Here is a 62413-nt window from a genome sequence, read left to right as displayed (position 1 = left end):
AACAGAGAGAAATAATATCCATAAATACACACACACACACAAACTATGTAATACGTACGCACATATAATTCACACTGCAGTGCACAATAAGGCGCTACAGTTGACAGTGCATGGAACTACATGCATTGTGATCTGTTGACTATAAAAAGCCATTGAAATCAGTGGCGGTTTTAGGCACGGGCGAACCGGGCAGCCGCCCGGGGCGCCAAATTTTCACGACACGTGGGGGGCGGCACAAGCACTTGAAAAAGAAAAATAATCCGCGCCGCAAAGCAGGTTTCTATTATGTATAATATAACTGTCTGTGTGGGGAATTGGCAAATCGCCGCCCCTGCTTGCTGAGAAGCGCAGAAGCTGTGTGAAAACTGTAAAGGGGAGGGGCTGATCCCCTGATGGACAGTTCACCTCTCCCAAATGGAGCGGACAAGGAGGGGGGCCCATTTAGTGGGCTAAAATCAGTCACACCTTGACTTTCTTCTAAATAACGCACATTTCATTCATAATTTTAAAGCACAGGCCTATTTTTCCACGTTTTTTTTCTGCATTGTGTGTGAAATGGCTAATAAAAAAAGTTAATCCAAAACGATTATGTGGAGGTGAAGTGGTTTAGTCTTGATTGTCGAGTGCCAGATAAACATGAAAGCGATGGAGAGAAAAAGGTTTAAGCCGTCAGGTGCCCAATATAAGAAAAAATCAAAGTAGAAGCGGAGAAAGGAGCAAAAGATAAAGGTATGTAACTACGTTCTCTCTGTATGATTACGGTGACGTTATCCATCATCAATGAAGGGCTAATGTTAATGGGTGGTAACGTTAACTCTTACGTTTGTTAGCCTTCTTGCTATGATGCTTATACAACAATAATTCGGTCTTAACTCAACAAACACGAGATCTAATTTCACCATAAGATTGTGCTTTGCAACAAAACTGTTACAAGTAAAGTTATTATTTATTTCCATCATTGGGGTTAATGTTGGGCCCTGTAATTAGCCAACGAAATTAACATATGTCTGGATGTGTTCAAAGGCAAACATTTGCTATAACTCTGTTGCGTGACAAAGAATATAATTTGAGGCAGTAACCAAGGAGCATGGCCGCATTAACAATAGGGCTAGGCGGGGCTAAAGCCCCGGGGCCCGAGCAAGGAGGGGGCCCGTGATTGGCTGTGGAGCAGATTGATTACTACTAGCCATCTGATTGCCAAAGCCTTACCACGCCCCCCCACAAATTAGCCCTGTTATTTACTAGCACTTTGCCGTATATTCCATGCATTCGCGTTATGATTGGTCAGGTCGCATGTCAATCAAACCCCCGTGGGCAGCAGGGCACGGTGAATTGAAACATCACGTTTGAATTTGATATACCAAATCAAATGCATTTATTTTATATACAACAATTCAGCTTAGGCCTATCAGGCGATGGCTGCCTGCGCCTTATTAGAATATAGCCTACGCATCAACCAATCAATCGCCTCCACTCTTCACTTCATTCTTGACTATTCTTAAAATTGCCCCGCAAAAAACAGTCTTCGACAGCTAAAAATGTCATCTTAAAAAAAAAAATGTGCGAGTGGGGCTCAAAAAATGATTTTTTTAAAAGCTAAACAGCAGAGGAAACATGAGCTACTCAGTAAAATCCCAAAACTATCGGGTTATTTTACTAAAGCTGATGATCACGGAGTGGTGGATGTTGGAGCTGATGATAAAGACACAGCGTCATCATCGACCCCACATATTTCAGGTAACGTTAACTGTTAAGTTTGATTATTAACTTGATGGATGTATGATATTGCTTTTGTGTTTGATCAAACTATTCGCCTAAAGTACTGGCAGTGGCGATAGTGCTAATGTGTCCGGTAGAAATATGTCAATTGTGCTGCGCCATCATCATGATGTAAGTTTTTAATTTAAGCACGTATTTAAGCATTGTGGTATAGATACAAATTATTTTAAACTGCTCAGGCACAATAAGCAGCAGGAGAGGATTCATTTTGTAAATGCTCGTTTTGATACCATGGTGAACTTGAGACGGTTTGCACAGCGCACTTGGTCTTAAAGTGACAGAAGCTGCTAATAAAGCTGCTGTCGCCATTGTGTCAATAATGTTAATCAAACAACCGAACGTAATTTACTGTCCTTGACTGAATCACTTTAGTAAAATACATAAGAATGGATGTTGAATTTATATTGAAAGCTATGTATTGAATATTTGATTACTTTATACAATATTATTCAGTGCTTAAGGTTTTTCAAGTAGGTCGATTACTTATGTGCCTTTGTTCTATTATTATTTGTGATTCTTGTCATCAGTAAGCTTGATATCCATTTCTTAAGCTACTATTATTTTTTGTAATATTGAAAATTAACACAATAATTATGAAATTTTAGTGCCATTAACTTTTGATATGATAAAAATATTAAAATTAATATAACTTGACTGTGAAGTATATTGTTCGATAAAATGACTCCGTATGATGATATAGGCTAACATTTAGCTCATCGCTCACCCCTATATATTCTCTATTAGCAAGAAGACATGTTGACAGGTTAGTGTTAATCTAACAGCATGTGTAAAAATGTGTTTCATGATTATCCTAACCAGATCACCAGAAACATGAAACATCGACATCTGCTGCTGGAGATAATGAGACTGAGCTAGGAGATAACGTTTCGGTTGAAGTTGATGCAAATAATAATGAACTGAGATTATATTTATGTAAAACAACTTCAGCAGTGTTTTAGAAAAAAGCAGGGTTTTTTTTCTCTTTCTCTGTAGTTGGTGACCTAAAGTGGTGGGGGGGGGCCTGCAGTAACTCATAGCCCCGGGGCCCAGTGAGCTCTTAATGCGGCCCTGCCAAGGAGCTAATTGTTCCTCCCTTAGATTAGATTAATAAAGCGTCTAATGAGTCATGACAGACATTTGGCATGTAAGGGCATGTTTATTTAAATTTGCAATTCATAAGAGTTATACTGTAGCCTACTGTCTTTTGATGTCAATTTCAATTGCAAATTCATGGGCACTTCTAAAGTATTTTGGAGAATCCTCTGTCACTGGTCAGCCATCAAAAACCATCAGCCTCCTTGAATTTTATCACTTTTATGCATGATAAGGATCTATCAGAGATCTACCCCAACTTTTGGACTGCTCTCAGGATTACACTTACTCTGCCAGTCACTGTGGCTCAAGCAGAGAGGAGCTTTTCAAAAGTTGATCAAGTCATACCTGAGGTCAACCATGTCTCAAGAACAGCTCACTGGCCTTCCTATCATCAGTATCAATAACTCAATAGGGGGCAGATTTCGTATGATGACATTATTGATGATTTTGAATTAAGGAAGGCCAGAAAGGTCAGGTTTTAGTTTGTGTTTTCTGTTCTTAGTGCAATAGTGTAATAATTAGATTTGCTTTTGTGTGATGAAGGATTTGTGCTATTTAGAATATTTTTTCTATATTTTATTTGTATATTATTCTTAATATTTTAATGTTGTTGTTCTCTGGTCGTGTTACATCATGATACATATGTACATCATGTACATATGTTGCAACATTTATGTACATAGAGTATATTTAAGTTCTGATAACTTATACTGATTTGTGCAGAATTGTGTTTTTAAAATGTTCTGTTGAAGGATTTGTGCAATTGAGAAATATAAGGTTCGTCTTACACTTATATAGTTATGGTAAAACATGGCTTTTTTTCTCTCGGATGGGTGGGAGTAGATGGGGGGGCACCCAGAGCGGATCTCGCCCGGGCAGTGATTCAATGTAGAACCGCCACTGATTGAAATGAATGATATTTCACCTTTTTGACTGTTATAAAGGCATGCCTCTTCCAATGACCATCACATTTTGCATGCTTGTTTAGTGTCATAAGATGTATAATAGTACTATATGGCAAGTCAGTTGGATTATTTATTAAGGAGTAGCGAGTAGCGACTTTTCAGGATAATATGATAAATGACCCTGTTATGGTCACACAATTTAAAAAGTTCAACATGTCTTTGATAAGTATTCATCTAGAGAGTCCAAAGAATTGTATTGTGGTGGAATTTTTTTAATTCCTTGAAAGACCTAAAACTAGTATGCAAAACTAGTATGCTAAAACTTTTTAACATCATCACCGATAACTTGGGAACCATTTAATTGACATCAATGGATCAAGAGGCAAAGTTGTTCAGAATGAGGAGTCCAATCATATGATGTCAATAGTTTGTGTAAATGACAAATGTCACGTGATAAACAACTGCTTAAGCAATGAAATACGCATTAATTTTGCAATTCTTGCTGTTATAGCGCCACCTAGTGTTCAAACGCAATGTTCATTTGTAGGTGATCTCTGAGTGATGGTCTACACATATGTTCATAGGCCCATGATGATATGTTAAGCCGTTCTTGATTAATAGGCATGTTAATTTGAGTGGCTCCGCCCATTTTTTTTATTTTGGCAACCCTATGCAACCATGAAAGAAAATTTCAATTTTTTTTGGATAATTATTTACCTTCACACTCCACACAAGTCATCTGCATTGGTTTGGGTCTGATCGGTCAATAACTCAGGGACAGGTTCGTGAAGAAAGGTTTTTATCAATATCTGCGATAACTCACAAATCGTTTGATCGACAGAGGTGGTTCCAGAGGCAAAGTTGCTCAGAATAAGGAGAACTATCATATGATATCATTAGTTTGTGTAAATGACAAATGTCACGTGATACACAACTGCTTAAGCAATGAAATACGCATTAATTTTGCAATTCTTGTTGTTAGAGCGCCACCTAGTGTTCAAACGCCACTTTCTTTTGTAGGTGACCTCGGAGTGATGATCTACACATATGTTCCGAGGCCCATGATGATATGTTAATCCGTTCTTGATTAATAGGCATGTTAAATTGATAGGCTCCGCCCATTTTTAATTTTGGCGCCCCTATGCAACCATGAAAAAAAATTTCGCGAACCGTTTGATCGACAGAAGTGGTTCTAGAGGCAAAGTGGCTCAGAATAAGGAGAGCTATCATATGGTACCATTAGTTTGGGTATATGTCAAATGTCACGTGATACACAATAGTTTAAGCACTCCTAAAGCGCTATTTCGCCCCCCGGTGGCCGAATGAGTTCACATTTCCTACAGACCTTAAGGACCATGAGACAAATAAGCCCAGCGAGCGTCGTTTTGATCGGCCTCAGTTAACCCGGTGTAATTAGCGCTCAAATTTCAATAGCCAATGGCGGCCATGTTTTTTTAGATACGCCAATGTCCTTTCAGATATTCATGTAGAATGAGACAAAGACCCACCATACCAAATATCAAGTCAATCGGGCAAAGGGTTGCGTAGTTATAGCCATTTTCTAACTCATTCAAATTATAGCGCCACCTAGTTGCCAAACGCCAAACTTTTTTATTGTGACCCCGGACTGAGGGTCTACACATATGTTCCAAGCCCCGTGAAGATATCTCAAACAGTGCACGAGTTATGGCCAATTTAATTAAATATGTTACTTCCGGTTTGGACGTTTTAGCGCCACCTAGCGGCCGTGAATAAAAAAATCAACTTTTTTTTGATAACTATGTCTAGCGGTGCGGATGGAACGAAGCCAAGCTGGGCGAAAACCTGTGGTGACTGGACTGTTGCTGCTTGTCAGGGGCAAGGCGTGCGTCCTTTCTTTACTTAGCCATTTTCACCACCCTGGGAGCGTTTTAAAACGCAAATATTCTTATCTGCTTGCTTTTCCGATATGGTCGGAGTGTGCTTACCTGTGCGTGAGCGTAGCGCACGTGTCTGTGTGCGCACGCATCGGAGCGGAACTCGATACAGAGAGCAAATGAGAATTGTAAACGTAGAGACTGACATGCCTCCGTATAAATAAGATAAAGACCATAATGCTATTTAGTTTGTTTAGTAAAATAAAAAGGTATAGACATGTTCTGTAGGAAAGGTTACCTTAAACGCTCTTCTCTACTCCTGTGATCTGGCGCTATATATAAAATAAGATTAACTTGACCTTCAAGGGGGGCCGGGTGGTGCCGTTGGATTGGTGGAGCGCCCCCCTAAGGTAATGGTAGGGGAAACACTGCATTCATTTACACACTGTTCTCTTTATATAGACACAGAGAGAGATATTCCAATAAAAGCCCAGTCGCCAAAACCAACATCACAGTTTCAAACTAAACAACATGCCCCTAGAACACACCAAGAACTACACATATCTTGGTATAAACATTAGTAAAACCGGAAACTTAAACAAGGCTGTGAATGACCTGAGAGACAAGGCACGAAGAGCCTTTTACGCAATCAAAAAGAATATCAAATTTGACATCCCAACCGTAATCTGGCTGAAAATAATACAATCAATTATAGAACCAATCGCGCTGTATGGAAGTGAGGTTTGGGGTCCTCTCGCCAACCAAGAGTTCACCAGATGGGACAAACACCCAATAGAGATTCTGCAAACAGAAATGTGTAAAAACATTCTACGGGTACAGAGAAAAACTCCAAACAACGCCTGCAGAGCAGAATTAGGACTGTATCCTCTAATCATTAAAATACAAAAAAGAGCTTTAAAATTCTACACACACCTTAAGAACAGCGACACAGACACACTCCATCACAAAGCCTTAAGTCATCAAGAGCTGAGCCCAGAGAGAAACCCCTTCATCCAACTGATCTCACAACTAACTCTACAACCCCAAACATGCCCAAGTCAACCCCAAACCCCAGCCAGACTAAACCAAATGATGAAAAGACAAAAAGAGAAATATCTCCAACACTGGACAGAAGCAACAGCTCAGCAAAGTAAACTGGAATGCTATCTGTCACTAAAGAGAGAATATAAAGTGTCAGAATACCTCACAAGCGTATCAGACCCTAAACTAAGAAAAGTGTTGAGCATGTACAGACTCAGTGATCACCAGCTCACTGTAGAGACGGGCAGACACAGACACACATGGACACCGAGAGAAGAGCGACTGTGTCCACACTGCACACACAATCAAGTGGAAACAGAGCTGCACTTTCTCCTCTCCTGTCCCAACTACACACACATCAGAGAAACATTCTTCCCCCAGTTTACAAACTTACACAAAGACTTTGACCAGTTTCAACAAAAGGACAAGATCTCATACATACTGGGAGAAAAGTCAAGAAGCTCAAACCTGCTGCAAGATATGTGAAGTCCTGCCACGACCAAAGAACAACCAGCACTACACAACACAACACAACACAACACTGACAGGACAACACACACAAACTGACACTATCACCCTCATTGAGAACTTTAATTAAAACTCTTTTTCTGTTTATATTGAGATGTATATATATAGATTTTTACTTATAGACTTATAATTTTATTCTATTTTATTTTTATCTTAATCTGTTTTTCTGGATGTTTATATTTAATCTTGTGCTTTGGCAATGTAAATTCTTTTTCATGCCAATAAAGCTCCTTTGAATCTTTTGAAGAGAGAGAGAGAGAGATAGAGAGAGGCAGAGAGAGAGAGTCTCAACCACATCAGTAAAACAAATCTTTATTTCAAATTCATTCAACACAAAATCTCTTCACATATAGTAAACAGAAGGCCAAGAATGCCAAAAACACAATACACACTTACACAATTCTCTGTTTCTCTCTCTAAAACAAATAAATGAGACTCTATCACACAAACACGATATTATTATTACAGACATCAACACAGAATCTTTGTTCACTATTGTAAGACTTATCAGGTTGAGTTTAAACACATTTATATTCATCATCACAGATCAATCCACAATAAACAGACGTCTGACAAAAATAACATTAATAATAGTGATAAAACGAACAGATGAGAGGATAAGATGAAACAACACACACACACACACACACACACACACACACACACACACACACACACACGCACCCTAAACCTAACCTAACCCTTATAACCTAAACCCTAAAACCAGGTCTTGACCCTCAAACAGCCCTTTAAAGGGGTCTCAGAAAGTGAGGACCGGCCTAAATGTCCTCACTTTACTCTCTTAGTCCTCATGACATGCTGGTCTAAAACTCAAACTGGTCCTCGTAAAGATAGATGTACATGCACACACACACACACACACACACACACACAGGGTTAATGGTGCAGTTGTTGAGTTGTGAGTCTCCTCTTTCTCTTCCTCAGCACACAGATGATGATGATGATGATGAAGATGAAGGAGACACACACACTGAAGAACAGCAGAGGTTTGCTCTCTGTCATGTGTGAACAGAATCGACAGCTCGTGCTAATGTCTGCTCGCTGACACGGGGGTCTGGGGTCACTGGTGGATGGGAAACCCCGCCTACTGATGATGTCACGGTAAAGATTGACAGAAGCTTTGGGTCGTGAGTGATGAGCGGCAGAAGTAAAGAGACCGAACTGAAGACCATGACCGTCCTGAAGTTTCCAAATATAAAACCCTCTCAGATTCACACCATCCAGCTCACGAGCTGCTCAAACAGAGAGAGAGAGAGACAGAGAGACACAGAGAGAGAGACAGAGAGTGAGAGAGGGCGTGAGAGAGAGAGAGAGAGAGAGAGAGAGAGAGAGGGTGTAAGAGTGAGAGAGAGAGAGAGAGAGAGAGAGGGTGTAAGAGTGAGAGAGAGAAAGAGAGAGAGAGAGAGAGAGAGAGAGAGAGAGAGACAGAGAGAGAGAGAGAGAGAGAGAGAGAGGGTGTAAGTGTGAGAGTGGGTGAGTGAGAGAGAGAGAGAGACAGACAGAGAATGTTATTGAATATGAGCGGCTGTAAAAGATCAGTCTGTGTCCACATTATGAGAGTGTTACTCAGTGTGAGACCTTTGATCTGTCCCGCACATCAACAAAACGCTGCTTTTATAGAGACGTTTTGTTACATTCTGTTTCATGTTTAGCTGCAATAAAGCTGAAAAACTGCAACCGTTTATAAAACTCGTCCTGTGTCATCATCTATGAACTTCAGACCGCAGGGTGTGAGGAATAAAATATAACCCTTCACAAAACACTCTGATCTTTCATATTTCACTGAATCTTTCATGATTCATCACACACAGTAGAATGAATGCCACAGCACGTCACCCTACAGTAAATAGATTTATAAAGACTTCAGGTATCAGACGTACAGTAATGGCCAGAAGTGATGTACAGAGGATATTTTTACACAAGCTTTAAAATGTGACAGACACAGGTTTCATTCAGACACAGAAAATAATGAATTGATCAAAGAAATAAATCAAAGAGAAGATCAGTTGATCAGTTATTCATTTGTTGTTTTCGTTTTGTTTTAAAAACTATCTCTAATAGTGTATTAACATAAAAGGGAAAGAGGTGAACATCACTTTGGTCACTGCCGATTGTGAACTGGAGCTCTCGCCACAGATGAATTCAATCACATTGACGTTCATTCATCAGCTGACACCTGCTCATCCTACATCTGTGCAAGCATCTCCATGTCCTTCATACTGACACGCAGATCACTGATGGGAAACTTTATTCTCCGTACATTCGATTTTGAGACACTGTGTCACCCGTGAATATTTGCTGACATGACATCTTCGTAAACAACAGACTCACCTTTGAGCGCCTCCTGCAGGTAACTCCTGATATAACTCTGTCTCAGCTGATCATCACCAGCTGCTCGGTCATCGACCCCTGATGCTGTGATGATGACGGGGAGGCTGTTACCATAGCGACTCTTCATCCAGCTCAGCATCCTGCGGACACCCCAGGGTACGACGGCCTGTCCCATCGGTGAGGACGTCCAGGTGCTGTCAGTCATCAGAGAGGAGCCGCGTTCCAGCGATTTCTGCGGTGACACTAAATGTGTTGTGAAGTGATTCAGAGCGATGAAATCCAGAGACGCTCTAAGCTCCGCCTTCTGATCATCTGTAAAGCCAATCGGAGAAGATCCAGCATCGTGGCTGTCACACGCATCAGGGTCTCCTCCACCAATCAGAGGATCGAGAAAACGTCCCAGTTCAAAACGCAGAAAGCGACGTGCGGCCACTTTGTGAGATTCCAGGAACGGATTGGCCGGTTCCACCCAATCGGCGTGAAGCGCAAGGCTAACGTTGGCTCCGTGATGTTGGCGAAAGTGCTTGTGGTAAACGTGCCAGGCCTTGGCGTGAGCCAGTAACGTGTGTCGCACCACCGACCGTCTGTCTTCAACGCTTCCGCCGTACATCTCCGTCAGACGGTTGGGTTCGTTAATGGTGATCCAGACCGGCACCAGCGCTCCAAACTCATGGAAACAGAGAAAGGCGTACTTGACGAAGGCCTCGACGGTGCTGTGGTTTCTCCAGCCGCTGTTGGCGTGCAGAGGTGAGGGCAGACCCAGAGACGGTGACCTGTAACTGGGGTGATACAGCGTTACGACCGCTTGAATTCCTCTCCTCCTGACCTCGCTTAACACACACCTGTAGAACCTCAGCTTCTCAGCGTCCGCAGATGACACGTCACCGCTGGGCACCAGCTCAGACCAGTCCAGAGCGAACCGGTAGTGTGACGCCCCCACGGCCTCCAGGAGCAGCAGGTGGCGCTGAATGAACAGAAAGTCTGTACACTGAGATCCTCGAGTGTGAAGAACCATGCCTGCCACAGGTCTGAGAGATCCGTCACCTGAATAATTCCAGCGGTACACGTGAGGATCGGTGAACTGCGGTGAGAACGGACTCAAGTGAACCTGGAAGAAAACTTCATGTTTAAAAGTTCACTTTTATAAAAGAATGTGGAGCCGATTCATCTCTCGTCCTCACCTGCAGTGTGGAGTCAGACACACCGAACTGAAAGTTACAAGGAAAGTGTGCGTGGATGATGTGTTGCGTGTGGTTGTCGGGGAAAGCGTTGTCGTTGACGATCTGCCTGTAGAAGTGGGCGCTGGTCTTTGGGATTCGGTGTCGCTGCGGTTGCATGAAGTCGATATAGAACAAACCTCTGCGCATGCCGTAACCGTGATTCCACTCGAATCCATCCAACAGACTCCAGGCGGAGTATCCCAACACCTTCACACCATCTGTAGAAACGGCTACACAAACACACACAACCCTCAGACATCTCTGCAGAGGCCACAAACACACAATGTGTACAATCTACAGACCATGGAGGAGTTGTTTGATGAATCTCTTGAGCAGGTAAATGGCCACGGTGTCCTCCACTCCCACACTTTGATCAGAGAACCACCCACTGTCAGGAAGCAGAACGTCTGGATCTCTGTACTCCTGCTGAACCCACAGCAGAACTTTCCTCAGGTCCAGAGTCACCATCTGTCCGAAGCGAGCCAGACCTCGCACCACCCTCAGAGTCTCGGAATCAAAAGCCAAAGAGAAGAAATCCGCACTTCCTCTGATCCACATCTTCTCCTGCGGACTGAACTCTGGCAGAACACCGCGGTTGGAGGCTTTTAGGGATGCAGGATAATCTCCGCTTCCGTGGATGGGCTCTGCGAACCAGCCCATCACCGCCTCCATGGATTTCTGACAGAGCTCCAGATTGGCTGATGTGGTCTGACCGTGAAGAGGCTCCACCCAATGAGATCCCAGCGTGATGGAGACTCGACCGCGCTGATGGCATCTGAAGTGTCTGTCATAGATGTGCCAGGCATTAGCGTGTGCCTGTAGAAACATAACAACAACACAAATGTCAACAGAGGCGGTGATGACGGACTTTCATCTAATGACCTCACAGAAGTTTTCAATACTCATACGCTTACGTGAGGCCTGAGAACAAAACCACGATCAGAGAAATAGCAAAGAAGAATCAAATCATTCATTAAGAGGAAAGACTTAATTAAAATGTTTTTTTTTATGTGATAAATGTACATATTACTAATATACACACACTGTAAAATGGTGGGCTGTTCTATGTCATGAAACACGGGTGGTGAGGACATGGAGACAGAGGACCCAAGTGCAGATAGGGAGGTAAGGGTTTAACAAGACTTTAATAAATAATAAATACAAAACAAACACCCACGAGGGGGTAACAGAACAAAACATGGAAAGTATGTTGAGTTATGTCAGACAATAATTCATGAGCCTTGTGTATCTGTACTGTAAGAGAGTCATGAAAAAAACGTTATGATGTTATTATGCAATATAACACATCTAATGGTTAAAGGATAACAGAGAACAAAGACACGTCCAGGAGACTGAAAACACTCTGTTACAAACACATCTTCAGATATCATATTTCCAGAAAACAAATAACTTTTTGGGAGCAATGAGAATTTTTTTGCATTGTGACATCATCTTGTCTTTGTGCCGATGAAAAGTGAAAGAAACCTCGTGAACTCACCCTGATGATGTTGTGCGCAGCGATGAAGGGATGCTGTCTCTCTCCTCTCATCCCCGGTGCGTGAGCTCCTGTACCATAGCCCTGAACGGCCAGCAGAAACGGGTTGTGTATCGTGAGCCAGTACCGCACGTCTCCACCAAATGTCTGAAAACAAAAGCGGGCGTAATCTGCAAAAATGTCCACTAGGTTTGGATTCAGCCAGCCTCCGAAGCGCTCCTGCAGCGTCTGCGGTAGATCCCAGTGATGAAGAGTGACCACGGGCTCCACGTCAACATCCTTTAACCTTCTGATCAAACGCCGGTAATGTGCCACTCCAGCCCAGTTGGGTTCTGATGTCGCATTGCCGTCTGGAAAGAGCCGTGGCCACGACAGAGAAAAAGCGTAGAACTTCACACCCAGATACTGAAGCGCTTGAACATCCTCGTCCCATAGAACATAACTGTCACTGGCCACGTCTGCCATGTCCACGCTCATGCGAGAACCGTGAGTAAAGCGATCCCACACGGACTCTCCCTTCCCGTCTGCGTCCCAGGATCCTTCGGTCGGGAACGCAGAAGACCCCACACCCCAAAGAAAACCTCTGGGGAACTGAGAGTTAACGTGAGTGTCATTGAGTGTCTGAAGCCACAGGTGATGAGATCCACAGACTGCTGTCCTCCACAGACTCAAGCACAAAACCACAGACACCAGTGACACCAGTGACACGGACCTGCAGAAACACGACATCACCAGTAAAGAACACAAACCTGCTCACGGTACACAAACCACTGACACGACACGCTCCAAACGGCCATCACAGCCGAGAAACAGAGCAGTGAGTCCTCTCAGAAACACACAAACAATGAAGAAGTGCTGCAAGATCAACAACCACAATCATTAACCTGAACTCTGATCCCAACTCATGACTTCAGACAGGGAGAGAGAGAGAGAGAGATAAAAAGATAGAGAGAAGAGAATGAGAGAGAGAGGGAGGGAGGGAGGGAGGGAGGGAGAGGGAAAGAAAAAGATAGAGAGAGAGAGACAGAGAGAGAGAGAAAGGGAGGGAGCGAGAGGGAGACAGAGAAAAAGTGAGAGAGAGAGAGAGAGAGAGAGAGAGGGAGGGAGGGAGCGAGAGGGAGACACACAGAGAGAGAGAGAGAGAAAAAGAGAGAGAGAAAGAGAGAAAAAGAGAGAGAGTGAGAGAGAGAGAGAGAGAGAAAGAGAGAGAGAGAAAAAGATATATAGAGAGAGAGAGAGAAAAAAGATAGAGAGATATAGAGAGAGAGAAAGAGGGAGGGAGAGATAGAGAGAAAAAGATAGTGAGAGATAGAGAGAGAGATAAAAAGATAGAGAGAAGAGAAAGAGAGGGAGGGAGGGAGGGAGGGAGGGAGGGAGGGAGGGAGGGAGGGAGGGAGAGGGAAAGAAAAAGATAGAGAGAGAGAGACAGAGAGAGAGAGAAAGGGAGGGAGCGAGAGGGAGACAGAGAAAAAGAGAGAGAGAGAGAGAGAGAGAGAGAGAGAGAGAGAGGGAGGGAGGGAGGGAGGGAGCGAGAGGGAGACAGAGAAAAAGAGAGAGAGAAAAAGATAGAGAGAAAGAGAGAAAAAGATAGAGAGTGAGAGAGAGAGAGAGAGAGAGAAAGAGAGAAAAAGATATATATAGAGAGAGAGAGAAAAAAAGATAGAGAGATATAGAGAGAAAAAGATATAGAGAGAGAGAGAGAGAGAGAAAGAGGGAGGGAGGGAGAGAAAAAGATAGAGAGAGAGAGAGAGAGAGAGAGAAAGAGGGAGGGAGGGAGAGAGAAAGAGATAGAGAGAAAAAGATAGAGAGAGATAGAGAGAAAAGGATAGAGAGAGATAGAGAGAGATAGAGAGAGACAGAGAGAGAGAAAGAGAGAGAGATAAAAAGATAGAGAGAAGAGAAAGAGAGAGAGAGAGGGAGGGAGGGAGGGAGGGAGGGAGAGGGAAATAAAAAGAGAGAGAGAGAGAGAGAGAGAAAGAGGGAGGGAGGGAGAGAGAAAGAGATAGAGAGAAAAAGATAGAGAGAGATAGAGAGAAAAGGATAGAGAGAGATAGAGAGAGACAGAGAGAGAGAAAGAGAGAGAGATAAAAAGATAGAGAGAAGAGAAAGAGAGAGAGAGAGAGAGAGAGAGAGAGAGAGAGAGAGAGAGAGGACCGAAGCTCAAACCTGCTGCAAGATATGTTAAGTGCTTTCACGACAAAAGAACAACCAGCGCAACACAACACAACACAACACAACACTGACAGGACAACACACACAAACTGACACTATGACAGGATCCTGTCTCCCTCACTGAGAACTCTTATCACTACTTTTCTCTTTATAGTGAGATGTATATATAGATAGTTTATACTTTGATTTTATTTTTGAAAATGATGTGAAATATAAAGACTTTCATTTGTTTCTTTAACATGAACGTTTATTGATGTGAACAGAAGACATGCTGTGTTATTCACAATCATGGTCTCACGGGACACTGGTCATGGTGTGTTTTGAGCGTGTGTGACGTGTGAAAGAACAGATGTGATCTCTCATCACTGCTGAAGAACGACTTTAATATCTCTGTAAAGACGTTACGCTGCTGTTTCACATCAAACAAACACACAAACACAACATTAACAGGACACATTTATAGAGGTGAAAACACAGCGTGATGCCTCAGGTGATGACGTCTGATTTTATTAGATCAAGTGAAGCTGCTGAGTAACAAACATCAACCCGACGAGAGACAAACACATTACACACCAGAGGTCACTGAGCTGACCACCATCACTGATCGGTGTGTTTGGATCTGTGCACCTGTGAAGCTTGACCATGCTCTCTAGCTAGGGTGCACCCTAGGTTTTTTAACACCGTTAGTGTGCGTCTGCTCATTTAAACAGAAGTCATGTGATCAAGTTTTCCATGAAGATAAAGCCAGTGTGACTATACATGTGTGTGTGTGGGAGAGAGAGAGAGAAATAAGATGGTGTCAATAAAATGTTATTGTTAGGGACACACACACACACACACACTAAAACAAACACCAACGGCCTTTTGTGTGCGCGCCTGTGTGTGTTTGAGAGGATGTGACACATAAATCTAATGGATCAGCTGAGAGAGCAAATCAATCCTGTAGGTACAACGGCTGAAGACACAACTTGAGAAAACATGTTCTTTACACAACATCCCATAATGTATGAGTGCAGAAAACATATAGGCCTGTGTGTAATGAACATTTATGGATCTATACAGATCTAATACAATACGAATGTAGTGAATCACATTTTTATAATTGTTTTGTTAATTTAATAAATCAAATAATTCATTTTTGTTCAATATACTGTCATTTAAATATGTAAGAGATATTGTACAGGCAGCCGGTTGTTATCACAGAAATAATCCCTGACAGTGTGATCAGGATGTGAAGCTGAGGGTCTTGTGTCACACTGAAGGGGTTTATTTTAAAATTGTACTTATTGTCTACAAGTCACTAAATGGTATGGCTCCTCCATATATCTCTGACTTATTGATTGAGCATAATGTAAACAGATCTCTTCGGTCCTCTAACCAGAGACTTTTGTTTATTCCCAAGACGAGGCGGAAGTGCAGGGGTGATCGCGCTTTTGCTACAGCTGCGCCACGACTCTGGAATGATTTGCCCTTGCCTATTAGAATGGCATCATCTGTGGCTATTTTTAAGTCTAAACTAAAAACCTATCTGTTCGATAAGGCGTTTTATCCTGGTTGAAGCACAGCGTGTTTATGATTATTTTGGTGTATGTCAAAATGTAATCTTGTTTTACTCTTGTTTTTAGTTATTGTATTGTAAAGCACATTGGTCAACTCTGGTTGTAGTAAATAGTGCTATATAAATAAATTGCCATTGCCATTGCCATTTGGTGATAACATCCGGCTGCTTGTGCATTATACAGCTTATTACACACCTACTTGACACATGAGAAAAAAACTGGACATGAAATGTGAATTTGAAATATTTTATCATCTAATTTTTACAGAATAGAGACATCCAGGAAAAGACGTTTAGTTTCAGTCTTAAAGTAAGAAACGACGTAAGAAAATTGGTTAAACCATTTGCAAATATAATGTCATATATGTTATTAAACTGTCTCTCTCAAAATGATGTGCAGCATGCGGGTTACAGGTCGTTATTAGTGGTGGTTGAGGAGATTCTGCACAGGCAGAAGCGCAATATAAATGTAATGAATTTTTATTATTATTATTGAGAGTCTTGAGCTGTTGTTATTTGAAAATAAAAACCCTTGGAATGTTGCAACTGGCCAATCAGAATCACGCATTCAAATGAGCCGTGTAATGATTTAATATATCAGATTGATGATTTGTAGATTAACATGTTAAATATAATGGTTTCATTATAAATATGGTGATTATCTGTAAAGTGGACACCCAACTTAACATCTGATATTTACCTTCTGAATCTAAACATGTCTTGTCATCATATGAACACGTCAGCCGTCTGTTTATTATCATGTTAATATAAAGTGCCTTTAGATCCCACAGCAGGGGTGCTTTTACCCTGAACACCTCACCTTTACATACACTATTCTTCTGTTATTGAACACTTGTTGCTTTAATTAATTTGAAAAACATTAAATATTAGATCAAATTAGCACCGAATCCATTTTTCGCTGCAGCCCGCAATCGTGTCAAAGATCATCTGAATAACCACATGCAGAGGGACAAGTGCTTGTAGTGGTTCACAGGAACATCAAATCAAAGATCCCTTCAGCCCCGTCGTACACTACGGGTGAAAAAAAGACAAGCACACATAGGAATATTGACTTTAAATGAGAATAAAATCTACATGCATACAAAATGATTTCACTGTGGGCAATAATCTACAGAAAGATAAAATGTATGTCACAAAGATGTTTCTCTGACCACATGCAAATCCACAGCATGACTTCCCTTAATAACAGCCCTACTGTCAGTAAATAGCTTTTCTTTTAAAGAAGTGAAAGAAAAGAAAAAGCAGAAGTTGTTTAAATGTTCTCAGCAGTTTCAGATGACACTCAACTCTTAACGCTACACAGCACAACAGTAAGTGTTATACTTACTGTATACTTACTTTTAGGTTGTGTCTAACTCATAAACTTGATGAAACTCATCTTTTACATAACCTTCTTTACATATGTGCTTGATATATTTTTGAAGAAACTGTAATACCAAATGATTGACAAACATTCCTTTGAAAGTGTGAAACCTCCTTTTTTTCCAGCAGAAAGATGGAGATGTCCGGCTGGTTTCTGACTCTTTATCTCACATGTTTGCCATCATGTGTCGTTCTGTCTATGAAGAGAATCTTTGTGAATTATTCATCTCAGAACCTCTCGTCCGTTCCCACTGACCTCGGATCATCCACAGAAGATTTGGATCTGTCCTTAAATCACATCCAGACACTGAAGAGACAAGACTTTCACACAACACCCAGACTTCATCTTCTAAACGTCTCCTGGAACGAACTACAGCACTTAGACGTCTACACCTTTGACTCCACGGCTGCTTTACAGATTCTAGACCTGTCTCACAACAAACTCCAGAACCTCTCCGGTCAGCTGTATTTACTTCATGCAGGACATCTGCGCTTTCTGGATCTGTCGTCAAACCTGTTCTCTGTCATGGCTCTGGGGAGAGAGTTTGTGACTCTTGAACACCTGCGGTGGCTCGGCTTGAGCGCGGAACACATATACAATACAGACTTGACAAACATCTCTAATCTCACTCTCACAACGCTCTTCATTAACGCTAGTGGGACCGAGCTGTACGAAAAGAGCAGTCTAACTAGCGTCCGTGCAGAGAGGGCCGTCATCGTTCTGTCCAACAGCCACATTGACGGTCAAATGGCCGCCGATGCCTTCGTGTCCTTTAAAGAGTTACAATTCACAAACGTGAAGAATGAGACGCTGTTTCTGGAAGATCTGCGTCGCAGAGGATCTGTGCGCACCGTCAGTCTGGAAATCTCTCAGGTGAGGAGCTCGTGGAAAGTTCTGACGGGTCTGGTGAACACAGTGTTGATGTCTTCAGTTCAGCGACTCTCTCTGTCAGATGTTACCATCACTTCAATGAACTGGAGCTCAGACGTGATCCTGGAGCACACGCTCGACCACTTATCAGTCACCCGAGCTTCTGTAACCACGTTCTTGTTCAATCAAGAAGAGCTTTATGACTTCTTCATCAACATGCCTGCAAGAAACCTCAGCATAACGCAAACACCCATCGTCCACATCACCTGTCCAGCATCCGTCAGCAAGATCGGAGTGTTGGATTTGTCCGACTGTGCTCTCACAGAGAAGGTGTTTTCTAAGGGACCGGATCAAGAGTGCACCACGCTGACGCGTCTAGACACTTTGATTCTGAAGGCTAACAACCTCCGACATCTCAAACCTTTAACATCAAGAATTCATCTCATGAACTCACTGACACACGCTGACTTCAGTCAGAACTCTCTCACTTACACACCTGAACAGGGCACGTGTGTGTGGCCTCCGAAAATAACACGCCTGGATCTCTCATCTAACAACTTCAAGCAGAACATCTTCACATGTTTGCCCACTTCCGTCCAGATCCTACTCCTCCAAAATAACCAGATCACCACAGTTCCCGCAGATGTTCCGCTGCTGGACGACTTGAGCGTTCTGGATCTAACAGCGAATCGATTACTGGACCTTCCCTCCTGTTTGTCATACCCAAACCTGCAGACGCTCTTGGTGAGGTCAAATTCCCTTCACGCACCAACACCCGATGCCCTTCGCACGTGTCCACGTCTCAAGACTCTGGATGCCAGTCATAACCCCTTCATCTGTACATGTGCCCTGCGGGATTTCTCCGCTCTCGTGGACAGTGAAGCGACACAACATCCTGCTTTGATTGTAGAGCGCTGGCCGGACGCTTACGTGTGCAGTTATCCAGAATCCTGGAGCAACAGCACATTACAAGACTTCCACCTGCCCGAGGTCTCCTGTAACGCTTGGCTTCTCTCCGTCTCTATCCTGATCCCCACCATCACACTGGTGATCGCCGTCACCCTCTTCTGTAATAAGCTGGACGTCCCGTGGTACCTGAAGATGATTTGGAAATGGACCCGTGCCAAACACCACGCGCTCGTCTGGCAGGAGAGAGCCAAAGATATGGAAGGGATCCGCTTCCACGCTTTCCTGTCGTACAGCCAAAAGAACAGCGAGTGGGTTAAAGGACAACTGCTGCCCAAGCTCGAGAACGGCGGCCTGCGAGTGTGTCATCACGAGCGCGACTTCGTTCCGGGAAAGACCATCGTTCAGAACATTCTCCGCTGCGTGGAGCACAGCAGAAGATCCATCTTCGTGTTGTCGTCTCACTTCGTTCAGAGCGAATGGTGTCATTACGAGCTGTACTTCGCCAATCATCAGAAGGTGACACGAGGGTCGGACAGCATCATCCTCCTCCTGCTGGAACCGCTGCCATCGTACCTTATTCCCTCCAAATACTGTCAGCTGAAGAGCATGATGTCCAGACGGACCTACCTCGAGTGGCCCCAGGAGGGAGCTAAACAAACACTCTTCTGGGTGAATCTCCGAGCGGCCCTGCAGGCCAACCTTCCCATACCATCAGAGAGAGACGATCAAACCTTCTGATCCCTTCATTCAAGGAACATATCAGCTTGAAAATCTTTTGTCAAGAAGTGTCAACAAGAACAAAACAAACTTTTCTTTCCTCTTTGCATGACTGTCACCACACAGTTCATCTATAGAAAACACATCTTAAAAGAAAAGACAAATGCTCACAGATACAAAACCAAACAAGAAGCATCGTTTTATTGTTTTAAGAGCTGCCAGAACAACAGAAGTGTGACTGGTGAATAACTCCACAACACATCATGATCATCATCTGGTCTTTCTCAGTGTGACCTGAATTTCACAAATGAAGAATCTTTTTTTATGTCTGCTAATGAATGACTGAAATAAAACAACACAGGGGTCATGCGGTGAAGCATGAGTGGAATGTCAGGTCAAAGTTCATTCAGGGTAGAGACTGAATTAGGATGATCTTTTCATTGATGCAGAATCTGTGCAGAACGGTGAGCAGATTCTCTCCGCAGCGAGACACCTGACGCTCCATAGCAAGACGAAAATCCTCCTTCACACCTTTGGTGATCCCTCGAGTTACTGTGTGATGTCTACAGAAACAGACAGACAGCGTGTGTGAGAACACGTGAACTCATGATGAACAAGCGAAGCTTACGTCTTGATGATGAAAACACAAAAAACACAATCATGAATCAAAACAACAACAACAACCGGATGTGAAAATGAACTTTAAACCTGGAACAGACGTCCTCACATTTCACATTAAAGCATCATACAGAAGCTCTTATGAAGGAGTGTTTTGCTCGGGAGACAGCACACAATGATTCTAACATTTTACATTTATAAACGTCCTAACATTTAACTTCAGTCATGCATTTCACTTTATTTAACACATACAGTCTACTTGCATGGTTTGGTATTATTGCAAAGGTCATTGTGAGTGTTTATTGTAGTTGTGTTTCCAGTACTGACTGATACAGTAAATAACCTAGTGTGATGTCATTAACCGTGAGGACTAATATCATGTGAATAAAACACACATAATAATATCACAACGGTCCTGTGAAAGCCACTGTGATATTAAAGATGATAACTGATATTGTTTTAATTCTGTCATACTGCAGAAATAAATGAATCAACAGCCATTGATGGACAATTCAACATTTAAATAAATCAATAAAAAGTATCAGTAAGTTAACTGGATAAACACAGAGCTCATGAATTGAAACGTCTGATAACAAATGTCTGTTTAGTTTCATCAATGTACTGAAAATAACTGCAATAATATCATGTGTTGTGTGTCTTCACTACAGTAACCTTTACCTTAATGTTTGTCAAACTGATAATCAACAACGATGCAAAATTGTATAAAGCTCTAAAGAAATAAAACTGAATAAACAAGCACACTCACTCCCAAACTCTTATTATTATTGCAAATAAATGTCTGTACACTGTAAAACACATCTGTAAAATAATATACTGATCCATATTCATCCTTTTACAGCTATTGTACATTATGCACGGCTTTAAATTACATTTTAGCAATAGTGTAATGATCATGTATGGGTAATTTTCTTACAGTGTTCACCAGTTTTTGTGTCAGATCAAAACAGGCTAAAAACTACAGTTCCTGTGGGATTCCCCCATTTATGCAAATGACAACACCACAATGAGCAAATAAGTGTACAAGAAGAACACAAGAGAAATGAAGCCGTTCGACACAATCTAGCAAACTTAAAACGTCTTGAACGGAATATGAGGAGGAACATGTAAATGCATGAGCAGGCTGGGAGGAGTTTGGAATGGACGGGGGGCGGGGTTTGGGAGATGGGGTGGGGTACCTGTCAGCCTTCTGAGCCCCTGGAAGCAGCAAGGTGTTTAGCTCCGCCCCCAGGGAGGGGCTGGTGTTCCTACGGACAGCAAACACCATTTCATCATCACCCCGAGTGACAGGGCTGAGCTTTATCTCACAGACGCACCGGCGACACCACCAAACTCTCGAAACATTCTGAACCTGATCATCTCGCTTCTCTCTCGCGGCACTTTGACGACACATGTGATGGTGAGGTGGCTGCAGCGCTGAATAAAGTCCCACACATTTCTAACTACAATGCATTGCTTTTGCAGGAGGCAGTCGATCTGCGCAGCAACGCATCAAGCCGATTAACTCAACATTCAGTGACGATGTCTTTGATGTGGGCGGGACTTACTTGATGAGCATGCCCTGATTGGGAAGCAGCTCCAGCTGGACACGCCCTCCTTCTGATGTCCGGAGGTAAGCGAACTCCTCCAGCATGTCGATGTCTGACCGCTCGTGAAGGACAGAAACATCATCTCAGTGTATCTCAGCATCAGAGATATCATTTACACCAGAAGAGCAATAAACACATCATCCCTAACAACACCCTCATCACACCTGAAGAAATACACATCTGATTATCTTCTGTGTTTATGATTCACAACAGCTGAACTGACGTGACACATCGATTATTCGATCATCAAGCACATCGCCGTTTGGATACTGGTGACGTAGTTGAAGAAGTTCTCGTACTGGAAACTGCCCTGTTGACAGATCTTATCCACCGCTTTCAGAAAGAGACTCTCACCCTGCGGCCAATCATATTGCAGGAGAACGATCACATGACCAAGAGCCAGATCATCCCTGTTGTCTGTGAACACTCTCAGCTTGACAAATGGAGAGAGAGAGAGAGAGAGAGAGAGAGTTAAAGTGTGTCTGAGTGTAAATGTGAGCGGTGATGATTGAGCTCATGTACCTTGAAACATGCGAGCATCAGCTGAAGACTGAACGGCAGGATGGATTTACTGGTGCACGGGACGAGACGCAGGTCGTTACCTAGCAACAGAGACCACAGACAAAGTCAAGAAGAGAACTCTAAGCTGACGCGGTGATGAAAGTGTGCATGACATCAGGACTAATGACAATTACACTAATGAAGGTGAAGATAAGTGAAGTCAAACAGCTCTTCATCATAATCGTCACAAACAGACAGAATGAGTGTGATGTGTTGAGTATGAGTGCGCAGACGCAGACGCAGACGCACCTCTCCTGGGTTTGATACAGGACTGACGCTGATCATCACTGCTCTTCACAACCTCCTCATTCTGAGGGATCAGACCGCTGACGGCTTCTAGAAGCTTCTCACACGCCATCTGACAACAACACAACAGAAAACTATCACAAACACACACACACATATGTGCGGTCTGATGGTGTGTGTGTGTGTGTGTTACCCTGAACTCTCCCAGAGCATAATGACACGACGCCTGTTGTATGACACACCTGTGAGTGTCCAGAACCACCAGAGAAGAGCTCTGACTCTGCTGAAGAGATGACATCACCGCCAGACTGGACAGAGCCTTCCTGTACTGACCCTACAACACACAACCACTGTAAGACACACAACATCTGCACAAACAACACAACTGATCACACACTGACCCTACAACACACAACCACTGTAAGACGCACAACATCTACACAAACAATATAACGGATCACACACTGACCCTACAACACACAACCACTGTCATACGCACAACATCTGCACAAACAACACAACTGATCACACACTGACCATACAACACACAACCACTGTCAGACACACAACATCTGCACAAACAACACAACTGATCACACACTGACCATACAACACACAACCACTGTCAGACACACAACATCTGCACAAACAACACAACTGATCACACACTGACCCTACAACACACAACCACTGTCAGACACACAACATCTGCACAAACAACACAACTGATCACACACTGACCCTACAACACACAACCACTGTAAGACGCACAACATCTGCACAAACAACACAACTGATCACACACTGACCCTACAACACACAACCACTGTAAGACACACAACATCTGCACAAACAACACAACTGATCACACACTGACCCTACAACACACAACCACTGTCAGACACACAACATCTGCACAAACAACACAACTGATCACACACTGACCCTACAACACACAACCACTGTCAGACGCACAACATCTGCACAAACAACACAACTGATCACACACTGACCCTACAACACACAACCACTGTAAGACGCACAACATCTGCACAAACAACACAACTGATCACACACTGACCCTACAACACACAACCACTGTAAGACGCACAACATCTGCACAAACAACACAACTGATCACACACTGACCCTACAACACACAACCACTGTAAGACACACAACATCTGCACAAACAACACAACTGATCACACACTGACCCTACAACACACAACCACTGTCAGACACACAACATCTGCACAAACAACACAACTGATCACACACTGACCCTACAACACACAACCACTGTCAGACGCACAACATCTGCACAAACAACACAACTGATCACACACTGACCCTACAACACACAACCACTGTCAGACACACAACATCTGCACAAACAACACAACCGATCACACACTGACCCTACAACACACAACCACTGTCAGACACACAACATCTGCACAAACAACACAACTGATCACACACTGACCCTACAACACACAACCACTGTCAGACACACAACATCTGCACAAACAACACAACTGATCACACACTGACCCTACAACACACAACCACTGTCATACGCACACTTTTTTAAATCATTATTTCTACTTCAATGAAGATCACAGATGACAGACATTAATGAGAAATAAACAGAATACTGTGTACGCTTCATATTAATACACATACAAACAAGATCATTTGAGGTTTCCTCGAGTCTAAACTATTATTATGTGAAACAGATTAAAGGGATCATTCACCACACAGACAGGCATCATTTACTCCCCTCGTGTCCCATATGATACAATTGTGTTTTTGTGTGAACTTACCCTTAAATCACAACACTACTGCACCAATCTCTCTGCTCACTGCTTCACACAATATTTATATGTCAAATGAAATACAGCCTGTGAGATTTCACCTGATAAATGATCATATCTGTCAGAAAGATTCTAAACCACAACCACGTCTCTGTTCTCCACGCTGTACACATCTTCACAAACTCTGAAACACAAACACACAACAGTAAACACAGTATAATCATATCTAGAGCTTAGACAGACGGTCAGACAGTACCTGTCTCCAGACTCTGGTGTGAGTGCAGTAATTCCCAGCTTTCTCTGGCCGTACGGAAGTGTTCCAGAGTCTCGGCCCAACCCGACATCTCTGATGTGTTCACCTGTATGTGTCGACCTCTGCCCTTACACAACACATCCTCCTCATCAGAGCTCTACACAAACACACACATCAGAACACAATCTATGATCTCAACAACAATGACCTTTGACACTCACCATGGTCTTCTCTCGCCCGTCAGCCAGTTTGCGTTTCTTGTGTGCGTGTTTTCTCTCCACCTCAACATCAGTGTAAACACACAACAGATCCTCCAACAGAACCCACGGACACACACTCACAGACGACTGACCTGTCTCACACACACACACACACACACAGTGAGTGAATATCACATGATTAAACAGCTGCAGTTTTGTCAGTGTTATTATTGCTCATGAGAATAAATCTCACCCAGTGATCATTTAATAATGATGTGATTTAATCATTTAAAAATAAACTACATGACATGCGAACATTCTCTGCTGACTGGTGAATATTACTGTAAAATTAATAATTTACAGTAACTCAGAGCATCATCACAATCAGAACACACAATATTCACAAGAAATCTGTAAATATAAATATTTCACTGCCTTTATCAAATATTAACACACACAGTATCACACAAGATTTGTCAAAAAGTTATAAACATAATATACAAATATACATCATCTATCAAACACACACATTCTCTCTCTTTTTCACAGACGATCAGGTAACTCACTGTGAATCAATGATGGTTGCACTGCAGAGACGTAATGTACGGCGCTGTAGAACAGAACCAGTGTGCAGCAGGTAACGATCTGACCGCAGCAGCGCCCAAACTCTTCAGCATCAGCAGACACATACCGACACAACTCTGTGACACGCTGCAGGAGATCAGAGTATGACCTGAACACGCACACGCGCACACACACAAACACACACTCAGTCAGAGCTGAACCAACAATCACACGTCCAATCACATCACAGCATCTGATTCTCACCTGATTCCCTTCTCTCCCTGCCAATCACACAGAGATCCCATCACACCCACCATCTCCAGCAGACGCTCCCACGGCTCCGTCACCACAGACGACTTCTCAGACAGCCCGTCAATCACACAGCGCTGACCCCGCCCCCGTCCAGGAGACTTCAGAGCACCCACTTCCTGTGAGGCTGACACCAGAGCAAACTAAACATTTCATGCCACTGAATAAAACACCCTATCACACTACTGCCCGAAGTGCACACTACACACTATTACACACTAAACAATGAGAGTGTACCTGTCATCTGTCCGTCTGCTGAGGGCTCCCGTGTGACGTAACAAATGTAAAACTCTGCTGCTTTATGAAGATATTTATACAGCAAACTAGCAGGCAGACACATCTCTGGATTATTCAGAACCAACGGCAGAACATCACACACTGAGAGAGAGAGAGAGAGAGAGAGAGAGAGAGAGAGAGAGAGAGAGAGAGAGAGAGAGAGAGAGAGAGAGAGAGAGAGAGAGAGAGAGAGAGAGAGAGAGAGAGAGAGAGAGAGAGAGAGAGAGAATCACACAAGAGACCCAAAGTCCAGGAGAATAACTCAAATGAAAAAGAATAAATACATTCTAATAAATAATGAATGTATTTGTGTCTGTACGTGATGATCTGTATTGCATGATTAAAACATTTGAATGTAAAGGGATGTAGAGTTTGTCATCAGTGAATGTGTTTATGTACCAAACAGCTTCCTGAAACAGTTGACGGGCGTGTCCAGCTTCTCCACAGTCTCCGCCTCTAATAATGACTCTCCTAAAGTGACCTGGAGAAACCACAGAGGTCACACTGAGTACACACACGCAAGAGACAGAGAGTTAAAGAGAGTCAGAGAGAGAGAGTCAGAGAGTGAGAGTCAGAGAGAGAGAGTCAGAGAGTGAGAGTCAGAGAGTGAGAGTCAGAGAGTGAGAGTCAGAGAGTGAGAGTCAGAGAGAGAGAGTCAGAGAATGAGAGTCAGAGAGTGAGAGTCAGAGAGAGAGAGTCAGAGAGTGAGAGTCAGAGAGAGAGAGTCAGAGAGTGAGAGTCAGAGAGTGAGAGTCAGAGAGAGAGAGTCAGAGAGTGAGAGTCAGAGAGAGTCAGAGAGTGAGAGAGAGTCAGAGAGTGAGAGTCAGAGAGGGAGAGTCAGAGAGAGAGAGTCAGAGAGTGAGAGAGAGTCAGAGAGTGAGAGAGAGTCAGAGAGTGAGAGAGAGTCAGAGAGTGAGAGTCAGAGAGTGAGTGAGAGTCAGAGAGTGAGTGAGAGTCAAAGAGAGTCAGAGAGTGAGAGTCAGAGAGTTAAAGAGAGTCAGAGAGTGAGAGAGTCAGAGAGTTAAAGAGAGTTAGAGTGTGAGAGAGAGTCAGAGAGTGAGAGAGAGTCAGAGAGTGAGAGAGAGTCAGAGAGTGAGAGAGAGTCAGAGAGTGAGAGAGAGTCAGAGAGTGAGTGAGAGTCAGAGAGTGAGTGAGAGTCAAAGAGAGTCAGAGAGTGAGAGTCAGAGAGTTAAAGAGAGTCAGAGAGTTAAAGAGAGTCAGAGTGTGAGAGAGAGTCAGAGAGTGAGAGAGAGTCAGAGAGTGAGAGAGAGTCAGAGAGTGAGAGAGAGTCAGAGAGTGAGAGTCAGAGAGTGAGAGAGAGAGTCAGAGAGTGAGTGAGAGTCAGAGAGTGAGAGTCAGAGAGTGAGAGTCAGAGAGTGAGAGTCAGAGAGTGAGAACCAATTATAGAATTATAGAACCAATCGCGCTGTATGGAAGTGAGGTTTGGGGTCCTCTCGCCAACCAAGAGTTCACCAGATGGGACAAACACCCAATAGAGATTCTGCAAACAGAAATGTGTAAAAACATTCTACGGGTACAGAGAAAAACTCCAAACAATGCTTGCAGAGCAGAATTAGGACTGTATCCTCTAATCATTAAAATACAAAAAAGAGCTTTAAAATTCTACACACACCTTAAGAACAGCGACACAGACACACTCCATCACAAAGCCTTAAGTCATCAAGAGCTGAGCCCAGAGAGAAACCCCTTCATCCAACTGATCTCACAACTAACTCTACAACCCCAAACATGCCCAAGTCAACCCCAAACCCCAGCCAGACTAAACCAAATGATGAAAAGACAAAAAGAGAAATATCTCCAACACTGGACAGAAGCAACAGCTCAGCAAAGTAAACTGGAATGCTATCTGTCACTAAAGAGAGAATATAAAGTGTCAGAATACCTCACAAGCGTATCAGACCCTAAACTAAGAAAAGTGTTGAGCATGTACAGACTCAGTGATCACCAGCTCACTGTAGAGACGGGCAGACACAGACACACATGGACACCGAGAGAAGAGCGACTGTGTCCACACTGCACACACAATCAAGTGGAAACAGAGCTGCACTTTCTCCTCTCCTGTCCCAACTACACACACATCAGAGAAACATTCTTCCCCCAGTTTACAAACTTACACAAAGACTTTGACCAGTTTCAACAAAAGGACAAGATCTCATACATACTGGGAGAAAAGTCAAGAAGCTCAAACCTGGCTGCAAGATATGTCAAGTCCTGCCACGACCAAAGAACAAGCAGCACAACACAACACAACACTGACAGGACAACACACACAAACTGACACTGTCACCCTTATTGAGAACTTTAATTAAAACTGTTTTTCTGTTTATATTGAGATGTGTATATATATAGATTTTTACTTATAGACTTTTAATTTTATTCTATTTTATTTTTGATCTTAATCTGTATTTCTGCATGTTTATATTTAATCTTGTGCTTTGGCAATGTAAATTTTCTTTTATCATGCCAATAAAGCTCCTTTGAATCTTGAATCTTGAATCTTGAATCTTGAGTGAGAGTCAGAGAGTGAGAGAGAGTCAGAGAATGAGAGAGAGTCAGAGAGTGAGAGAGAGTCAGAGAGTGAGAGAGAGTCAGAGAGTGAGAGAGAGTGAGAGAGAGTCAGAGAGTGAGAGAGAGTCAGAGTGAGAGTCAGAGAGTGAGAGAGAGTCAGAGAGTGAGAGAGAGTCAGAGAGAGAGAGAGAGTTCCGTGATGAACAGTCACACTTTTTGTGAGCTGCAGAAATATAATGAAAATTTAGGAAATTGACCTTATAATACAGACAACTTATAGTTTAAAAAGAACCTGATCACTATTTGAGCAAAATTTTGTACATTTTGAGCAGATTTTTTTTTATACTGCCTTGAGTGGAGACCATTTCAATTTTGGGCCTGTGTGGAGATTATTAACAGACTGAGTTTCAGAGGAGGAATCAACTGGACCGTTGGATAAGTACTTGAATGAACTTCTGATGCCATTGGATATTTTCCTGGTACGGACCCTTGTCCTGTCTTGAGCGGAGACCCTTTAGATCGAGAGGTATAGGAAGTTGGACACAGACTGAACATCAAAGGAGGTACAGACTGAACTATTTAAAAGGAACTTAAACGGACAAATTTAATTCTATTGGAGATTTATTTGCATGAAAAGTGGACATTTTGATCTTGTTTCGCCGTCTATATTCATCAATATTATTAGGATTTTGTATTTTTAAGCTATATAAACACATATAGTACACAATAGGAATTTTGAAAACAAACAGATCAACAGTTTTTTCAGTTGAGTGTTTACATTCTAAAGTCAGCCATGGCAACAGCAGCAGACTGGCCCCGCCCCTTTATTTACTCTCAGAAGAGCTCTGAAAACTCAAAGCAGATCCAGAGACAGAAACAGATTAGGGAGAATCCTGAAACATTGTTTGCTGACAATGATCACAATACTTTGAGTCACCTGCTCTTCTTCACTGAAAACAGCTCTTTATGGCACAATGCTTTCTGTCAACACTTCACCTTCATCACAAAAAGAGGCATATGTAAAGGCAGACAGATCTTGATATTTGAAGATGAAGAAAGAAATGAAGATTCAAGAATTTTATCTCTGAACATCTATCAAAATGGCACTGTCATGATCCAAGGATCAGATCCAGCCCTCCGTTCATTTATAGTGGACTTAACAGAAATAAAAAAGCAGTCACAGATTGAAACAAGCTCCATACAAAAACATGAAGATCTTACTACTGACTCTTTACCTAAACACATCCAACATACAGCAACAACTACAGCAGCATTAACTCAGTCTCCCATGTCAAAAATGAAAGAACATTTCTCACTCCTGGAGATGGATATGGTGGAACTAAAAGAATTCATAATGTCCGAATGTCTGAATGATAACAGCAACATGGAGCAACTTAAAAAGAATGTATTGACTCTAAGACAAGAGGTTGAAGACTTACAGACAAACAAAGAACAGATGTCAAAGGAACTTCAACAAACCAAAGAAGAACTGAGAGAAATGAAGTCAATTATAGGAAAACAATTTACAGAAATTAAATCAGAAATGCAGGAAGAGCTTTTTATCTTTAAATTAGAACTCCAAAAGAAAGATGAAGTGATAAACAACATGAAGGAACAACTTTCTCAGGTTCACACGTGTAGAGAATATTCTGCTAAACACCCGACCTGTTCAGTAATCCTCGCGGAGAATCATCAGTCACTTCCGGCGGATGAAAGTCAAGCCTCACCAGAAGACCACAGCAGCGCTTCAGACAACACTACTGAAACAGAAGCTCTAATTCTGATCGACTCCAACGGGAAATACATCAACCAGAAACTCTTATTCCCAAAAATGAAAGCAAAGAAGTTCTGGTGCCCGAACACAAGAAAGGCTCTTCAGATCCTGTCTGACAAAAATCTGAATGAAAACTACAAGCACATCATAATCCACAGAGGGACCAATGACTTAAGATCAACAGAAGGTCACGTGGCTCCTGCACTCAGAGAGGTGGCCATCAAAGCTTCAGAAAGATTCCCTGACACTAGAATAACCATGTCCACGTTACTGCCACGGAGCGATGTGCCACTTCATGTGATTCAGGGAAACAACGCAGAGCTCTCCAGAAGTTGTGCACTTATTCCAAATGTTTTCCTCGCATACCATAGAGACATTCGGCCTCATCATATGTATGACCATGTGCACCTGAACAAGCAAGGAGTACAACTCTTCACAAGAGTGCTGAAAAACACAGCACTTAATAAAAGAGAACACAACCGAAATCCACACAGCAAGAGCAGATCACAGACAGAACGAAACATCCACCCTTCATCAAAGAGCAGAGAGATCTCCACTCCTGCATCTTCATCACAACCAGAGAGCTACGCCGCAGCCGTCCAACAGACACCAAACCCTGCCGCTGATGAACTCAACCAGATAAGACATCTACTCAACATCATCTGCTCCAAACTCGTGAAATAACTCACACACACACTTTTTATTATCTATGAAGTCATTTAAAATTAGTTGTTGGAATATACAAGGTTTACACTCTTCAACTTTTGGAAACAAGACGATAGACAGAGATTTACTTAGCAGTATAAAAGATGTAGACATTGCAATATTTCATGAGACCTGGTGTCGGAGTAATGAGACTTTGCACTGTCCAAGAGGTTACAGAGAGATCATTGTGCCATCACTAAAGAAATCCCAAATAAAATGCGGCCGTGATTCAGGAGGAATACTTATATGGCACAAAGAGAATATAAAACATCTGATAAAAACGGTCAAAATTGAAAATTCATTAATATGGCTTCAAGTAAAATCTATTCTACCCCAGAGCAATCTTTACATCTGTGCAGCTTATCTTCCACCTCATGATTCTCCATATTACCAAGAAGAATGCTTTCTTAACCTACACAAAGACATCTTATACTTCCAGTCCAAAGGAAATGTTGTTATATGTGGTGACTTAAATGCAAGGACTGGAAGAGAAATGGATTATGTTAATACCACAGGTAATGATCATATATTTGGGGACATCATGCGCCAGTCAACACCCGTCTTTACTTCAAGAAACAGCTGTGACAATGTCATCAACAGAACTGGGAAGCAGTTGTTAAAGCTTTGTAAAGGTCTAGGGCTGTACATCATAAATGGCAGAACCAGAGGAGATTCTTTTGGTAGATTTACTTACTGCTCCAAACTAGGAGCCAGTGTGGTTGATTACTCATTGACAGATATTGAGCCAAACTTTATTAATGCATTCACAGTCAGACCTCAACTTCCAGTTTCTGACCACTGCCAAACACTGCTTTACCTGAAGCAGTCGTTTGATGGAGTCACAACATCAAACAAACAAGAAAAACTTATCCCTTTAAAACCCAAGTTCGTTTGGAATCAATCTAATGTCGAACATTTCAAAGAAAACATGAGCAGTCCTGAAATACTAAAACTGCTGGATGAATTTATGTCCAGAGAGTTTACTCCAGATACCAATGATATAAATTCAGCTACACACGATCTTAATTATATATTGCAAACATTGGCGACTATATCTAACATGAAACAACAAAACAATCATAAAATACATAAAAAAAGAATTAAAGAAGATGTTTGGTTCGATAAAGAATGCAAATGTACCAGAAAAAAGCTTCGCCAGCTCGCTAATAAGAAACATAGAGAACCAACCAATCAGATTCTTCGGCTCAACTACTCGAATTGTCTGAGAAACTATAAAAAACTTATTTGTAACAAAAAAGATAAATATTATGAAGCTAGAATTGAGGAAATTGATGAATCCATTGACCAAAACAATTTTTGGAATCTCTTTAAAAAATCTGAAAGCCCCAAATCAGACATATTACTAAAGAGCAGCACAATTTGGAGCTCTTACTTTAAAAACCTTTATCAAAAAATTAAACCTTCAGACCTCAATCAGCCCCAAATAGAAACAAAGGAGAAATTAGAAGATCTAAAGAAAACAATAAAAAAATACCAAAACCCATTAGACACATTCATCGCAACTTCAGAAATAAAACAACACATCAAAAATCTTAAACTCAAGAAAGCATGTGGACAAGACAACATTAGTAATGAAATGCTGAAACACAGCGGCCCTTATATAATTCAAGCCCTAGCAAAACTATTTAATCTGGTGTTAAGGTCTGGCAGCTTCCCTGAGACCTGGTCGGAAGGACTCATCACCCCTATTTATAAAAAAGGAGATAAATTTGAGCCCAATAATTACCGGGGTATTTGTGTGGGCAGTAATCTTGCAAAGCTTTTTTGTAATATAATAAACAGCCGAATAGTTACATTTCTGACAAAATACAACATCCTAAATAAATCACAAATTGGCTTTCTTCCAAAACAACGGACATCAGATCACATCTACTCTCTCCATACTCTAATCAACAAAAATCTTAAGGGCAAACAAAGAAAGATATTTTCATGTTTCGTTGATTTAAAAAAAGCTTTCGACTCTATTTGGCATGATGGTTTATTATACAAATTATTAAAAATTGGAATTGGTGGAAAAACATTTGACATTATTCAGTCCATGTATGAGAACAGTAGATGTGCGGTCAAACTTGGAGATTTCAGAAGCACTTTCTTCCAGCAAGGTCGTGGAGTGAGACAGGGATGCGCTCTGAGCCCAACCCTGTTTAATATCTACATAAATGATCTGGCTGAAACTCTGGAGCGCTCCAGTGTCCCAGGACTTACTCTGCATGACTCTGAGGTTAAATGTCTGCTCTATGCAGATGATCTGGTGCTGTTATCCCCAACAGCAGTGGGACTTCAGAAGAGCCTGTCCCTGCTGGAACAATACTGTGAGGAATGGGCTCTGACAGTCAATCTAGACAAAACCAGAGTCATGGTGTTCCAGAAGAAGGCCAGATCTCAGGGAAACAAACACCAGTTCATTTACAGAGGAGAAGTCCTCCAACACACCGCTAGCTACACGTACCTGGGCATTGATGTGTCAGCATCCGGGTCTTTTGCTCTGGCAGTAAAAGCTTTAAGTGAAAAAGCTCGTAGGGCATTTTATGCCATAAAAGCACGATTTGATAAATTAAGCTTACCAATTAAAACATGGTTAAAATTATATCACGCAATCATTAAACCAATTCTCTTGTATGGAAGTGAAGTCTGGGGACCAACATTAAATTTTCAAAATTGGGATAAAAGTGTGTTAGAAAAAACCCATTTGGAATTTGTTAAGAACATCCTAAGAGTAAACAGAGGCACACCTAACCATGCCTGTAGAGCTGAAATAGGCCTATACCCCCTAAACATTGAGATACAAAAACGAGCTCTTCAGTTCTGGAATCATCTCAACCAATCCCATTCAGAATCCATTCAATATAAAGCCTTACTTGCTAATGAAAGCCCCACAATATCTCATCCTCTAAACATACTCACAGCACAGCTAATAAATGAAACTCAAGCTAAATCTGACTCGAAACACAACCCTGACATATACAAAGAGATTGACAAACATCTCAAGTATAAATATGACGAAAATTTAAAAAAAGAATTTGACCTACACACCAAACTCCAGTGTTATTCTGCCCTGAATAGAACCACCAAACTGGCAAACTACTTATCAATAAAACAATTTCAAGAAAGACAAATCCTTTCAAAATATCGTCTCTGTGACCATGATTTAGAAATAGAAAAAGGAAGACATAAAAAATCCTTGATTGTAAGAGAAGAAAGACTTTGCAGACACTGTGACTTAAATCAAATAGAGGATGAGAAACACTTTCTTCTTGTTTGTCCTAAATACACCACTACAAGAGAAACATTTTTTCCACAATTTGAAGCATTGAATCATTCATTTAATACTATTAGTGATTCAGAAAAACTCCACTATCTTCTAGGAGAAGATGACAGGGCAGCCAAACTAGCTGCAAAATATGTATATACTATTCACCTTATACGAAAAGGATAATTCATAAAATGTGTTTTATTTTATGGAAAATGTATTTTAATTATTTTATGGAAAAATGTATTTTAATTATTTTATGGTAAATTGTATTTTAATTATTTTCTTCATGCACTTTTATAGATTTACAGACTGTTTATTTGTAGTAATTGCAGTGATGTAAGTCAACAGTGATACTGTCATATTTTATTTGCAAAAAGCTTTGGCAATACTATATTTGAAATGTCATGCCAATAAAGCGACTTGAACTTGAACTTGACAGAGAGTGAGAGAGAGTCAGAGAGTGAGAGAGAGTCAGAGAGTGAGAGTCAGAGAGTGAGAGTCAGAGAGTGAGAGAGAGTCAGAGAGAGAGAGAGAGAGAGAGAGAGCGAGAGAGAGACAGACAGAGAGACAGAGAGTGAGAGTCAGAGAGTGAGAGTCAGAGAGTGAGAGTCAGAGAGTGAGTCAGAGAGTGAGAGTCAGAGAGTGAGAGTCAGAGAGTGAGAGTCAGAGAGTGAGAGAGAGTCAGAGAGAGAGAGAGAGAGAGAGAGAGAGAGCGAGAGAGACAGACAGAGAGACAGAGAGTGAGAGAGAGAGAGAGAGAGAGAGAGAGTGAAAGCGAGTCAGAGAGTGAGAGACAGAGAGTGAGAGAGAGAGAGAGTGAAAGCGAGTCAGAGAGTGAGAGACAGAGAGTGAGAGAGAGAGAGAGTCAGAGAGTGAGAGACAGAGAGTGAGAGACAGAGAGTGAGAGACAGAGAGTGAGAGACAGAGAGTGAGAGACAGAGTAAGTGAGCTCAAACCTGCTGCAAGATATGTCAAGTCCTGCCACGACCAAAGAACAACCAGCACAACACAACACAACACAACACTGACAGGACAACACACACAAACTGACACTATCACCCCCATTGAGAACTTTAATTAAAACTCTTTTTCTGTTTATATTGAGTTGTATATACAGTTGAAAGAAAAGGTATGTGAACCCTTTGGGCTTACTGGGATTGCCTCATAAATTGGTCATAAAATGTGTTCTGATCTTCATCTAAGTCACAACAATAGAGTTGTGCAGGTCTGATCTGCAACTATAGGAAACGTTTGGTTGAGGTTATTGCTGCCAAAGGAGGGTCAACCAGTTATTAAACCCAAAGGTTCACATACTTTTTCCACCCTGCACTATGAATGTTTACATGTTGTGTTCAATAAAAACATGAAAACGTATAATGTTTGTGCGGTATTAGTTTAAGCAGACTGTGTTTCTCTATTGTTGTGACTTAGATGAAGATCAGAACACATTTTATGACCAATTTATGAAGAAATCCAAGTAAGCCCAAAGGGTTCACATACTTTTTCTTTCAACTGTATATAGATTTTTACTTATAGACTTTTAATTTTATTCTATCTTATTTTTTATCTTAATCTGTATTTCTGCATGTTTATATTTAAATATTTATATGTAAATTTTATATTATCATGCCAATAAAGCCTTGCCTTGAATCTTGAGTGAGAGACAGAGAGAGAGTGAGAGACAGAGAGAGAGAGAGTGAGAGACAGAGAGAGATAGAGAGAGATAGAGATAGAGACAGAGAGAGAGACAGAGAGAGAGACAGAGACAGAGAGAGAGACAGAGACAGAGAGAGAATGAGAGACAGAGAGAGAATGAGAGACAGAGAGAGAGAGAGAGAGAGAGAGAGAGAGAGAGAGAGAGAGAGACAGAGAGTGAGAGACAGAGAGTGAGAGACAGAGAGAAAGTGAGAGACAGAGAGAGAGACAGAGAGACAGACAGAGAGAGAGTGAGAGACAGAGAGAGAGTGAGAGACAGAGAGAGAGTGAGAGACAGAGAGAGAGTGAGAGACAGAGAGAGAGTGAGAGACAGAGAGAGAATGAGAGACAGAGAGAGAGAGAGAGAGAGAGAGAGAGAGAGAGAGAGAGAGAGAGAGAGAGAGAGAGAGAGAGCGAGAGAGAGAGCGAGAGAGAGACAGAGAGAGAGCGAGAGAGACTCACTCCGTGTTGTACCACAGACTCTGGGAATCTCTTGAGTAACAGTAGTAACATCTCGGCCTTCTCCAGTGTGTTGAAACATTGTTCTGTGGCCTTTAACAGCATCTGACACTGTACAGGACCTGGAAGAGTCTCAAACACACCTGCACACACAAAGACATGACACTCATGTTAAGGTTACACAACAACTGAAGATGATAATATACACACTCAGGTTTGTTTTTACTATCCTACTGGGGACAATTTATTGATTTCATATCAGGCCTATGATATACTTATCCCCTAACCAGCCTGTAGTAGAGTAGGCGAGGCGAGACCGTGGTTCGAGTCCGGTGAGTAATTGTGAATAAGCGCCAGCTGTGCGCACACCGGTCTCGAATCACGTAGGAGATGGGAGCATATAAAAGGAACGAGCGACCGGACCGCCGAAGAGAGAGGACCGGGCCCGAACTTATGTTATGTTTGTATTTATATTTATGTTCATGTTTTGTTCGCCGGCGGTCGTCCGTGAGGGGCCGCCGGCTGTTATATTAATTTATTAAATGTTTAGTCGGACGGTGAGGAGTCTGACGGTGAGGAGTCTGACGGTGAGGAGTCTGACGGTGAGGAGTCTGACGGTGAGGAGTCTGACGGTGAGGAGTCTGACGGTGAGGAGTCTGACGGTGAGGAGTGTGGCGGTGAGGAGTGTGACGGTGAGGAGTTTGACGGTGAGGAGTGTGACGGTGAGGAGTCTGACGGTGAGGAGTGTGACGGTGAGGAGTCTGACGGTGAGGAGTCTGACGGTGAGGAGTGTGACGGTGAGGAGTCTGACGGTGAGGAGTCTGACGGTGAGGAGTGTGACGGTGAGGAGTGTGACTGTGAGGAGTGTGAAGACTGTGTGACTGTGTGACTGTGTGAGTGTGACTGTGAGGACGGTGAAGACTGTGAGGACTGTGTGAGTGTGACTGTGAGGACGGTGAAGACTCTGACGGTGAGGAGTGTGACGGTGAGGAGTCTGACGGTGAGGAGTGTGACGGTGAGGAGTGTGACTGTGAGGAGTGTGAAGACTGTGTGACTGTGTGACTGTGTGAGTGTGACTGTGAGGACGGTGAAGACTGTGAGGACTGTGTGAGTGTGACTGTGAGGACGGTGAAGACTCTGACGGTGAGGAGTGTGACGGTGAGGAGTGTGACGGTGAGGAGTGTGACGGTGAGGAGTGTGACGGTGAGGAGTGTGACGGTGAGGAGTCTGACGGTGAGGAGTGTGACGGTGAGGAGTGTGACGGTGAGGAGTGTGACGGTGAGGAGTCTGACGGTGAGGAGTCTGACGGTGAGGAGTGTGACGGTGAGGAGTCTGACGGTGAGGAGTCTGACGGTGAGGAGTGTGACGGTGAGGAGTCTGACGGTGAGGCGTCTGACGGTGAGGAGTGTGACGGTGAGGAGTGTGACGGTGAGGAGTCTGACGGTGAGGAGTGTGACGGTGAGGAGTGTGACGGTGAGGAGTGTGACGGTGAGGAGTGTGACGGTGAGGAGTCTGACGGTGAGGAGTGTGACGGTGAGGAGTGTGACGGTGAGGAGTCTGACGGTGAGGAGTCTGACGGTGAGGAGTGTGACGGTGAGGAGTGTGACGGTGAGGAGTCTGACGGTGAGGCGTCTGACGGTGAGGAGTGTGACGGTGAGGAGTGTGACGGTGAGGAGTCTGACGGTGAGGAGTGTGACGGTGAGGAGTTTGACGGTGAGGAGTGTGACGGTGAGGAGTCTGACGGTGAGGAGTTTGACGGTGAGGAGTGTGACGGTGAGGAGTCTGACGGTGAGGAGTCTGACGGTGAGGAGTGTGACGGTGAGGAGTGTGACGGTGAGGAGTGTGACGGTGAGGAGTGTGACGGTGAGGAGTCTGACGGTGAGGAGTCTGACGGTGAGGAGTGTGACGGTGAGGAGTGACGGTGAGGAGTCTGACGGTGAGGAGTGTGACGGTGAGGAGTGTGACGGTGAGGAGTCTGACGGTGAGGAGTCTGACGGTGAGGAGTCTGACGGTGAGGAGTCTGACGGTGAGGAGTCTGACGGTGAGGAGTGTGACGGTGAGGAGTGTGACGGTGAGGAGTCTGACGGTGAGGAGTCTGACGGTGAGGAGTGTGACGGTGAGGAGTCTGACGGTGAGGAGTTTGACGGTGAGGAGTGTGACGGTGAGGAGTCTGACGGTGAGGAGTCTGACGGTGAGGAGTGTGACGGTGAGGAGTGTGACGGTGAGGAGTGTGACGGTGAGGAGTGTGACGGTGAGGAGTCTGACGGTGAGGAGTCTGACGGTGAGGAGTGTGACGGTGAGGAGTGACGGTGAGGAGTCTGACGGTGAGGAGTGTGACGGTGAGGAGTGTGACGGTGAGGAGTCTGACGGTGAGGAGTCTGACGGTGAGGAGTCTGACGGTGAGGAGTCTGACGGTGAGGAGTGTGACGGTGAGGAGTGTGACGGTGAGGAGTCTGACGGTGAGGAGTCTGACGGTGAGGAGTCTGACGGTGAGGAGTCTGACGGTGAGGAGTCTGACGGTGAGGAGTTTGACGGTGAGGAGTGTGACGGTGAGGAGTGTGACGGTGAGGAGTCTGACGGTGAGGAGTCTGACGGTGAGGAGTGTGACGGTGAGGAGTGTGACGGTGAGGAGTTTGACGGTGAGGAGTCGGGGTGGAGGAGGGATGCACTGATAGGCTGATAAGGACAGCCAGGTTAATTATCCTCAAGTGTTCCTCAAAACTGTGTTAATAAAACATCATTAGATAAACTTGTACACATATAAACGCGCACACACACAGTAGTGTGTGTCCTTCACCTTTGAGAAACTGTGCGTGTTTGTCCAGACTGTCGTTGCGTAACGCAGTGGTGATGACCGCAATCTCACGCCAAACCACCGGCTGCTCCGGAAAATTCATAAATCTGCATGACAAAGAATCAATGGATCATAACTGAATGACATTATCAGCTGAACGTCAAGTATGCAGTAACATCATCATATACTCACATATCATATAGCAGCCTGCCGGCAGACGCTGTTCTTTCTGCGTTACGCTCGATACTGTACATCTCATACTGAACACAAACAACAGTGTTACGCACAAGATACACACACAATACTGTACATCTCATACTGAACACAAACAACAGTGTTACGCACAAGATACACACACAATACTGTACATCTCATACTGAACACAAACAACAGTGTTACGCACAAGATACACACACAATACTGTACATCTCATACTGAACACAAACAACAGTGTTACGCACAAGATACACACACAATACTGTACATCTCATACTGAACACAAACAACAGTGTTACGCACAAGATACACACACAATACTGTACATCTCATACTGAACACAAACAACAGTGTTACGCACAAGACACACACACAATACTGTACATCTCATACTGAACACAAACAACAGTGTTACACACACACACACACAAACACACACACACTACTGTACATCTCATACTGTACACAACAACAGTGTTACACACAACACAGACACACAATACTGTACATCTAATACTGTACACAAACAACACTGTTACACACAACACACACCAGTGTTTCCCCTTACATTACCTTAGGGGGGCGCTCCGCCCCTCCAACGGCACCACCCGCCCCCCTGGAAGGTCAAGTTAATCTTATTTTATATATAGCGCCAGATCACCGGAGTAGAGAAGAGCGTTTAAGGTTACCTTTCCTACAGAACACGTCTAACCCTTTTTATATACATATTCGACTGGGCGTAATTGATTAAATATGATTTATTTGAAAAAGTATTGTCCGGACCTGCGCCACAAAGGCATATAAATATAGAAAATATAGAGACCGCACATAGCTCCCCAAAGCCGTAAACATAGGGGAAACACTGCACACACACACAATACTGAACATTTCATATGTGCTTTTACACATGTGTGTTTATTACCTGTATGTTGAAGTCTGTCGGGTATAGTGTGCGCGCGGTAATAAGCCAAGCTTTCGCTGCATACGGATCCTGCGCGAGCTCGAGCTCCCGTGCGCGCTTCACCAAAAACTCACAGTCACCCTGCGCGGACATTACGAAATATCCACAAATATCCACAGGACACCAGTCACTCTTTAAACATTTAAAACTTAAACAATACTACATTACCAGCACACTGAAAACACAACTCTATGGTTCAACTTCCGAACAAAGCCGGAAGTCGTTTCAAAATAAAAGTCTCTGCTTCATAACAAGTGTCCCAACAAGGCTAGAAAAGCTGCGCTTACGTTTGTGTGTCAGTTAGCGGTCAAAGAAATAATTGAGCAAGTGTGGCTTCACCTAATCTGCTCGGCGCATCCTGGCTTAATTGATTCCACGTTTGCTAAGGATGACAACGCAAAACTATTTTAAACTATAAGAATATTTTGCAGGCTGATAAGTGACTTTAAAGTAGATAACAGTGAACACATGAGATGAATAGATTTCTGGTCTGTTCGCCTGGTCTGGAGCCGGCGAGCTGCAGAGAATAAATCACCATAGTAACTTGGCCTGGTGAAGTTAGAGTTGCTTTCATGCAACCGACTTTAGGCTAAATTCAGCCAAGATAACCAACATATCCCGGCTTAACCCCTTATCTTGGTTTTGTGCAATACCCCTCGGATTGTTAACTGTTTGATAAACAAAGAAAATTATGTTTAATAGAAAATGTAAAAAAACAGAAAGGTTTGTGTGATCGTAGACGGAAAGTTTCCTTATCACATTGTACAAAATTGTTGTTTATGGAAAGTCTACATTAAATATGGAGATCAAACATTTCAGTGTGTGTGTGTTTGGCTGGTACAGATATGTTGTGTTTATACTTAGCTCCTTTTCACGCTGTTTTGATTTATATAAGATACAAAAGTTTATGATATAAGAAAATCATGACAGTTGCTTGGTAACAATTAAACTGTAAAGTGTTCCCTGTTGCTGTAAAATGGTTGAATCAATATGTAGTGAGCTAATGATGTTCAGTATTTCAGTGGGGTTGTTGTGATGTTGTGTTGTACAGTTGTGTATTATTAACAGGCAGTGAAGTGAGCTTAAAGGAGCTGCTGTGTACAGTGCATATATGACAATGTTTATTTTTGAATACACGCATGGGCTGATGTCTGTATGTTTGTGATGTAGTTTGGGTTGTGTGGTTTTCGTCTCTCTATCTTCTCTGTGTGTAACAGTACTGTAAAAATGTACAAAATATATAAAATAAAGAACAGATTCTCTCAACTGAATTTCACTATGATAAAAAGAATAAACTAAACATGAAAAACAACAACAGTGTGTTTCAAAAGTCTAAACATGCTGCTTGCTTCTTTCATCACAGTTTTAAAAAACACTTTAAGGAAACTTCTGGTTTGTGAGGAAAGTTCCGCTTTCTCAGAGACGCACATCAGATCAGATCAGAGACAGAAGTGAGTTGAGTGTGTGTAGTGTTGTGTTGTGTGATGTTCAGAGAAATGTTGTTGATGTTTGGACTGATGCTGCTGATGTTCCAGATGATCTCATGTGAGTGAAACTCAGCTCATCAACATTTAAATATCACATGTTTGTTGTGTGTAAATCAACTGTGGTGTTGTGTGTTTGTGTTGTGTAGGTGAGGATCAGATGTGCAGGTTTAATCAGACAGAAATCTGTTATGCAGTTCTGGGACACAAACTCTCTCTGCAGATGGTTCTGGATCCTCAACACTATGACGCAACATTAAAACATCTCAAAACAGGCAACAAAACAGTTGATCCAACATGTAGAATTAAAAATGACAAGATAAAAGAGAATATGTGTGATCTTTACAAGAGCAGATCTGATGTCATGATCAGTAATGGTGCTGTGATTATAAATCATGTGATCAGAGAAGATTCAGGCAGATACACATTAGTACTTACTGACTCGACTGGCTCAGAAACATCTGCAGAACTTCAGATGAATGTTAAAGGTACAGTAAACACACTTCAACTTTAGTTTTGGATCAGAATTTGTCATCAAGTGTTGGTTTATTTTATGTGTGTGAGTGTTTTTGAATATTCGCAGACCCGTAACATTGTGATCATGTGAATATTGTTTGTGTCACTTCTAATAACTTGTTGTGTTTCTCTCTTCCACAGGTCCACGTGTTGTTCTCATTGTGTTGGGTTGTGTTACTGTGATTCTGCTTGTGTTGTTCATCACAGTTTATCACATTTACAAGAGGAAGAAACATCACAAGTCAACAGCAGGTGAGTTCATGAATCAGCTGTAAATCTTCAGAAGGATACAGACGTGATTGTTTAACTGAGACAGATTCTTAAAGCGTCATACTGAACTTCTGCTCACGGCTTCACTCATCTGACTGATAAGAGCATTTGTCTGTTACGTGTCGTGAGTTATGTCACTGTAAAAACTTCCTTGAACTTCCTAACCTGAATTAGTTTACAAAACTGAACTAAAATTAAAATCATTTTAGGAACATTATTTTAAGGGCAAAAAGTTTATCTAACCGATAGATTTTATTAGGAGTAGGTGTTATAATCTCAGTATTTCAGCACAGTTGAATTGCCCAATAGGATGCTTTCCACGCTTACTCATGAAAGGGGGAAGAAGTGAAGAATATGAACAGAGGAAAGGAGGAAAGGAGGTCTGAGGTTTCACTGGTGGGCGTCCTCTTTGTTTGTTTCCATGTCATCTCTCATGCGCAGTACAAATGAATATGTCTACTCCACCAGACCGTCAGTGGGCAGCACTGAGATGCATTATTCACAGGCTCACTGCAAATCAATGATAGAAAGAGCGACCACTCCATTGCAGATGACAGAGATAAATAAGGAATACATTTTTTGGAAATATATGCTTAAAAAATATGCTTCTTTTGTTATCGTTATTGGAGGAAGAGGAAAATAGGAGAAGAGGATGGTGTGTGTGTATTCACCCCTAGTGGACTAGTTCACTTTTTCGATCATTCGCTGTTGTACACAGCACGTCCGCGCGGTCTCAAAAAATGGGATACACGCTGTGTGGACGACCATGGACCCTTCTGATGATGAAAATGGATGCAGACGTATGAACCACACTTCCGCCTTTAGTTTGACTCTTTTATTAAGTTCATTCTCCTTCCTCATGGAGTAGGTTGTTTTAGTGATGGGTGTCAAGCTGTAAAAAAAAGATGATAAATGATACTAAATGAAATGATAGTAAATGACTGATTTGAGTGTTCGGTTCACAACGCTAAGATACTGAGACAATTAAACTGTAATACTGTGTATTTGTAATTGTATTTTAGCACACTGTTATAACAGACAGTGAAAACCGTTAAAACACAAGACTCAAGAACCCAACGGTCACGTCCGGACGGACAGAACCCAAAGGCAGGAAGTTGTTAACAGAATATTTATTAAACAAAATAAACCCACAATGGGGCAAACATACAGTTGTGTTCAAAATTATTCAACCCCCAATGCTGTAAATGGTTTTAGGGAATTTAGTGTACATTTGTAATTGTATTCAGAATGAAATCCTACAAGGACTTCTTAAAGAACCATATGCAACTAAAATGACATCAATTAGTTTTGTAATACAGTAGTAAATGTTTCTTTTGTGAATTCTTTATTGACATAATTATTCAACCCCTTAAAGACTACCACTCTGAAGAACAGAGGTTCAATGAAGTGTTTTCGATCAGGTATTGAAAACACCTGTGGATATCAGGGAGCAGCAATAAAGCCTAATAAGCACCAATTAGGCAGCTTTAAAATGACTGTGATACTCAGCTCCTTCTAGACATTTACTGGTGTGGTTACAAACATGGTGAGGTCAAGAGAATGGTCCAGGAAGACAAGAGAACAGGTGATTACTCTTCACAGGAAGGGCAATGGCTATAAGAAGATTGCAAAGATGTTAAACATACCAAGAGACGCCATAGGAAGCATCATTTGCAAATTCAAGGTAAAGGGCACTGTTGAAACGCTACCTGGTCGTGGCAGAAAGAAGATGCTGACTTCGACTGCTGTGCGCTACCTGAAGCGTAGAGTGGAGAAAAGTCCCCGTCTGACTGCTGAGGAACTGAGAAAACATTTGTCAGATGTGGGTACTGAAGTTTCTGCTCAGACAATACGGCGCACCCTGCCTAATGAAGGCCTCCATGCCAGAACTCCCAGGCGCACCCCCTTGCTGTCCCTAAAGAATAAGAAGAGTCGACTGCAGTATGCCAAAAGTCATGTGGACAAACCACAGAAGTTTTGGGATAGTGTTCTGTGGACTGATGAAACAAAATTAGAACTGTTTGGGCCCATGGATCAACGCTATGTTTGGAGGAGGAAGAACAAGGCCTATGAAGAAAAGAACACCTTGCCTACTGTGAAGCATGGCGGGGGGGTCAATCATGCTTTGGGGCTGTTTTGCTTCTGCAGGTACTGGGAAGCTTCAGCGTGTGCAAGGTACCATGAATTCTCTTCAGTACCAGGAGATATTGGATGACAATGTGATGCAGTCCGTCACAAACCTGAGGCTTAGAAGTCCACTAGAGCAAGGTTGCAGATTAAAGGCTGGAACATTTTGAAGTGGCCATCGCAGTCACCAGACTTAAATCCGATTGAGAACCTCTGGTGGGACTTAAAGAAAGCAGTTGCAGCGCGCAAGCCTAAGAATGTGACTGAACCGGAGGCTTTTGCCCATGATGAATGGCATGTTATGTTATATTTGTCTGACCTACACGTGCCTCTTTGATTTAATTGTAAGCAGGATGACTGAATGATCATAATCAATGTCAAACTGACCAAAACAATCAATTTCAGTTGGGGTTGAATAATTTTGAACATTACTGTAAAACTAAACAAGACTCACACAGAATACTTCCCACGAGGGGGCAAAACAAAACAGGGTCCAGTACAATCTAAATAATAACACACACAAGACATGATATTGTCACGGCTCTGTCCCCAAGGCCGGAATACTCAGGACAGGAAGGACAGGACCGTGCAAAACCAACAAAAGCAAATATTGATCACAATAATGATGTTTAATGAAACTTCTACATTCTTTAACATTAAATGGCAAAAGTGATGTTGATTCAATGCAGTTAACACTGACAATTCAACAAGACTGGTCACATGTTCCATCCATACCTGTCAAGTATCCCGTTTTGGCCGGGAAAGTCCCGTATTTTACCCTTCTTTCCCGCCGTCCTCCCGTATTAGTATTTTCCCGTAAATCTCCCGTATTTTAACCTGCGTTATTAAAAAATAATAACACCGGAGTAAAAAATAAAAAAACATTTCCAATCTGAGCTCTGTCACTAGCCTCGCGATAACTGCCATCTGCAGGAGCCTACAGTACTGTAGGTGGCAGTTGTCGCGATGTTAGTGTGTGAGGTCAGATGATGAGTGACAACGCGGGAAAAAAACAAAACCGAGACGGATAATGGACGTAACAACAGTGACGGAAGGCACTCCTGCCAAAAAAACAAAACCCTCGTTTAAGTACCGCCACCAATGAGACAGCGAATTAAATTTTCTGAAGAGGAGCAGGGTGGGGGACAGTCACGCGTTTTGTAAGTTTTGTATTTAGCATGGTACGAAAGATTGGTACAGAGAATATGATGACATTAGACAACAGAACTGTTTGCGCTCTACTCTCATGTAAAATGAACCACTCTGGCCCAGCCCACAAATACACTCCTTCCAAAACAGTCTTAAAGAATGCAAAGTCTGCAACAAATGTGTACAATAACTCACTAAAAGAGTAAAGAAAAGTTATGTGAAATAAAAAGAAAAACTGTAAAGGAAAAGCAATATGAAATAAAAAGAATGTGGAATGAAAATAAACTGTAAAGACAAGCAATGTTAAATTAACAGAAAATATGCAAATAAGCCTTTAAATAAATGCTCTTCATATATACCCTTTTCTGTTTTCATTTGGGCTATAACACCTGTTTTAAAATGTAAGGGATACTGGAGTTTGGTTGGGGTGGTGGGCGCCGAAAAATTTCCCTTATTTTCAAATCCAAAACTTGACAGGTATGGTTCCATCAGCAGCCCAGAATGTGATTGTTACACTTAATCAAAAGACTGAATATCTGAAGTTGCACTTCGGCTTTATGTGACTTTGGTGAAATATTTTTACCTAAAGTATAGACCTCATTTGATCCTCTGTTTGATCATTGCAAATAAAGTATGTGGTCTTGATTTTTGAAGAGGATTCTGTTTCCTGTCTCTGACTTGACTGTCTCATTTGGACTCGGTCTTGACTTGGATTCAAATCTCTTTAGACTCAGTTTTGACTCGGTCTCGACTAGTCCTGGTCTTGGACTCGACTAGTTTGGACTTGACTACAGCACTAGCACTCAGTGCCCCCTCTGGTCCCGTACAGCATGCCATTACAACACATTACCAAAATCAACGCAACCCGTTGGCTAAGGCTGTTATAGCCCACTGAAGATATTTTTCCAAACACTAATATCTTCAATGTCCAGCTGTCATGTGTGATGTTATTGTTCAGAGAGAGTAACACCAACACACAGCTCTTCATGAGGGTACATTGACTCCCAATAGTCACTTGCATCAAACTCAAACCCAGTGTCCTCTATAGTGAACTACCTCGTGTGCCACACACTCACTTTCACGCACCTTCTTTGGAACTGTTCTGTGACCTGTCTGTGGAAGATCAGTAGATTCTTATGACACATCTCTTTCATCAACATCTCATTTCCATTTCTTTTTTATCTTTATTTTAATGTATTTATAGTTTCATGTAGAGAAAACAGTTTAAAGCACTTATGCCTTGTTGCCCATTTGTTGCCCTGATTGCTTCCATTGTTTACCTCATTATATAAGTGACTTTGGATTATAGCATCTGCTAAAAGACTAAATGTAAATGTCTTGAGTGTCTCTGCTGCTGTGGTTGTCACTGCATAAGATAGAAAAGCTGAGATGTGTTTCTACAGAAGCTGAGTGTGGAGACAACAGGACACAAGAATATCACTGAAATCATGACGTGTCTCTTCAGGAGAAGTTTATTTGTGACAAAAACACACTTTGTCCATCTATCCACCTTGAGTTGTGTTCTTCAGTGTGATGTCATCTTGTGTTGATGATGTGATGTTTGTGTGTTCAGAACATCAGACAGAGAGGAAAGAGATGAAGGATGAAGAGATTCAGTACGGTGAAGTGACGTTTACTCCAGACAAGACCAACATTCAACAACAACAACAACAACAACAGCAGCAGTGGAGGTGTAAAGAACAGGACGAGTGTGTGTACTCTCACATCAAATAAACCAAAATAACCAAGACCTGCCCATCCACACAGTTCTGAGCAAATCCTGAATATTCACATTAACCTTTTTTGTTTCTATTTAAGCTCAAGTATTTGTGTATAAATATTTATAGAGAGAGAGAGAGAGAGAGAGAGAGAGAAAGAAAGAGAGAGAATGTCCAGTGTCTTAAATGTGTTTTGAAATGTTTTATCAGAAGCAGGTGGACTGAAAAGTCAGAGGTACAATTGTCTCTTGTTGTGTTGTATTTTTTATTTACAGTAAAACTTCACTTGTGTAGCAGTAAACACTTCACTGTTTGTTTTTTTCAAGGATTTGGATGTTTCATTTCTTTCTTGTGACATACACTTAGGTCCATACATACTTTTTTTGTACAGTGGCACATTTCTATTTATTTTTGCTGTGTACTAAACTGTATTCAAGTTACAGTTTTATAATGAATAAATAGATTGATGGTACAGGAGCAATAATACAGTAGGTGCCAATACAAAGTTGTTTCAACAAAATCTTGACCACTAACTGTTGAGAGAAACATCACAACATCACAACAAACATGTGATATTTAAATGTTGATGAGATGAGTTTCACTCACATGAGATCATCTGGAACATCAGCAGCATCAGTCCAAACATCAACAACATTACTCTGAACATCACACAACACAACACTACACACACTCAACTCACTTCTGTGTCTGATCTGAACTGATGTGTGTCTCACAGCACTGACAGTTTTATTGAGAAAGAGAAAGTTTTATTACAAACTAATGGTGAAAAGTTTCCAGTAATAGACTTTATAATGTCACACACAAATGAACTTCTTGAACACATTCTCTTAATAAAAGAAGAGATTGAGAGAGTAGACACAACTGATGCAAATGTAAAAGACCACCCAAAGGCCCAACGACGGAATCCAATGTCGTGGTTTAAGGGATCTCGTGTTCTGCTTCTCCTCGGCGATTTCTACATGAAGTTATTCAAGAACTGTTACAATTTAGTTCAATTTAAATGACTCTGTGGTAAAGACCGATCTGACTCCAATTTCAATATAATATAAAATAACTTAAATGTAATTTCAAATGTATCTGTTGATAAGCGTTAATTTGTCTATAAATCTTCATATTTTAATATTTAATATTAGAGTTATTCTTTCGATTGGGACCTGCAGTCGCTCAGAGTCTCACGCCGGCCGGGCTCATGGATCTCACAGACACAAAACGGTCAGTTCCGATCTCTAGTCAGAGGTTGTCAGGTAAACTAATATCATTAAGTTTGGCCGCGATATGCTTGCTCAGAAACATAACAATAGTTATTTTAGTCACGATCATGCAACTTGCTAGGCCAGATGATAGGTGGAAATCATGTGAGCTTTAGCAATGCTCCTTTAAAAAATCTAGTATAAACTAGCCCTACCTATCCTGACACATCGATTTTGCGGTAACAGAACAGGTTCCTTTCAATCTACTTGTAATAACAAACTTTGAAGAATTCAGATAATATTAACAATAACAATTTATTACACCAGGCAGGCACAACATTAATTAAAATCATAGAATGCATATACAAAGAAATTCCTAATGTACTAAGTAAAGATTATTATGAATTATTTTATAAGAATAAAATAAAACCACAAAGTTTATCATACCTGGTAAAATTGAGACACACATTTGCAGTGTGAGAAGTTCTGTTTACAGATGCTTCTAAATCAAGACACACAGCTGCAATGTGGGGAGTTCTGCTTACAGAAGCTTCCTCGAGTCTTTTGCCAATTCACCTTATATACCCAGATGTAACAAAGCCAATGATCAGCGAGAATCTTGATTTGTTTGTTTTCTCGTCACTGAAGAGAACATCAAATGAGATCTCAATCTACATATAAACAGGCTTCCCTGAGAAAGTCACACCTCTTTGAGGAGTGCAGGTGATGCATTAGAGTTAAAACGCTCTAATATACTCTCTGTTAGATTTGAAAGAACTAGACCTTTTTACCCATCGCACCATGACCTTTAAAACAATACCAAACATGAATCATTAAAACTTCATACTATGACAATAAATGATACACACAGAATAAAGCGTAAGCATTTTCCAAGTGATCAGGGCCTGAAGAGATGAAGGGGAGAAGTGTGATAAGAAGAGGGGGTTCAATTCCTGGGCATCAACAACCCCTTAGGGGAGGGCAGGATATCATTCCTCAGAATCTAGCAACAAATGGGGTTTGATAGTCTTGTATCCTAGCATCAAAAACAACCTTAGTTCTTAGAACATTTCCAGCTGCCTTACACAAATAATGAAATGAAATATGAAATTAAAGTATATTCAATTATTAATTATTAAATTATTTAATTTAAATAATCTTTAAACAGTTTAGTGTATAAAACAGCTGATACACATCACACTTTCATCAGAAGAAAAGTAAATAAACACTGAAATAAGAATCTTTACTAATTGCTTCTGCTAAGACAAAACAACTAAATACATAAATAAAACTGAGCTCAACATATACATTCATCAATCACAAGCCTTTATGCACATTGTGTTCATGTAAGTAAACACACAATCATTCTGTGAAACAAACACAAGGAACAACACACTTTATACAAACTTGAATGTCCAGTGAATGAATGAACTGAATAATCAAACAAGATCTCTGTGCTGTTGAATTTATAACATCTGAAGATCCACAGACTCGCTGACCTTCTTTCACAGTTTCATAATAACTCTTTCTTTCAATGTTAAAGTTGAAGATGGTTGTCACATCACATCTAAAATGATTGTTGTGTGAATGTCTTAGTGCATTTCTCTAATCATGCTTATCATTTGAAAATGATCAAGTGGATTTCTTAAAGGTCCATTGTGTCATTTTTTGGATGTCTTGAGTGTCTCTGCTGCTGTGGTTGTCACTGCATAAGATAGAAAAGCTGAGATGTGTTTCTACAGAAGCTGAGTGTGGAGACAACAGGACACAAGAAGTTCACTGAAATCATGACGTGTCTCTTCAGGAGAAGTTTATTTGTGACAAAAACACACTTTGTCCATCTATCCACCTTGAGTTGTGTTCTTCAGTGTGATGTCATCATGTGTTGATGATGTGATGTTTGTGTGTTCAGAACATCAGACAGAGAGGAAAGAGATGAGGGATGAAGAGATTCAGTACGGTGAAGTGACGTTTACTCCAGACAAGACCAACATTCAACAACAACAACAACAACAACAACAACAGCAGCAGTGGAGGTGTAAAGAACAGGACGAGTGTGTGTACTCTCACATCAAATAAACCAAAATAACCAAGACCTGCCCATCCACACAGTTCTGAGCAAATCCTGAATATTCACATTAACCTTTTTTGTTTCTATTTAAGCTCAAGTATTTGTGTATAAATATTTATAGAGAGAGAGAGAGAGGGAGAGAGAGAGAGAGAGAGAGAGAGAGAGAAAGAAAGAGAGAGAATGTCCAGTGTCTTAAATGTGTTTTGAAATGTTTTATCAGAAGCAGGTGGACTGAAAAGTCAGAGGTACAATTGTCTCTTGTTGTGTTGTATTTTTTATTTACAGTAAAACTTCACTTGTGTAGCAGTACACACTTCACTGTTTGTTTTTGGATGTTTTATTTCTTTCTTGTGACACATTTAGGTCCATACATACTTTATTTGGACAGATGCACATTTTTAGTTATTTTTTAACAGTTAGTGTCATTTTTTTGATGATCTATTGATAGAAATGCAATATAATATACATAACTATGTCTTCATAGGTGTATAAAGAGCTCACACAATAAAGCGATATGTTTTTACTACCTTAGAATGAGCTATTTCTATCTACAGTTGAAAGAAAAAGTATGTGAACCCTTTGGGCTTACTTGGATTTCTTCATAAATTGGTCATAAAATGTGTTCTGATCTTCATCTAAGTCACAACAATAGAGAAACACAGTCTGCTTAAACTAATACCGCACAAACATTATACGTTTTCATGTTTTTATTGAACACAACATGTAAACATTCATAGTGCAGGGTGGAGAAAGTATGTGAACCTTTGGGTTTAATAACTGGTTGACCCTCCTTTGGCAGCAATAACCTCAACCAAACGTTTCCTATAGTTGCAGATCAGACCTGCACAACGGTCAGGAGAAATTTTGGACCATTAATCTTTACAAAAGTGTTTCAGTTCAGCAATATTCTTGGGATGTCTGGTGTGAATCGCTCTCTTGAGGTCATGCCACAGCATCTCAATCTGGTTGAGGTCAGGACTCTGACTGGGCCACTCCAGAAGGCGTATTTTCTTCTGTTGAAGCCATTCTGTTGTTGATTTACTTCTATGCTTTGGGTCGTTGTCCTGTTGCATCGTCCATCCTCTGTTAAGCTTCAGTTGGCGGACAGATGGTCTTAAGTTTTCCTGCAAAATGTCTTAATAAACTTTGGAATTTTAGATATACTTTTGTAGCTCTTTCCAGCTTTATGTAAGTCAACAATTCTTGATCGTAGGTCTTCTGAGAGCTCTTTTGTGTGAGGCATGGTTCACATCAGACAACGCTTCTTCAGAACTACAAACTCAAAACTGGTGTCTGTTTTTTATTGGACAGGCCAGCTTTAATCAACACATCCAATCTCATCACATTGATTGGACCCCAGGTTGGCTGACTCCTGGCTCCAATGAGCTCTTGGAGAAGTCATTAGCCTAGGGTTTCACATACTTTTTCCACCCTGCACTATGAATGTTTACATGTTGTGTTCAATGAAAACGTATAATGTTTGTGCGGTATTAGTTTAAGCAGACTGTGTTTCTCTATTGTTGTGACTTAGATGAAGATCAGAACACATTTTATGACCAATTTATGAAGAAATCCAAGTAAGCCCAAAGGGTTCACATACTTTTTCTTTCAACTGTACATACACCGCGGGTCCACTCACATAGTTTGTCATGTTTTGTCAGTCGTTGTGTTTGGAAAGGGAGGAGGTGGGGGATGAGCGGTTGGGTGTAATTCACAACACTAGATTTCACTGACTGGCCTTTAAAACAATTCATACAATCAGAATCACATCATAAACGACCTCTAAAAGCCTGAAACATCTTCAAAAGTAACATCTCCTCATAATAAAAATATTGATTATAAAGAACATGTCAATGACAAAGGACAAAACTCGACCAAGAGAGTAAATCGAAGTAGTAACAAAAGTCGGCACACCAGAGATCCAAAAACATGTAAAAAATACTATAATAAAATACTATATAATAATATTTAAAAGTCTTTCACATGGTGCGTGACGTTTCGGGCAATCACAACAGCTGGAGGAGCAGAACTCGCTGATATGGTGTGGGTGGGACATCTTCACACACACACTCTAAGGGGGGAACCAATCACGACAGATCTGGTCAACTTTACCAATCAGAGTGTTTCAGAAGGCAGAACTTTATATAGACCGCAAGAAATCCAGTTGTTTCGTGAGAAGAGAGACAGCGGTGACAATAGACTTGAAATATGTGAAATATAAACTAGAAACATGAACATCCATTGTTAAACACCCAAAAAACACAATCAAAGCTTTGAAAACAGAAAAAAGGGGGCCTTTAATAACAAAAAGGTGTAACAATCCACAACAACAAAGTAATCCAAACAGGTAAACAAACAAATTCAAGAAACCAAACATGTTCATCAAACGAACGGAACAAACAGGGTAAATCCACATGAGTATTTATTAAACAAAGCAAAGGAGAGTACATAAGCTGTGTCTGGTTCCTTGTGTCCTCCAGAGGTATCATCATCTAAAGGATGCGGTATACGGAGGATTCTCAACTTAGAATTAAACAAGACCTCCTTTTTTTTATATTCCTTTACATTGAAACATCATCTTTAACAGACGTTGGACGACGCAAAGAATTGTGGGTTATCTCTAGTAACCAATGGAAACACCTCATGTGTCCCCCGAATTCTGGTGGATGTAGGTCATATTCGACGGGTGCCTATAGAGTGTCCTCCTCTTCATATGAAACGAGACAGCCTTGATGATGTGATGGGCTTCAAATGAGACCTCAAGAGGACGCAGCCTTACGAAACGAGACACAGCCTGTGACAGTCATTGGTCAATGATGAGAAACAGGCACAGGCAAAAACAATGAGGGACAGGTGAGGGAGCGTAGTGAAAGGACATCCTTGGGGAAAAACAGGGAAAACAGGACTAGGGACCGACAGGAGTGTTACGATGCGTCACTTAATGAACAAATGTAAGTAAACATTACAGAGGAAGTAAAGAATGTATAAATACTTAAACGGAAAGAAGAGATGTATTTTGATGTGTGACAGTTATTGGCCACACTGTTGTCTAGGCAACAACGGCCACTTCTGCTTCCTGTTAGTCAGTCCCAGTGTGTGCGATCTCTTTTATCATGCAACCAAAAGTACCTACTGTTCCAACACAAACACACTACTATAGGGCTAGTATAAGAAGGTGAATTGAAACGTAAGGATGGATTGTCTCATGGATAGCCAGTGCTTGATCTGATAACAGTAGTCCAGTATTTGGAGAGTTTGTTTCTGTCAGAAATATAAGCAGTATTTTGGGAAGCCTGGTTTAATGATTGAATCAGTCTCTGTGGTCAAATTAACTCCAAATTAGCTGTTTTAGCCTTAAATTAGAAAGGAGACTGAGAGTTATATTCAACAGACAAACAATAAAATAATTGAAATTGAATATAACCTACAGGGCAGGCTGCTAACTTTAAAACAATCATTTGAAAACAATGTACACCGGACTACGGAGCGCATAAAAGGCTTAAGATGTTTTTTTTTCTGGTTTAAGCTGGTCATGTGCTGATGTAAAATAGTTTGTGCTGGTTTATACTGGTCATGTGCTGGTTTAAGATGGTTTGTTCTGGTTGAAGCTGGTCATGTGCTGATGTAAAATAGTTTGTTCTGGTTTAAGATGGTCACGTGCTGGTTTAAGATGGTTTGTTCTGGTTCAAGATGGTCATGTGCTGGTTTAGATGGTCCTCAGCTAACCAGCTCAGCTCAGCATGTGCTGTTTTTCATCAGGTTAGTAAAAGATGTTCTAGTGTATTTAGGCCTTTTATTTTTACCAAAAATGTAGAAGAGGGGAGCATTTTATTCTTGACATACTCAATTTGGCATTAAACTTTTTAAGAATTATTAATTGTCAATCTTACAGTCATAAAGTTACAGACATAAAAACTACCATTCTGCAGTACTAGTTCTAGATTTTTGACTGTTCAATATGTGTAATGTTTTAGACTACACTGGATATTGTCTCTATTAATGAAACACAATTCATATTAAATATACAGTAGTTAAACTGTCAATTCATGTTTAAAATGATGTGTAAACTGTAGAGGGAAAACGTAGTTGCATCTTTTAATGTGTTTGTTTAAAATTCACTTGAGAAAAGGAGCAGTAAAAATATGTTCCCTTCATTTGGAGTGATGTTCTGGGAGGTGTGTCAGTATACCATATTGTCACATTGTCATTGTTTATGGAAACAGTGGATATTAAACATGAAAATCCAAAGTGTGTGTGTGTCTGTGTGGCTATACAAGATATTGTGTTTCAACTGAACTCCTTTAAACGCTGCATTAATTTATGGGCAGTTCCACTGAATGGGTAACAGATGTTGTATATAACTAGTCAAAATAAATGAAGAATTAAAAGCACAACAACTACAGTAAACACTTAAAAATAATCATGTGAGAAATAATATAATGATATTATGATGGTCTTCATTCTCACATGATTTTGATTGAGATTAATATTTCATGCGCAGTGAAATTTAGACCTAATTCTTAATCACATGAAGTTAAAAACACAGACTGTATGACAGATGAATTCTTTTACTTCCATTTAAAATTTGTCAATAACTGCTGTACTGTAGGTGTGTATGAACAAACAGATCCATCTGTTTATAATCAACACACACTTTTATTACGCAACCTTTAACTACACAGTGACCTGCGTCTCTACAGTCATGGCCAAAAGTTTTGAGAATTACATAAATATTCGTTTTCAAAATGTTTGCTGCTAAACTGCTTTTAGATCTTTGTTTCAGTTGTTTCTGTGATGTACTGAAATATAATTACAAGCACTTTATACGTTTCAAAGGCTTTTATCGACAATTACATGACATTTATGCAAAGAGTCAGTATTTGCACTGTTGGCCCTTCTTTTTTAGGACCTCTGCAATTCGACTGGGCATGCTCTCAATCAACTTCTGGGCCAAATCCTGACTGATAGCAGCCCATTCTTTCATAATAACTTCTTGGAGTTTGTCAGAATTAGTTGGTTTTTTTTGTCCACCTGCCTCTTGAGGATTGACCACAAGTTCTCAATGGGATTAAGATCTGGGGAGTTTCCAGGCCATGGACCCAAAATTTCAACATTCTGTTCCCCGAGCCACTTAGTTATCACTTTTACCTTATGGCACGGTGCTCCATCGTGCTGGAAAATGCATTGTTCTTCACCAAAATGTTGTTGGATTGTTGGAAGAAGTTGCTGTTGCAGGGTGTTTTGGTACCATTCTTTATTCATGGCTGTGTTTTTGGGCAGAATTGTGAGTGAGCCCACTCCCTTGGATGAGAAGCAACCCCACACATGAATGGTGTTAGGATGCTTTACTGTTAGCATGACACAGGACTGATGGTAGCGCTCACCTTTTCTTCTTCGGACAAGCCTTTACCCAAACAATCGGAAAGGGGCTTCATCAGAGAATATGACTTTGCCCCAGTCCTCAGCAGTCCATTCACTATACTTTCTGCAGAAGATCAATCTGTCCCTGGTGTTTTTTTTTGGAGAGAAGTGGCTTCTTTGCTGCCCTTCTTGACACCAGGCCATCTTCCAAAAGTCTTCGCGTCACTGTGCGTGCAGATGCGCTCACACCTGCCTGCTGCTATTCCTGAGCAAGCTCTGCACTGGTGGCACTCCGATCCCGCAGCTGAATCCTCTTTAGGAGACGATCCTGGCGCTTGCTGGACTTTCTTGGACGCCCTGAAGCCTTCTTTACAAGAATTGAACCTCTTTCCTTGAAGTTCTTGATGAATCTATAAATTGTTGATTTAGGTGCAATCTTAGTAGCCACAATATCCTTGCCTGTGAAGCCATTTTTATGCAATGCAATGATGGCTGCACACGTTTCTTTGCAGGTCACCATGGTTAACAATGGAAGAACAATGATTTCAAGCATCACCCTCCTTTTAACATGTCAAGTCTGCCATTCAAACCCAATCAGCCTGACATTATGATCTCCAGCCTTGTGCTTGTCAACATTCTCACCTGAGTTATCAAGATGATTACTGAAATGATCTCAGCAGGTCCTTTAATGACAGCAATGAAATGCAGTGGAAAGGTTTTTTTGGGATTAAGTTAATTTTCATGGCAAAGAAGGACTATGCAATTCATCTGATCACTCTTCATAACATTCTGGAGTATATGCAAATTGCTATTATAAAAACTTAAGCAGCAACTTTTCGAATTTCCAATATTTATGTAATTCTCAAAACTTTTGGCCACGACTGTATTCATCTGTACAAAAATCTTTATGAAATCACTTCTCATGTATTTGATGAAATCTGCTGCCGTCTCTTGAGGCTGTTGTTTACATTTACATTTACATTTAGTCATTTGACAGACGCTTTTATCCAAAGCGACTTACAGTTCACTTATTACAGGGACAATCCCCCTGGAGCAACATGGAGTAAAGTGTCTTACTCAAGGACACACTGGTGGTGGCTGCTGGGATCGAACCAGCAACCTTTGATTTACCAGTTCAGTGGTTTAACCCACAAGACCACCATCTCCTTTAAATCACTCTTCTCAGACTGGATCTACACAGCAATATCTTCTTCCAGTTTCCCTCCTGAAAACACATCATCATCATCATCATCATCATCATCATCCTCATCCTCATCATTATCATCATCATCCTCATCATTCTCATCATCATCATCATCATCCTCATCCTCATCATCATCATCATCATCATCATCATCATCATGCTCATCCTCATCCTCATCATTCTCATCATCATCATCATCCTTCTCATCATCCTCATCATCCTCATCATCATTATCATCATCATCCTCATCCTTATCATCATCATCATCATCATCATCATCATCATCATCATCATCATCCTCATCCTTATCATCCTTATCATCATCATCATCCTCATCATCATCATCATCATCATCATCATCATCATCATCATCATCATCCTCATCCTCATCATCATCATCATCATCCTCATCATCCTCATCATCATCCTCATCCTCATCCTTATCATCATCATCATCATCATCATCATCATCATTATCATCATCATCATCATCATCCTCATCATCATCATCCTCATCATTCTCATCATCATCATCATCCTTCTCATCATCCTCATCCTCATCATCATCATCATCATCATCATCATCCTCATCATCATCATCATCATCATCATCATCATCATCATCATCATCATCATCATCCTTCTCATCATCCTCATCCTCATCATCATCATCATCATCATCATCCTCATCATCATCATCATCATCATCATCATCATCATCCTCATCCTCATCATCATCATCCTCATCATCCTCATCATCATCATCATCCACATCATCATCATCATCATCATCATCCTCATCATCCTCATCATCATCATCATCATCATCCTCATCATCATCATCATCATCCTCATCATCATCCTCATCCTTATCATCAACATCATCATCATCATCATCCTCATCATCATCATCCTCATCATCCTCATCATCATCATCATCATCATCATCATCATCATCATCCTCATCATCATCATCATCCTCATCATCATCCTCATCCTTATCATCATCATCATCATCATCATCCTCATCCTCATCATCATCATCCTCATCATTCTCATCATCATCATCATCATCATCATCCTTCTCATCATCATCATCATCATCATCATCATCATCCTCATCATTCTCATCATCATCATCATCATCCTTCTCATCATCCTCATCATCCTCATCCTCATCATCATCATCATCATCATCATCATCATCATCATCCTCATCCTCATCCTCATCATCATCCTCATCCTTATCATCATCATCATCATCATCATCATCATCATCCTCATCCTCATCATCATCATCCTCATCATCCTCATCATCATCATCATCCTCATCATCATCATCATCATCATCCTCATCATCCTCATCATCATCATCATCATCATCATCATCCTCATCATCATCATCCTCATCATCATCCTCATCCTTATCATCAACATCATCATCATCATCATCCTCATCATCATCATCCTCATCATCCTCATCATCATCATCATCATCATCATCATCATCCTCATCATCATCATCATCCTCATCATCATCCTCATCCTTATCATCATCATCATCATCATCATCATCATCATCATCATCATCCTCATCCTCATCCTCATCCTCATCCTCATCCTCATCATCATCATCCTCATCATTCTCATCATCATCATCATCATCCTTCTCATCATCCTCATCATCCTCATCATCATCATCATCATCATCATCATCATCATCCTCATCATTCTCATCATCATCATCATCATCATCATCATCATCCTCATCCTCATCCTCATCCTCATCCTCATCCTCATCATCATCCTCATCCTTATCATCATCATCATCATCCTTCTCATCATCCTCATCATCATCATCATCATCATCATCCTCATCACCCTCATCATCACAATGTTCATATTTGTGTCTGATCATGAGTGTTTGTCACCTGATGTGTGTGTGTTTCTGATGTAGATGTGAAAACCTCCCAACAGAAGCAACAGAATCGTCATCTGAAGACTCCACACAATCACAAACATCACTGACCCTGAATGTAGACACAAACACACGCATGCACACGCACACACACACACACACACACACTCACGCATGCACGCACACACACACACACAAACACACACACAAGCATACATACAAGCACACACACACATCATCATAAGATTGATTATCATCTTATCTTCATAACCTAACTATTATTATCTGGCAGACTGCATTCTTGAGTAGTAGACAAACTATAAGATCTTAATTCAGAGATCTACAACTCTGTACCTGTCCATAATGAGAACAACTCTTCAGGTGTCTGCGTGAAGGTGAGATTACTGTCAGAGAGACTCGTACCGTATGCTGACACAAGCGTGCTATTGGTCAGTGATGAGGTCACAGAGACAGTCGTTGATTCTGTAAATCACAACACACACAAATCATGGGATCATTGTCTCTGTCATGTTGTGATCTCTTGTTGCTGTTGTGTGAGTTTGTGTAAAGCATAAATTGTAGTTGATCGTAGGACCTACGCCGTAACCTACGGTATAGTTTACGCAGAGCCACGTACCCTACGCTGTAGCCTGACGTGCAGCTCTCCAAAAATGTAACAACGCATCAACTCAACGTAATGTAAATGTAATGTAAATGTAAAAAAACTCTAAGATAGAGTCCTGTTTACTCAAACACATTTCCAAATGAATTATCTATGTAAAATATTTGTGCTTCTGTATTAAACTTCTCTAATCTGCAACAAAAGTGTCTGTTTACTTGCTGCTATCACTGCTAATGCTTCTCAAACCAGCTGCTTCTTCTTCGGCTCTTGTCTTGGTAACACAAGCAACACACATGTGGACACTGAACCCTAGTGGTCATTGCCTGTCGATGTGGACAACGACATAGAAGTATAATTGAAAACGTAGGCTACGGCATAGAGGCTACGTCATAGGTCCTATGCAGAAGTTAAAATCGGGCTTTAAGTCTCACCAGTGCAGTAGTTGAGAGTAATGCTCTTCTCTCCACGACTGACGTGATTCTTCACACCACAGCTGATGTTTCCAGAAGTCTCATCGTCCAGAACAATGGTGTCATTTCCATCTGAGTGTGGAAGTCCATTGAGAGTCCAGCTGAAGATGAGCTCGTCCCCGTCAGAGGAGCAGAACACACGCCTCTCTCCACTCCTGCAGTCGACTGACACTTTCACTGAGCCAATAGGAGCTGGAGGGAGGGACATGTCACACACACACATATTTTTATTTGACAGTTCTTCAATCATTCTTTTAAATGTGATTTGTTTTGTCATGCATTAGACTTCTATCCTTAGATCAACAAAAACAATCAAAGTGATCTCTTCAGTTACGATACATCAGTGATAATGTTCCAGTATATTGTTCTTCACCTCATATTCTCTGTGAGAGGATTTCTTCTGATAGAGAGTTACTGTACCTTCAACATTCACTTGAAGTTCTGCAGATGTTTCTGAGCCAGTCGAGTCAGTAAGTACTATTGTGTATCTGCCTGAATCTTCTCTGATCACATGATTTATAATCACAGTACCATTAATGATCATGACATCAGATCTGCTCTTGTAAAGATCACAAGTATTCTCTTTAATCGTGTCATTTTTTATTTTACATGTTGGATCAACTGTTTTGTCGCCTGTTTTGTGATGTTTTAATGTTGCTTCATAGTGTTGAGGATCCAGAACCATCTGCAGAGAGAGTTTGTGTCCCAGAACTGCATAACAGATTTCTGTCTGATTAAACCTGCACATCTGATCCTCACCTACACAACACAAACACACAACACCACAGCTGATTTACACACAACAAACATGTGATATTTAAATGTTGATGAGATGAGTTTCACTCACATGAGATCATCTGGAACATCAGCAGCATCAGTCCAAACATCAACAACATTTCTCTGAACATCACACAACACAACACTACACACACTCAACTCACTTCTGTGTCTCTCTGATCTGAACTGATGTGTGTCTCACTGCACTGACAGTTCTTTGAGAAAGAGGAAGTATTATTTCAACTAATGGTGAAATGTTTCCAGTAATAGACTTTATAATGAGACACACAGATGAACTTCTTTAAAGTACATCATAGGATTTTAATTCACTTCATACACACAATTACTCTCTGCTTCACATCAGGTGGTTCTTGGCCTCCATGTCGTACAATACAATTATTTAACGCACATCTATCTGTGGATTATCTCATTTAGGGTTAGGGTTAGCCAGCTGTTATTGATGTTACCAGTGTCATTTTTGATCAGAAAGGTGAAACAGACAGAGATTCTCTTCAGTTCATTTAAATCTGATCAAACAAACTGGAACAACCTGCATTAAACAGTTTTTAAGAACACCTTCAAGCCAATCAGAATCCAGTATTCCAACATGAATGCTCGGGACATTCACACTCTAACAACAGAAAAAAACAAAACAGACATGTGTTAACCCCTGGACCCAACATCTTATACTTAGACCTTTGCAAAAAAAGCTCTGTGTTTAAAAAAGGGTTATGACATTTACACGTTTTATCTATCAAGATAATCTTTACTCT

At 41.4% G+C, this 62413-nt stretch overlaps 5 protein-coding genes across 6 annotated transcripts; 2 read left to right on the top strand and 3 right to left on the bottom strand.

The window, feature by feature from the left end:
* Positions 1-7500: 7500 nt before the first annotated feature.
* Positions 7501-13155, bottom strand: klb (klotho beta). Its single transcript, XM_056769763.1, has 5 exons — positions 12275-13155; positions 11079-11592; positions 10738-11006; positions 9557-10664; positions 7501-8457 (listed from the first exon to the last, which is right to left on the bottom strand). The coding sequence occupies exons 1-5, from the start codon at positions 12998-13000 to the stop codon at positions 8102-8104; spliced, it is 2973 nt and encodes a 990-aa protein (XP_056625741.1). The 5' UTR covers positions 13001-13155; the 3' UTR covers positions 7501-8101.
* Positions 13156-17140: 3985 nt separating this feature from the next.
* Positions 17141-19904, top strand: tlr1 (toll-like receptor 1). Its single transcript, XM_056769047.1, has 2 exons — positions 17141-17332; positions 17511-19904. Exon 2 carries the CDS (start codon positions 17518-17520, stop codon positions 19900-19902), a length of 2385 nt encoding a protein of 794 aa, XP_056625025.1. The 5' UTR covers positions 17141-17332; positions 17511-17517; the 3' UTR covers positions 19903-19904.
* Positions 19905-20055: 151 nt separating this feature from the next.
* On the bottom strand, positions 20056-40970 carry ints10 (integrator complex subunit 10). 2 transcript variants are annotated; one of them, XM_056769048.1, is made up of 18 exons: positions 40704-40970; positions 39758-39825; positions 39569-39672; positions 36775-36914; positions 26735-26816; positions 26297-26437; positions 26015-26186; positions 25753-25919; positions 25208-25338; positions 24990-25143; positions 24835-24917; positions 23107-23247; positions 22917-23025; positions 22629-22708; positions 22377-22539; positions 22065-22158; positions 21696-21764; positions 20056-20444 (listed from the first exon to the last, which is right to left on the bottom strand). In XM_056769048.1, the coding sequence occupies exons 1-18, from the start codon at positions 40833-40835 to the stop codon at positions 20288-20290; spliced, it is 2187 nt and encodes a 728-aa protein (XP_056625026.1). In that variant the 5' UTR covers positions 40836-40970; the 3' UTR covers positions 20056-20287. The 2 variants fall into 2 exon arrangements, with proteins under 2 accessions (XP_056625026.1, XP_056625027.1); XM_056769049.1 differs by lacking the exon at positions 21696-21764.
* A 1113-nt stretch (positions 40971-42083) lies between these two features.
* On the top strand, positions 42084-48314 carry si:zfos-741a10.3 (uncharacterized protein LOC796591 homolog). Its single transcript, XM_056770168.1, has 4 exons — positions 42084-42287; positions 42376-42714; positions 42884-42994; positions 47862-48314. Exons 1-4 carry the CDS (start codon positions 42227-42229, stop codon positions 48020-48022), a joined length of 672 nt encoding a protein of 223 aa, XP_056626146.1. The 5' UTR covers positions 42084-42226; the 3' UTR covers positions 48023-48314.
* Positions 48315-57827: 9513 nt separating this feature from the next.
* On the bottom strand, positions 57828-61809 carry LOC130438519 (uncharacterized). The gene is made up of 5 exons (XM_056770457.1): positions 61711-61809; positions 61284-61622; positions 60825-61055; positions 59785-60254; positions 57828-57874 (listed from the first exon to the last, which is right to left on the bottom strand). Exons 1-4 carry the CDS (start codon positions 61769-61771, stop codon positions 60112-60114), a joined length of 774 nt encoding a protein of 257 aa, XP_056626435.1. The 5' UTR covers positions 61772-61809; the 3' UTR covers positions 57828-57874; positions 59785-60111.
* Between the last annotated feature and the right edge of the window lie 604 nt (positions 61810-62413).

The sequence above is a fragment of the Triplophysa dalaica genome, chromosome 16 (assembly GCF_015846415.1).
Source record: "Triplophysa dalaica isolate WHDGS20190420 chromosome 16, ASM1584641v1, whole genome shotgun sequence".
NCBI classification, from domain to species: domain Eukaryota; kingdom Metazoa; phylum Chordata; class Actinopteri; order Cypriniformes; family Nemacheilidae; genus Triplophysa; species Triplophysa dalaica.
This window is presented reverse-complemented; position numbering and strand designations above follow the sequence as displayed.

What these genes read in the sequence shown, in the direction of transcription:
- si:zfos-741a10.3 (XM_056770168.1), top strand. Translation starts at nt 42,227, where the DNA reads ATGTTCAGAGAAATGTTGTTGATGTTTGGACTGATGCTGCTGATGTTC. An exon ending in GATGTTCCAGATGATCTCAT is followed by an intron (nt 42,288 to 42,375) that starts GTGAGTGAAACT and finishes TGTGTTGTGTAG; the next exon opens with GTGAGGATCAGATGTGCAGG. An exon ending in ACATCACAAGTCAACAGCAG is followed by an intron (nt 42,995 to 47,861) that starts GTGAGTTCATGA and finishes TTGTGTGTTCAG; the next exon opens with AACATCAGACAGAGAGGAAA.
- ints10 (XM_056769048.1), bottom strand. Translation starts at nt 40,835, where the DNA reads ATGTCCGCGCAGGGTGACTGTGAGTTTTTGGTGAAGCGCGCACGGGAG. An exon ending in GCAACCATCATTGATTCACA is followed by an intron (nt 25,339 to 25,752) that starts GTGAGTTACCTG and finishes TGTGTGAGACAG; the next exon opens with GTCAGTCGTCTGTGAGTGTG. An exon ending in ACACCAGAGTCTGGAGACAG is followed by an intron (nt 24,918 to 24,989) that starts GTACTGTCTGAC and finishes TTTGTGTTTCAG; the next exon opens with AGTTTGTGAAGATGTGTACA.
- LOC130438519 (XM_056770457.1), bottom strand. Translation starts at nt 61,771, where the DNA reads ATGTTCAGAGAAATGTTGTTGATGTTTGGACTGATGCTGCTGATGTTC. An exon ending in GATGTTCCAGATGATCTCAT is followed by an intron (nt 61,623 to 61,710) that starts GTGAGTGAAACT and finishes TGTGTTGTGTAG; the next exon opens with GTGAGGATCAGATGTGCAGG. An exon ending in ACTTCAAGTGAATGTTGAAG is followed by an intron (nt 61,056 to 61,283) that starts GTACAGTAACTC and finishes CCCTCCCTCCAG; the next exon opens with CTCCTATTGGCTCAGTGAAA.
- klb (XM_056769763.1), bottom strand. Translation starts at nt 13,000, where the DNA reads ATGTCGTGTTTCTGCAGGTCCGTGTCACTGGTGTCACTGGTGTCTGTG. An exon ending in CATCAAACAACTCCTCCATG is followed by an intron (nt 11,007 to 11,078) that starts GTCTGTAGATTG and finishes GTGTTTGTGTAG; the next exon opens with CCGTTTCTACAGATGGTGTG. An exon ending in TGTCTGACTCCACACTGCAG is followed by an intron (nt 10,665 to 10,737) that starts GTGAGGACGAGA and finishes GTTTTCTTCCAG; the next exon opens with GTTCACTTGAGTCCGTTCTC.
- tlr1 (XM_056769047.1), top strand. Translation starts at nt 17,518, where the DNA reads ATGGAGATGTCCGGCTGGTTTCTGACTCTTTATCTCACATGTTTGCCA.